Source organism: Cupressus sempervirens, chromosome 9 (assembly GCF_028749045.1).
Source record: "Cupressus sempervirens isolate cs-2001-9-10 chromosome 9, ASM2874904v1, whole genome shotgun sequence".
Lineage (NCBI taxonomy): Eukaryota > Viridiplantae > Streptophyta > Pinopsida > Cupressales > Cupressaceae > Cupressus > Cupressus sempervirens.
Window position 1 is genome coordinate 216,781,580 of NC_143126.1, and position 72,089 is coordinate 216,853,668.

A 72,089-nucleotide genomic window follows, 5' to 3' on the forward strand; every position below is an offset into this window, starting at 1 on the left:
TTGGTTAATCCTGACTAGCCAACTTTCAAAACAACTTTCAGAAAACAAAGTCCCTTTGATAACAGAAACAACAAGCTTAGATTCACTTCCAATATTGGCCGTATGAAAAGAGTAACAAAATGAGAAGGAGGAATGATGAAGGAAAGCAATATCAATGATAGTTACAAGAAACATTATCGAGCTTAAATGTAAAACAATAGAGAAGGCTTCAATTGAAACCACAACTCTTGATGGTCGTTGCAAGAAAAGATTATCGGCTTCTTGGTTCACTGATTCAAAAGAAGGAATATTGCCAAGTGTACTCATCATCCCTCATAGAGACTTATAATTTTAAAAGAAATAATTCGAAGGACTCCTTATTAAAAGAATAATATATAATTATATATCCATCTATCTATCTATTTATATAAAATTTTCGAATGGTGTCATCATACTATTATTGTATCCAAGGTTATACCTATTAGGATACACATATCTATATACGTGCATAATTGGGAGAATTTATTTTATCTTCATATCCTCTCAATGTATATATATTTGTGTGTGTACGTATGCTAATAGCGACCAGCTTGAATAATTTAATACCATAGTGACACCATACCTTTATACATATGTACACACACACACACACATAATGAAATGATGAGAATACCAACATAAACCATTTAAAGGTACAAATTTTGATTATGTTTACATATTTAATGTTTTATTTGTTATCCAAGTGGCTCATGGTATTGTCCAATGTACACTCTTGCTTGCCTAGCCATTCACCCTTAGCCATGGTGATTCAAGATTTATACCTATTCGCCCAGTGATGGTAGTCCCCCTATGCCCAATTCTTTTATGACAATGCTTCCACCCCTTTGACGTGCTTGCTACAAGGAAATTCTCCACAATTAAATCATATTACCATAACAAGTTATTAATCATAAACGATGATAACGGCTAATCGCCTTTTCAATTCCCATGAATTCATAATAAATAATCAACTTCTCAAAATAGCTTTAAAATATCATGATAATTGTTAACTTGCATTTCATCTTCATATGAAATTATTATGATTAACAATCTTACCATTTCACATGATTGTAACACATTTTAACTATCAATTGACTTCACGTGAAACCTCAATGGCTATATGAACATTTTAAATTGGGTCAAAAATTGGGATGTAACACTAAACCTTTGTGGATTTATCTTATATTGTCAACTTCTCTTTGTAATGAAACCATCCTTTTCCCTCCTCTTTCCTTACAATATTTTTACAAGCCACTCCAACCTCTTTTTGAATGGACAACATCAACCATACTCTTGGTTTCTTTCCTCTAACCATTATTGTAACACAAGCTTATACTTCCTAAAATCTCTTCTTAACTCTTCCATTTGTCTATCCCCTTCTAAATCTTACTTATTCATATTCACTTTCATCTTTTCTATTTCTGGGGCTTTATTCTTTCACTTATTTCTATATCTTTTATTTCCTCCTATTATCATCACGATACCTTATCCACTATTTCTCTCATTTTCTTCATCATAGCCTCTTGTTACCAATGTTCTTGTTAACTTGTCAAAAAAACCATATACATATTTATCTATGAAAAATTGAACATTACTAACCTCCTATACCCAACTATTTTAGGGCTATAGAACAAAACGATGACTAACTACCTCAAAACCAATGGGAAATGTAAAACGAATGTTATGATACAAGAACGTCCTTGGGTAGTTGCTCAAGGAGGAGATTTGGTGGTGATCATTTGTTTGGGTGCTCTGTGAGTTGCAATTACGAATTCTTATTAGAGACCTAGGTGAGGTTAATTTCCTTTTATCACACTTTGTTTGGATCAAAGGTGTGTGGGTTCATATCTTTGAGGTGTTCTTGGGTAACATGTTCTTCTTTTTCTGGCCAATTGAGAAGACGTAGCATGTGATAGAGGATCATTGGATATGATTGGATGTGATCATGAATCTTGGTTGGTGGGTCACTCGTGGAACTAAATCCAATATATCATGGTTTTATATGAGCTATGTTTTGAGTTGTGCTCTTTATTTTGGGCCATATTCTAAATAAAATTGTATATCTCATTTAATTCATTGTTTGAGATAACCCATTGGTATAATTTGTATAAGTGTTGTATCTATTGATGTTATTGGGGACGAAGGGGATAGATCTCAAGTTAGGGGTATCCTAAGGGTTGATTACTTAGATTTGATAGATCAAATTGAGATACGATTGATTTTCTTTTGTATTTAGCTACAACCAAGAGGGCCTTACAACCTGACCTATTGGATGCAAATCTCATGATTGTGATGAATAAAATTGTTTATATTTGAATCATATCTTTTGTGTTTCATTGTGCTTTTATTGTGTGATTCTTGTTAAAGTGTGAACTCTCCACTTTTTAGACCCTCCATCACTGATACTACATAAGATGGTATCAATGCAAGAGGTTTGATTCCTATGGTTACATGTCTATGATTTAATAGTTAAGAATCTTTGGCTAGTTTTTCATGAGGTGATAGATTTTAGATTTGGCATGCAACAATTGGAGGTGTGCATAAAGTGACTAGAAGTGAACTTATTGCAGAGGGTTTAGAGCTTGAGGTTCCCCTCTTAGTGAATAGATTGCCAATTTGAGGTAGTTGCACCTGAGTCTTATAAGATTACTCCTATAAGAATATGCCTTGGGATTATTGATAAGATGAAGGCAGATCTTCAAGAAGAGATTAGATCTAAGATGACTAGAATGAGGAATGAAATTAGGAATGTTATTGCTAGTTTACAAAGAAACTCTAGAACAAAGAATGGTCATGAAGAGGTTGCTAAGGGTTTTGGAGTTGAAGTTGAAAGATTTGATGCTAATGGTAGATCTAATAAGTTGGAAAGATTTATGACTAGGTTAAGCACTAGTCAAAGGATGGAATTATCTGATTCCTTGGGAACATTGAATCCAAAGGACCTAATTGATTGGATAGGTGAACAGACCCTCTTAGGGTGAGATTAGCACAAACTAAGTTGAAGGCACATGTTGCATTATAGTGGAAAGAATTGCAAAGAGGTAGCGAAGAAGAAGGTGAAATGAGGATCACTAGATGGAAGTTAATGGTTACCAAACTTAAGGCAAAGTTCATATCTATTGAATATGAACTTGAGTTATTCAAGAAATTGCAAAACTTGAAGTAGAATGACATGAATGTGAAGGATTACATTGAGGAATTTTACAATCTTACCATTAGATCTAGTCATAGAGAGATTTTCAAGGAAACTATGACAATACATTAATGTTTTGAAGTATAACATTTAAGATGAGGCTAGCATATAAAAGATAGATTCAAGTGAATATGCTTATCAGTATAACTTCAAGGCAGAAGATAAATTGAAAAGGAAATATCAAAGTAACTCTAGAGGAAAGGACAAACTAGAGAGAAATGTGAAGGACAAATATGTAGTTGAAGAAGGATCTAAATCAAATGCACCTAAGAGAGGGATAGGTGGTGGTAAATTTAGAGGTATCTATTTCAAATGTGATCAAAATGGACATAGGGCTTTTGAGTGCAATAAATTTCTTGTGTTGCAAGAGGAGCTAGTTGTCAATGTTGCTACACCAGATGGTGGTGAGACTCTCATGGTCTGCAAGGCATTATTGACCAAAGGCAAAGTCAAACCTTGTCAAAGGAGGAACATATTCAAGACCTTATGCATATTAGGAGGTAAATATTGCAAGGTAATTGTGGATGGTGAAAGTGACATAGATAACCTAGTTTTTGAAGATATGGTGTAGAATCTTGGGTTTAAAAAGTTTAGCAATCCTTTTCCTTATGGGATAAGTTGGTTGTAAGATGAGCATGCTTTAGAGGTAAGAGATAAGTGCCTAGTGAATTTTAACATTGGCCTTATGAGATCAAGTGTTGTGTGATATTATGGAAATGAGTACTTGTCATGTATTGCTTGGAAGACATTGGTAGTATGCTTGTAAGGTTATACATGATTATGTAAGGAGTGCATTCATCATTGAGAGAGATGGCATGAAGTTTTCCTTGACCCCTCTGCAAGAACAAAGACAACTATGAAGAGCTTGAGCATTGGCAGGAAGATTGAGTTGCAGACTAATCAGATGGTTAGAGGTTAGAGGGAACAATAGACCAGTGATAATAGATAATTTGAAATGCATGATGGGTGACATGGTAACATGAATCATATGTTTTTTGTAGATGTGAGCTTTGAAAATGACAATAAATTTAAAAAGTTGCAAAAAAGCAAAGGCAACCAAGGAAAATTTAATGTTCAAGAGAATACATGGATCAAGAATTAGTATGGGATAAATGTGATGAATTTCACTAGATGTTCTTGATTTCCTGAAAATATCTTTGTCTTACCTTGGGTGTTTGATGTAGGATCATCCTTGGGTAGTTATCCGAGAAGGAAATTTAGTGACGATCATTTGTTTGGGTTCTTTATGGGTTTCCATCGAGAATTCTTATTGGAGACCTTTGTGGGGTTAATTTCCTTTAATTGTGCCTTGTATGGATCGAAGGTGTGTGGGTTTGGATCTTTGAAGTGTTCTTGTGAAACATGTTTTTCTTTTCTTGGCCAATTGAGAAGATCTAGTGTGCGATAGAGGATTGTTGGATTTGATTGAATGTGATCATGGATCTTGGTTGATGGAATGGACCTAAATTCAAGATAGCATGGTTTTATATGAGTTATGTTCTTTATTTTGGGGATTGTCCTAAATAAAGTTGCACATTTCATTTTATTCATTGTTTGAGTTGATCTTGGTCTAATTTGTATAAATATTGTATCTATTGATGTAATCAGGGACAAAGTGGATAGATCTTGAGTTAGGGGGATCTTGAGGGGTGACATCTTGAAGGTGAAGGATCAAATTGAGATACGAGTGGTTTTCTTTTGTATTTGGTTGCAACTGAGAAGGCCTTACTGCTTGATGTGTTGGATGTAAATCTCAAAATTTTGATGAATAAAATAATTTTTGCTTGAATCACATCTTATGCGATTCATTGTCCTTTAATTATGTGATTCTTATTGCAAGACATGAAGTATCTATTCTTTAGACCCTCCACCCCTGGTATTATCATTTTGAACTAAAAGGCAATAGGAGGTTGATTATAGATGTAGAGCCAAATTCAAGGATAACAAATACAAAAATCAAACAATAATTTCAATTATTGATATAATTGAGCAAGCGAAAAGATGAATATCCACAATAAAAAAAATCATTATCTAACCTTCTTTTACAATCTCAAAAGCATTCACATACCAAGATAATGGACACATTGGTGATTGTCAAACAACTCAAACTCTTTTAAACACCTAATTGATTCCCTTGATATCTTTAGTACTTTTGGCCCAACATAGACTTGATCGACACATTCCACTCATCAATCCTTCCCATTTGATGCCTTTTGTTTCTATTGTAGATTACCAATGAACTCATAGTTTATTAAGGTCTTTTGTCTTTGGTAGAAGCCAACACCCGTTTCTTTATCTTTGCCTCGATCCCCACTTTGTTGTTTTTTATTTTATTCATTTCTTTTTCTCAACCTACTTCAAACTATTTCTTGAGCTCCTTGAATTGTTGCCAATGGGGATTAAAAATAGGAATGCCAAATTTCAAAACCAAAATAATGAAATTTGAAAAAGAAGAAAAAGAAAAAAGATAATGATGATACCCCTATGGCATAATTAAATACGAGTTTAGATTGATTCTCATTGTTTCTTGACAATGTAATCACCAAAAAATGGTATAGTAAACTATAAACCCCCTTTTCAACATTTTTAATCTCTATGCTAGACTACATTGTATGCTTAATCAAATTTGCATATTTGTCTATCACTCATCTTTGATTAAATCGTTATTTTATTTATAACCTATGGTTTGACCACCTTATCCTAAGTCTTTATTTTATTAGAAGAACATGCTCCCTTTTAATTAAATAAACCTCTTTATCCTATGCGTGCACATGAAAAATGAATTTCCTAATTAAAAATAAAAGAAAAGGATTTTTGTCTACATATTGAATGCATACTTTTCTAGGTGAGAAGAATCTCTTTTGCCTCTTAATCACATCTATTGATTTTGCCTCTTGAGAATCTTGTGAACCAAAGTCAACATGAGAATATTTCTCCACCGTAATTTTTTTTCTCTTAATCTCTCATTGTCCATTGTTCTTTAAAACAAAGGCTCTCTTCTCACTCTCTCATATCTCATGTTCATGCTATTACTATGCTGCCATTTTGTTTACTTGCATTCTCAAGCAATTGAGCACTCGCTGCACTTTGTTTACTTGCATACCAATTTACTTCGCTTGCATCTCATATTAACATTTCTTTTATTGTAATTAATATAGATCACCTAATTTAATTAGGAGATATTGTAATCTTGGTCTTCTTAGATTAACTTTACCTTCCTTATTCTTGCAACTCTTTTTAGCTTAGTTTTGCACTCTCATTCTAGTTTCATTTGCACTCGCATACTCATTTGAAGTTCTTAGATAGTAGCATTCTTGCTCATCTTTGAACCTTCCATTCTATGGTGTAATTTGCTAGGGTCTCATTTTGAGAGCCACACACATACTCTATTTGCTTATTTTTCCTTGCACCTCATAGATAGGAAGCTATAATCCACCTCTTGAAACTCCCTCTTCATGGGTTCTCTCAAGTATAATAGTTTATAGAAGTGTGTCACATTTTTGGCAAACATATGATACTTCCTCATTGCTACTCATATGAAAAGTTAACCATCATCAATATCATCAAAAAATAAAGTTTTACATTTAAAAATCCATTTTCAATAAGATATCTAAAGTAAATAAAGTCTTAACATAAGACCACCTAAAAGCATAAGCAACATTAACATTATCTAAACTGTAATATAAAAATCTAAATAGTTCAATATATTAATTTTTTTAACTTTTATATTAAACATTGAAAATATAATTATTGTATACAACTCTAATCAGATATAAAATATATGATATTTTGATATAATTTTTAGACAATCTTCCTTTAAGATGAAGATTATATTAAACAATTACAAAAATTAATCGTCTCGTTTAACATTGGTTTCTCCCTAATTGTATTTTTTCTTCTTGCATGGATTTGTAAAAATTAATCCTCTCGTTTAACATTGGTTTCTCCCTAATTGTATTTTTTCTTCTTGCATGAATTAAATGCTACAACACGAAACTCTAAAAAAAGAAAGTAAAATGATCTGCACCTATACAGCTATTATCATTTAAATATAAACTTAGACATCTAATATTTCTGGAGCAATTTCTGAATCGATCTTCGTCTACCCAGATTATACAAACAAATAAGGGTTTAAAAACACCTATCTTTCGTAGTCATGAATCGATCTATCTGAAAATCCAGCAGAAAATTTTGGGGTCGAAGATGGCATCAGGAAAAGGCGAGCTTGTATGGATTCTCGACAGAAGAGCTGCAGTTTTATCAGTTCTTGCATTTGCATTTCTTGTACGCGTCTTGGTATCGCTACATCCATACTCTGGTAACCTCTGTTCTCTTTTACTTAATATTTTCTGCTGCCGATCTGTGGGTTTACGAGTTTAATAAAAAATCTGTTATTAATTTATGTATTTTGTTTTTATAGGCGAAGGGACTCCACCAAGGTATGGAGACTATGAAGCTCAGAGACATTGGATGGAGATCACATTGAATACTCCAGTAAAGGAATGGTATAAAAATACCACTAATAATGATCTCAAGTACTGGGGTCTTGATTATCCCCCACTCACCGCTTACCAGAGCTATGTTCATGGATTGGCTTTACAAGCATTTGAACCGCAATCTGTTGCCCTCCACACATCAAGAGGCTATGAAACACCTAGCAGGTATTGCACTTTTAACATATACCCACATCATGAAAGCAATATTGGAATTTTGAAAATGTCATGGAGATTACATAGATTGGCAATGATAAATTGGGTAGTTGTGTTTTTCCATGATTTTGACAGTTTTTATTTGTTACTGCACTTCTAGCATATACTCGAACAATAAAAGACTTGATTAGATATTTATATTTGTCGTGGAGATTATTTATACAGGCAATATTACAATAGGTAGCTGCCAATTTTACTTGAATCGTGTAATTTTTGTTTCTAGATTCTTTTCTTTTTTTTGTGTTTTTGTTGATCTGATTGTTCAAGCTTTGGAAAATGCGTATTGTTAAATATACGATGAACCTTATTGTGTTATAACAAGGTAAAGCTTTGGGAGATGACTTAAAATACAACCTTTTTATCTTTGGTTATAAGACGACAAGGTTTTATCCTGATGGCACATGTTAGAGGAACAGAATCAATTCTTCATGGGATTTTAAACTGGGATTCCAACATGAGTACTATTGATTACCCTGTAGAATTCCAGGCCTGACTGCACAATGCCTCTGATAAAAAAGTTTCATTTTGTTTGAGCTAAACCGAAGACTTGCTCAAACTCCCTCAAAGCTCAGAGCAGAAGCCCTAGTGGCTAGTTCTGTTTAAAGAAAGTCTGACATGGCCGTAATTTTGATCTTTTGCATGTCCAGAAGATATCTTTTTCTGTTTTTATTGAGGACCGCAAAAGCTAGAATTTTTCAGTGAATTATCTATCTGCTTGAAAATGTAACAATAAAATAGCTTTGACAATGCTGAAATTTCAGTTTAAAACAAAACATAGAAAAGATATCTGGAGAAGGTATGGATACCAAGAACAATCACATAACTATAGCACTACGAAAATAATAGTTTCAAACATTACACAAAAGAGAGCAACTGTTCGAGAATTTATGGAATCAGCAAAGTAAATCTCCAAGTGCCGGATTATTATTACACTTAAACCCATGCACGTGTACACCTTTTCCACCCAAATATTGCTTCTTTTAAATCCAGTAGGCTGCTCATAGCTGTATCTAGGCAACTGTATGCTGTACAAACCTGATGAAAAATACCTATATTATACTTGGACGTGTCCTCTATTGGCCCTCTAGGAAACATCCTGGAAATGCATACCCTGCTATCCTCCATTCCCCCATCCCCAAAATGCCATGGAATATTCTAAAAACCAACATGAGTCATTGTTTCTCTCAAAGACAACAAAGTTACAAATCCAAGTGGACTTTGACATTAACTAATGGTTCTAAGCTGGCACTAAGTTGAATCTATGTTTCATGCATGCGTCGAAGTGTTGGAGTTACGGGCTTATTTTGTGTTTCAGACAAGACATTTTTTGATTTTCCATAAATGTTGTCATTAAAAGTTAATATAAAACATAAAAAACATATAATATATTTCTATATTTTGAAAAATTCATATATATATAAAGTTGTATACTGCCATCCCCTATTTTTGTCCCTCTAAGAAATGTGCCGGAAACACATGCCCTACTGTTCCCATCCCTGAAACAGCATGGAACATAGAAAAATACTGGCCTTCTAGGAAAGGCCCCGAAACGCATCCTCTGCCATCCCTGTCCCCGAAACATCGTGGAATATATAAAAATACAGGTTTTCATTGAATCAACAGTCCTTATCCCAACCGGCCCTCAAATTTGATCTCAATGAACCCATGAATTTGGTGTTATTGAGTCGAAGATATTATCGAGTATCATAACACACTGTGATGGTTAAGAGATTTTTTTATAATAAGTTGCTATGGGTTTAAACCTTGTGTGATTTGGAAGTTTTGCTGCTTGTATGTTGGTCAGAGGTATCAATCTCTCTCTCTCTCGCTCTCTTTGTTTTATATAATGGATTATCATTACAATGATTTGAGTAAGAATCCATCTAAAATACAAGTCCCCTTCTGCTAAGAAGCCACATGCATGGGGATCTAGTCTGTCAAATTCACCCTAGGGTTGAGTCTAGCTCGAACACACCTCTTAGGATTTGAAGCTTGGTGGATGGCTTCTATATCTCATACCATCATCCCCACCAATTGTGCTTAACCAATTTGTAATGCCCCATTCTTAATTTACTCTAGAAATTGCCCTAATTCGCAATTGCAACAGATTAGGGTTAGTTACAGTTTACCATCTATGTGATTTCTTTAATTATTTGATATGTAACTTTAAATCCTCCATTCACCACATCAACACAGAGATACCATACACACACACACACAGATATATATATATATATATATATATATATATATATATATATATATATATATATATATATTCACTGTTGAACAATGCAAACATTATTCATAAATAAATCAAGGAATAGAGTAAAGAGAAGATATTTTCATTTCTATGCAGTACTTCAATTACATGTGAATTCAGTTATAGAAGATGTAGAGTCAGGAAGCATAGTAGGGTTCTTAATATGACAATTCTCCTGCCATACAGTCCTTTCTTCTACGGTTGGAGTTAACTATGATTCACCAATAGTCTCCTGATATAGGAGTTGGGAAGGTACTTGCAATAGGACGCCCTTAGCGGTTCTCCTTAAATCATAGTGTAGTAGGGTGCCCTCATAGCTGTTCTCACTTAACTATCTTTGCAATAGGATCCCCTCAGTGGTTTTCCCTTAATTATAGTGTAGTAGGGTGCCATCAACGGCTCTCGTTTAATTGCAGACTCTCCCATTCCCCTGTGATTGACTATTGTTAGATTAATTTAATTTCTTAATGTTTACTAACAACAAACCAAGGTGCATTATAGAATCACAGAGATAAATTAATAATTTTATTTATGCATTACCCAAACTGGAACAATATTAACTCCCTAAGTTCAGATCTGATTACTGATTATTGTTACCCTGTTTCTGAAAACTCAGTCTGCTGAAGGATATTGTGTTCTCTTGTAATTTCTGTTCTTGTTCTTCTATTCAATACTGCTGTATGACAGCTTGGAAGACCACACTTTTCTGTATTTTCTTTTCTTCTTGCTGTTCTCTCCTTATTTGAATGTGTTTGAACTTGCCTTTATATCTCCCAACTGAAAGGATGGCATCCCTTGAGTTTGGTGAGTCACATCTCTTCTTGAACGAACTCCTACATTACAATGGTTAGTCTTTTATTATAATCACTGCCTTCGTGTCAAAGAAACTGATACCAATTAATTTAGCTTCCAACATTATTAGTGGGTATTAGTAAGGTGGCTAGTTGTTGCAAGGACTCTTGCTAACCCTAATTTCTTTGCTGTCACTTAGCCCTATACAAACCGTTGTTTACATATAACAATTGCTGTTAACATAATTATCATTCCAAATTTGTTATCATCACTGTTCTGAGTCTCTTTCTTCTTTCGTCTTATTATTCTCTTCTTCACTTTATTGTATGTCTGCCATCACTCAACAGTCTTATGTATTAACTATTAGTTCTTTCCACACGGGACTATACTTTTGACTTTATTATTCACGACAGTATCTTTGCACTTGGAGATGAACAAATCTTAGTTATCTTGTCATTATACAATATCATATTTTAATAATTTTTTATATATTTATTTATTTTTGTATTTTAATTTTATTATTATATCCTATTTCAGGAAGGGGGCATTACAGTCTGCCCTTCCTCAATTTTCTTGACCTCAAGAGGTTTTTTGAGTTGTATTATCACTAAGGAATAGCTTGGTCCCAACATTATAATCTTCTCAGTATGGCCTTTACGAAGGTCTGCTATCCTAAAATTATTACCATCTGTAGATTTGGATCAAGATATATATTTCTTCAATTCAAATGTGAGTTATCCCAACAACATAATTATTAGGCTGATAACTTAAGGTAATTTTTCTTTTATCATATTTTTATTTTAGATTGTCCCACATCAGCACAATAACATGACTCACATCTATGAATAAATTTATAAATTTTGATTCCATCTAGCTACTAACTAAAACACTAGAGTGAAATTGGAGCATACACTTGAAAACACAGACTATTAGTCCCTTCTTATTTTCCAGATTACAGATATTGACTCATCTTTACATCCATGCAATGTTCTACAAAGATGTTCCCCAAAAGAACCTATTTTACTTTAACATGTTTATAATTCTCTATGGAGAGAGGCTGGATAATTTATTCCTAGATTTGGTGTTGTAGTTGCTAGAACTGCTTTTCCACAAATCTCAATTGGTTTATTACCCCTTTATCCTTTGATCAGATGTTTTTGAATCTCCTTCATCGTGCTCTGATTTCTCGTTCAGGGTTCCTTTTGTTTCCTTGTTGAGTATTGCTTTTATTTTGTGGCTTGACCCCTTTTTTGATAGATATGTCCTAGTTCCCATGGTTCATTACATTTGAATCATAAATTTTTCTTTCTGCTGGTCATCTTGCATTTTTGGGTGTTTCCATTTTGACATACATGAACAGGTTTTCATTTTTCACTACAATGGAAGCATGTACTTCCTTGGTGTCCCTCCTATGCCTTTCATCTTTACGAGGATTCTCAAAGTGTGTATTGGAGGTAAAGCTCCTATATTTATCTTTAAATGAGGTAAAGCTTAAATTTCATTGCCTTTTGAATTGCTTCTTCCAAATTGGTTGGATCCGTGGCACCTACTATGCTTTGGATCGATTCTTTTAATCTCTCCATAGAAAAGTAAGCAAGCCTTTCTTGAGAAATTTCTTGTACCACAAAAATCACCTTTTGGAGTACAGTAGTGAATTTTTCCACAGTTCCTTGTTGCTTTCATTTTGTTAATTTTTTGAAACACTATTTTGGATGCTTTTGATTGAATATTTTGATAAGCTTTTGTTTAAACTCATCATAGGTGGTTACCTGTTGATGACATTAAGTAACAATGTTATGGTGCGGCCACTTATGGGTTGTTCCTTTCAGAAGGAGTCCACGAATTTGATGTCATTTTACTTTGTCATGTGAGTCAATGGAAGATAAGTGTCCAACTTTTGTACCCATGAGTGGAGTATGAATTTTTTCAATCCACTCAAACTAGGAAGAGTTATCTTGCTCCCTCCATTAGGTTCTTGTCGTATTGTCTTTTCCTTTTTCTATTAGGGACAACCCTCATCTTTGCCTCTTAATAATCTTTGAAAGAGACATTGCTCTTAAGTTTAGGGTCAAATCTTGAGTATGTCTCTATAATTTTATCAACATTACAACTTGGTGGGGCATTTTTTATTACTAAGTAATTGGAAAATATTTGCTTGTTATTAATAGTGATCAAGAGATCAATTTATACAAGAGACTGAACGATGTTTCCTTAGGAAACAATCGTAAAGAATATAAACATTCTATTCTAGAAACATGAAACTAAATATTTGAAACTTTCTAATATTTACAAGAGATTACAATAGATAACCATTAGATACTAAACATAGATAATAGGAACTATCTATTATCATAATAGTTTTCTCCTTCGTCTTACATGCCTTCCTCCCTAGGTAGGAAGGGGGGTTTTGTGGGCCCAAGGTTGGATATCCTTGGGCAGTTATTATTATTATTCTTGGAGTAGTTGGAGATATTATCCCTTCCACGAGAATTATTATTTATATTTTGAATGGCTTGAAGCAGGAGTTGGTTGGTTCTATCATTCCTCTCAAGTTTTTCCAAGAGGGCTTGAGTGGTTTGAGCAGTTTGTTCCATGAATGCCCTGAACTTGGTGCTTATTTTTTCTCTCATTTGTGGTTTGATGTAGGTTGGTTGATAGATATATACAAGCTTGTTCTTTTAGTTTCCAAAGCCCTTTGAGCACTTTTGCTAGTTTGTGTCAATTGCATTTTGCACAATGGCGGGAAAGATGCTTTGGTACCAATTGTAATATTCCCTTCCTAATTTTCCTAGGAATTACCCTAAATCACAATTGCAGTAGATTTTGGTTAGGGTTCACCACATATAGGGTTTCTTCAATTATGTGATTTGTAACTTGAAATCATGCATTCACCACATGAACACAACACCAACACGAACACACATTAATGCAAACATTATTCATAAATAAATCACAGATCAGAGTAAAGAGTATATCTTCATTACCATTCAGTACTCAAATTATCTGTGAATTCAATTACAGAAGATGTGGTGTAATGAAGCATAGTAGGGTGCTCTAAGATCACAGTTCTCCTTCTGTACAACCCTCCTCCATTCTTCTATGGTTGGATTTAACCATGATTCACCAATACTCTCCTGGTGTAGGAGTTGGGAAGTATTTGCAATTGCCCCATGTAGTAGGCTTGAGTGCTTTCACAACTATTCTTCCTTAATTGCCATTGTAATAGGGTGCCCTTGGTGGTTCTCCCTTAATCACAGTGCAGAAGGGTGCCCCCGTAGCATCTCTCACTTAACTTCCATTGCTGGAGGGTTCCCTTAGGGGTTCTCCCTTAATTGCAGGCTCTCTTCCATTCCCATGTGACTGACTATTGTCAGATTAATTTCATATCTTAATGTTCATTAACAACCAACCAAGGTGCATTATAAAATCACATAGATAAATGAATAATTTTATTTCTGCATTACCCAGAATAGTATAATATTTAAATCCCCTAGCTTAGATCTGATTACTGAGAATTCTCACCCTGGTACTGAGCATTCAATTTGCAGAAGAATATTTTTTTTGATTGGTAAATGGCCGGAGCCTTATATTATATTAGATAAGCAAAAAATTACAAAAATTACAAGAATTCTCCATTCTGATGGGCACTGGTAGGAAAGAATAGAGAAAGAAAATCTCTAGTCTAGCTCGGGACCAAAGTCCTATATTATACATATAGTAAAAGGGGCATTCCCCAGTGAGAGAAGTACATCTTAATATCGTAATGTTTAGAGTAGCGGGAAACCTTATGAAGAGAGGGTGCAAGTGCGCTAGAGAAAGCATCATCCATGGAGAGAAAACCAAAAACCTGTCGATAAGGTAAACAAACAACAGTAACAACTAACAGCCAAGAGGGTTAAGCATAAATAAAATTAGAATGATAAAAGCTAAAGCCTGATTAGGACTAATTGGAAAAGAGAAAAAGTTGCTATCAAAACCTAAGGATAGAAATGAGAAGTCCCAACTGCCGATGGATTAGCTAAATGCTCTAAAATGTTATAGCATTGACTCCGAGCTGAATTTTAAGTATTTGTCCTACTTATGATTTAATATGGTGAAGTAATGCCAATTTTTATTTTCTTTTTTGATGTTTAATTTATTACTTGATTTGCAATTCATAGCTGTTTTGGGTGATAGATATGGAGAGATCCAAACATACCTCAAAAACCCTTCGTAGTTTTAGTTTTAAATATTGAAGATTACGGGGTGAGGGGTGAGCAGGCTAGAACTGAATTGCATGCTTGATTGCAGTGATAAGGTCTAAATTAATGAAACCCAGCTGAGAGTAAGCAAAGAGTGACAAAAAAGATTAAAAAATTGGGTATATTTTGATCTATTCAGATATCAAGATTTCGAGTCCATATATAGACAAGAAAAACCGTTACTAAATGGCCGAGGCCAGCCCCAATTGATTGAGAAACGAGCCTTCGTCAAGTTAATTAAGAATCTGTGAGAACAACATATGACACCAGAGCTTGCATAAAAACAAAACCTTATGGAAGCCAATACCAAAACAGATGCAAAACGAGTAGAGAATAACTAAGGATATTGAATTAATATTAACAGAGTATACATCGGAGAACTTCCAAACTGAAAAAATTATGAATTAGTTATGATTGAAAATTGATAAGTGTTCTCCATCTGTGCCCCTATTTGCTAAATTATCAGCTTTAACATTACCTTCTCTAAATATATGAGAGAATCTAATTTCTTCAAATTCTTCCAGAAGTGTTAATGTTGCTTCCAATCGGGAGTTTAATATCTAGTTTGGAGTTGCCCCTTTTCTGAGCATGTTTAGGACAATTTGGGAGTCACCTTGGATTATAATTTTCTTGATTTTTAGATTGATACAAAATATTAGACCTTCTTCTACTGCTTCAAGTTCTGCCATGTTATTTGAAACAATTCCCAGAGGTTTTGCTATTTTTGCTAGCCAGTTCCCTAATTCTTCCCTAATTATACACCCTATTCCTGCCTTGCCAGGGTTGACTCTAGAAGCCCCATCGAAATTCAGTTTCTTCTAGTCTTTCGATGGTGGTTCCCATTTGCATTATTTTCTAGCTGCACTATTGTTCTTCTTATATATGAGTGATGGATTGATTAGAGGTTTCTAGTTTTTTTAAATTTCTGCATCCCATTCTGAAAATGATCCTTCTTCTATCATCTTTTTCCTTATGTTGCTATTTATTATCTCCACTATAGTAGCCTCAATTTTGTTGCAGAGCGATAGAAAGTTTAGTTCTTTGTCTTGGAAGATTCGTTTGTTTCTCTCTTTCCATATCTCCCAGACTAGTATTGCTGGGGTGATGTTCCAGAGTTTTCCATATACTTTCTTGTCTGAGGTCTTTGGCCATCCTATTAAGTGATCATGCCATTTTTCTGGAAGAGGGGCTGTCCAATTGAGTTTTGATTTGAGCCATATCCAACATTCCTTCGCAAATTTGCATTGATATAGCAGATGCTCTGCTGTTTCGGAATCTTCCTTGCAGAGAATACATCTTGATGGGCCTTCAATTCCCATTTTTCTAATTCTGTCTGCTATAAGGATTCTATTTTGGGTAGCTGCCCATAGGAAGATGCCAGCTTTGGGAAGCCCTGCTGGATTCCAACAAAATTCATCGGGATATTTAATGATTCTTGTCTTTACGAGTTTGTAATTTGTTTCTATCCTTATTTTACTTTGTAATTTCTGTCTTTAGATGCTGCCCAAATGAGTCAATCTTCCCTATTTTTAACTATGATTGGCCGATCTTTTAGAATGTTTTCAAGGATTTCTTGATCTATTCGGTTTAGGCCACAATTGACTAGGGTTTTCCACTCCTAGGAGGTTCCTGCAGTGCTTTAGGTTTCTTTGATATAATCTTTAACTTTGTTGCCCCATAAAGTTTTTAAGCGAATTTTTGTGTTAAGGTTTACAGCAGCGGACTCAAGAGGGGGTACCTATTGCAAGAATCTTCCCAAAATAATGCTTTATCACCTTTCCCAATATCCCATATCGTATATTTAGTTATGATGGGACAACACTTCATTATGAAATTCCATGCTACTGAACCTCTGGGAGGATTCCTAGTTCTAAATAATGAAGTGTTGTCTGTTGCATTGAGATATTTATTATATAGAATTCTGGCCCATTTGCTATCTCTATCTTGATACATTCTCCATACCTATTTTGCTCCTAACACTTCATTTTGCCATTCTAAGTTTTTAATGCCTAATCCTCCTGATTCTTTAGGCCTACATATTTTTTCCTAGCTGATCAACGCTACCTTCTTTTTATCTTCTAGGCCATTCCAAAATAAGTCTCTTTAATTTCTTTTCGATTTTTAGATTTATGTTCTTAGGTAGTTGTAAGCATGAGAGTTGATAAATAGGTAGAGCTGATAATACAACCTTGATTTTTGTAGTTTTCCTAGCCTTAGTCAGCCATTTCCCTTTCCATGCACCTGTCTAGTTATCTATTTTTTCCAAGGTTTGTTCCCATCCTTGGTTGTTTTTGTTACCTTTATCTAAATAAATTCCTAAGTATTTGAAAGGGAAGATACCCTTTTTAAATCCTAGTTTATTGCATATATAGTCTTCTCTGTCTACTGGAGTATTTAAGAAAAATATTTCTGTTTTTTCTGCATTGATTATTGTCCAGAGGTTTTTGTATAATTATTTAGGATTTTTTCGAAATGATCTGCCTCTTTCTTAGTGCTTGCTCCCGCTAAAATCGTATCATTAGCGAATTGGTGGTGCGTGGTATTTTCCACATTTTTGGTGACCTTTACTCCTTTAATTTTATCTTATAGTTGCGCAGATTTGATTGCTCTTCCAAAAGATTCTGCCAGGATGATAAAGAGGAAAGGTGAAATAGGATCACCTTGTTTGAGCCCCCGAGATATGCTAAAGAAACCTTCTGGGGTACCATTGATGAGAAGTAAGATTCTTGGGCTTGGAGATGCATTGAAAGATGATGTTAATCCATTGTTTCGAAAAACCAAAAGCTTCGAGAGTTTTGCAAAGGAATCTCAAGTCTACTTTGTCATAAGCTTTTTGAATATGTAATTTTAGTAGCATACATGTTTCATTGTTTTTGATTGCTGAATGAATCGTTTCTTGGATGATTGAAATGCCATCTAGGATAGATCTCCCAGGAACAAATCCTGTTTGTTCTTCAGATATTAATTTAGGTAGGAGTTTTTTTAGACGATTTGCTAGAGTTTTTAAGAAGATTTTATAGATTGTATTGCATAGAGCAATAGGTCTGAAATCTTTTGGTTCATCACACTTGTTTTTCTTGTTTATGAGAGTCAAGAAGGTGTGGTTGATTTTTGCTAATAGAGTTCCTCCGTTCCTTGATGCTTCCAATGCTTTCCATAAATCTTCTCCTATTATCTCTCAACATTTTTGGAAGAAGAAAGCTCAAAATCCATTTGGTCCAGGTGATTTATCAGGATTAATATTAAAAAGAGCTGTTTTAATTTCTTGCAAGGTAAATGGTTTATTGAGGATTATGTTGTCATTAGGTGAAATTACCTTAGGTATAGTTTTCAACATTTCTTTTTGTTCTAATCTATTAGAAGAATCATAATTATTAAGGATATTTTTAAAGTATTCTATGAAGATTTTTGCTATATCGTCTGGATTTTCTGTTGATTCACCTTGCATATTTTTAATTTTTGAAATGTTATGATTTCTATGAAGGAGGGTGCTGTTGTGAAAAAATTTCGTGTTGCGATCTCCTTCTACCAGCCATTTTTCTCTAGATTTTTGTTTCCAGTATACCTCTTCTTTAGCTAGTATTTCTTCTTGTTTTAGTAGATATTCTTTTTCGAGTTGATAGGTTTCATTATTCATTCCTTTTTTGATAACTTTTTTGTTTAGTTTTTCCAAATTCTCTTCTATGTCTAACTTTTCTTTAAATATATTTTTTAATTTTGTATTATTCCATTTTAGTATTTTTTCTTTTATGCTTTTTAGTTCGAATACAAAGCAAAACATCTTGGATCCATGAAACTGTTCTTCTTGCCACCATTTTTGAATATTGTTCTGTTAGTACCCAATACAACCACAGTTTTAAAACTTGTAATTCATAGCTTCGAACCACTTTGAACCTTAGTTCAAAGTAGTTCGAAGTGGTTCAATGGTTTAGTTGATCTGTCCTGCAGGTTCAATAGAAACAAAATTCAGTTCAAATGGGTTCAAAATGCAGATTGGTTAGAAAGTTCAGAATTCTATCCCAGTGCATTCACCAAGTTTAGTTTGTTAGTGCCATGACTTCAAGAAAGTGTAGAGGTGCAGATTAAGATGAAGTTCAAGTGCAGTGGTTCGAAGTGTTTCAGAAGTTCAAGGTGGCTCATTGGTTCAATTTGCAGATTCAGATCCTGGCTTAAATTGTCAAGTTCAACCTTTCTGTATAGAAGTTCAGAGTGTAATAATTCAAATGCCCAACACCATAAAAGTGGCTCTCAATTGGAAGACATGCAATTGAAGTCATTAGCCAGTTTTTATTTTCAGTGCCGTTTGTGTGGTTTTCCACTATCATATATGAACCATTTCTTGATCTGGTTGGAGAAGAATGTTTGTGAAGAAAAGAACGAACTCTCAGAATCTGGTTTTAGGCATAAAGAAGAAAGCGGAATACACATAGAAATTATTGGAAAGGTGTGTTACTCACTTTCAACCACTCAATGTGTACCAAATACTATCGAGCTTGAAAAGGGCAATCTAGATTGTATTCTTCTTAAATAGACATCGTGGCAAAAATGATATGAATGTGGTGCCATAAACAGATAAGAGATGATCAGATTTCTAATGTAAGTGAATAGCATAAAAACCATATGGATCTAAAGGCAGTGAACTTTTCAAATGGATTATCCATTGACATTCCAGCTCCATTTAATCAATGAGCTTACATTAGAATTCATCCATCTTAAAGTGAAATAAACATATACAAACAGAAGGAATCCCAGATTCTCTGATGGCAGAAAAACAGTCATATATCGGGGGGTCAGATCGCACAATTCAACCGTTGGATCGAGCTCAATTTTGGATATATGTTTGAAATCCTAGTTCTCTACCTTTTGGCCGGAGTGATTTCAAAAATGTGTTCGGAATCATGAGATATACATCACTGTTTGCACCTCTATCAGCTCAGCAATAACAATTACAAAATGCAGACAACCAAATTGGGTCTAGGTTCGGGGGCCATAACTCTCAACTCCACCGTTGGATTTTTGTGAAATTGAGATATGTTGGAATAATCCTAATTTTCTAACTTCTCACGGAAGCGATCATTAAAATATTTTTGGGTTCATGAGATCCACGTGTCTATCTGCATCTCTGTCGAATCAGCACTTTGTCACTGACAAATGCCACCTGTCAGCATGCTTTAAATGGTCGTGAGATTAAAAAAAAGGAGATCCGTTATGTTAGTTGTGGAAGAGTATATGGGTGCATATTTTAATATGAAATGTGATTATTAATCTATTCATATTCCGAATGTTTGTAGAAGATTAAAGTTGATAAGGTGACAGTTCCAAGAATCAGTTATGGAACGGAAAAGTCATGGCAAAGAAAAGTTAAATAAGCCAGCAACAGAGGTGCAGGGGGTTCCACTTCTTTTCTGGACTGAAGACTTTGAGCTGCAGAACGGAAGGGTTGATGGGAAGTTTTATTTTCTGTATTTGCTGAGAGAGAAAGAGCAGTGTTTGGTTTTAATTTGTGAACTTTGTGTTGGAAAATAAGGAATATTTTGATTTTTGAATGTGTCTGGGGGAAGGGAATTCAAGTTTCCTTTTTAATTGATGATTTAGATGCATAATGTAATGAAAACTTTGTTGTTTCTGCATTTTTAGAGGAGGGAGACTCGGGAGATAGTTGCATATTGGAGCTTTGAATCTGGGCAATTTTCTCTCCACTGATCGTCATCTTTGTATGACATTCAGTTTTCTCTAAATGCATTATGTCATGAATTCCTGAATATATTTGATTTCAAAGTGTTCTAAAAGCTCTGTTTCTTTACTTTCTCAGATTTCATTCTATTTGTAATGCCGCATGCAAATGAACTTTGTGTCATTTGTTAATACTTTCTTGTAGTCTTTTAGGTTCCCGCATCTACATTGTATTTACAGGTAGATGTTTGATATCCTTTCGTGCTTTTTGGTAAAAGCACCCACATTTAATTCATTGAATATCTTGTACGGGGAGCTGTACCCGATAAAATTCAGAGGAAGGTTATCAACCCAGTGATAACCTATCGAAATGTTGGTGCTGATTTGTCCTCTTGCTCGGGCATTCAGGGTCAAATTTGTACACATTTTCTCGAAGGACAATTTGTTCACTAACATGTTCATAAATTTTTTGTCCATAAACCACATCTTTTCGCATTTGAAAGGATTCTTGCTTGGCTTAGTCTATTCCATGATCTCCATTTTATCTGGGAAGTGACCAGATCTTGCCATAGGTAGAATTTCTACCTCGATTTCTCTGTTCAGTTTGCTTAAATCTCCCTTAAAGAAAAATCTATCCAATTTTTCTGCTATGTAACTGAAATCTTTTCTTCTATTATTCCATTTATACACTCTGTTTTTTGTTGGAATGTCAATGAGAGAATTCTTTTCCGTCCATTCTTTGAACTCTTTTGTAGCTCTGGATATTGTTCTTATCCCTCCATATTTTTCTTCTCTACTTATTATTGCATTAAAGTCTCCCCCAATAATGATGTTCTCATTTTGTAGTGTATTAAGGAAAGTGCTGATCTCTCTCCAAATTGATAATTTGTTTGCTGTCTGTGTTGGCCCATAAACATTAATAATTATCATTTGTAGATTGGTTTTAGTACTGGAAACTCTGCTTCCCATCCAGATTGTGTAGGAGGTTATGTCTTTTATATTGACTTTTTGTGAGTTCCAAATAATACCTAGTCCTCCTGAGGCTCCTTGTGATGGTTTGAATCTTGATTTCCAGTTTCCTAATCGTTGGCCTAACTTTAGACCTTCTTCTTTGCTTAATTTAGTTTCTTGAAATAATAGAATCTTTGTATCAAATAGTGTTAGATTACGCTTTAATAAACGTTTTTTGCTAGGGTTGTTTAGGCCCCTAGCATTCCTTGTAGTGATTTTCATTGTTCCTTGGGAAGGTTCTTCCCCTTCCCACCTTGTAGAATATCTATGAACTTAGTTTGTTCCTTTGCTTGTCCCGCTGCCTCCCTTAACTCTTTTAATGATTTTCGTCCTCGTTTCTGTTTTAGTTTACCACAATTTGGAGTCTTTAATCCTTCCTAGTTCATAGCTCTTTCTGCAATTTCAGATACTACTGTTACCTGATTGTCCTCTGCTAAGTTTTCCTTGATTAAATGGTTATCCATTTGGTAGTTTTCTGCTTTTGTAGGACTATACTCATTAGGATCATCTCCCTGTGCTATTAGTAATATATGTTCTTGCCTTTTGAGGTTTAGATTGTTCTTTTCTTCTTCCTCGATTAACCTCAAGTCCTTTTTTAGATCTTGATAAGTATAGTTGTCTCCACCTAGGTTTAACACTCGCTGCATAAGATCCTCTTTCTGTGATTTGCTACTCTTGTCTAGATTCTCATAATCAAATACCTGGATCAATTCTTTAGATAAAAGTTCCAAATATTCCTTCTCTGCCTCATTTAACACTACCTTTTCTTGATCTTCTCTCTTTTCCATATCCTTATTTAAAAAATTCTGACGATCTTGAATTAATAATCCTTTTGCCTCACTCTGTCCATTATCCTTTGCCTTATATTCACATAGGTTATGATCTGGAGAATCTATTCTTGCAGAAGGAGTTTGCCAAAATTTAGCAAACATGTTTATTGCCTTGATATCGGAGATTCTGTGGTCCTTCATAGATTCTTCTAGTTGCTTCTACGGGGTCTTCATGTTTCCTTCCATAAATTTGGTCTTTTCATTATTCTAGGTTCCAGCAGAGAATAATAGACTATTTTCAATCTCTTTTATGCTATTAGTTTTGTTGGCGGAGGATTTTGTATTCTGGCTCCTAAGCTCAGCATTTGAAAATGTCTTTTCTTTTTTGAGGCCTTTTGGAATTTTACCCTTTTTTGCATACTTTGATTTAGTTTTACACTTTTTACTACTGATTGCTGAATTTTGTCTTCTTATGTTGGCCATAGCTTGGTTGGTTTCAGTGAATCCTCCACTAGGTTCTTTGCAGTTTATCTCATCTTGCTTAGGCTAGAATTTCTTATTAGGCCTGGTGTCCTTTGATTGGCTCAAGACTGTCATATCACTGGAACCTATATCCTTAACTGATAAAGGGGGGTTCTCTAGCTTTGTATTTTGAGTTTTTCCCTTTATGGCCTCTTGATAATGCTTAAGATCTAATCCCTGAACTTTCTTGGCGGTGTGTAGAGGGCAATTTGTATCCTTTGAAACTGGGATTGGTTTAGTTGGCTTGCCTCCTCTTACTTCTCCCAACTTTTTTTCTAAAATTACTTTCACTGCTGTGTTGTGATGAAACTCCATCTTATTACTCTCTATAATGGATTTCTATTGTTGTAATCTTTGATTTCTAATATTCATCATGGAGAAGGTAGAAGTGAGATCTATAGTAGATTGAAGCTTTTTGAATGTTATTTTCCTCTCATCATCCAGTCTGATAATTTTTGAGATTTTGCCTTCCCATCTCTGAAAATTTAGTTTATAGAGAGATTTGTTGGTAATTACTTTAATGGGATTAATCTCTGAGGTGTTTGCTTTGCATTTAATTAAAAGTTTAATGTTATTACAGAAATTAAAAGAGTCATCTAAACCAATCAAGTCTCCAATTGAAAAACCTATTTTCGTAATAATTTCTATATGCATTAATTCCGGTGGAGTGGATTGAAGGGTGATCCAGGTGGGAATCATGAAATCTAAATTATCTTCCTTACAATCTGGAAACCACTCAAAGAATCTAACCGCATATCCTTTGAAGAAGCAATCAGATACATAGAGGAAATCTTTTTTAATAAACCCATCCCTATAGTGAATGTATAGCAATTTGTCAGAATGGTGAGATATACTTACCTGATCTTTGCAGAAAACTTCAAGCCAAGTAATAAGATTGAGCATTTTTGATCTAGACCCGTTCCATAATGCAAATACACCGACATTTGAGCATTCTTGCCATCGTTTTCGCTATCTTGATTGCTGATAATGATGATCTTTTCTTTAGGTTTGGCTGGGATAGGGGTTAAAGGAGAAAGGGGCGGAAAAGCAGAATGGGGCTGGGGATTGGAGTCCGCAATCCTTCTATGTGGTGGAATATATGTTTTAGGGGTGGAGGATTGATGCTAGAGTTCTCAATCTTCCGGGGGTAACTCTTGAGAAGGGAATCAGGATCCGCAAGGGGATCCGCTAGAAAGCTTGTCTGTTGAGCAAACGGGGTATTTTTATTAAAAATTGCACATTTGGTGAGGTTGAAAAAACAGATTTGTCTATCTAGACTAAGTGTTGTGAAGATAATCGGGCGGGGATCTCTATTTGCAATCTGAATTGTAGGCAAATGTTTAATAGGATAAATCTTGGCATGGGAAGAAGGAGCCAAAGACACCTGATTAGGGCACCATTTGGATCGGCTACTAACATTGCCGTTTGGTGTCTTCAATGTTTGACACCCTTCTCTTTCTTCATTGTTTATCGAATTTACTCCTGAGATTGACTTCGCTTTGTGATTGTTTTGTTGCTTGTCTAGATGTTCCAATCCGCATGTTTCGTCTAGGATAGCAAATGGATTTGATGTTTTAATAGTGAAGTTGATTTTTGCTGGATTTTTAGTAGAGGATGGGTGGAGATCAGAGTCCTTCCTTGCCCGACCCTGTCTGTCGCTAGGTTTTCTGGCTATCCGAATAGGAGGTTCATTGGAATTCGTTGTAAACCCTAATTTCTTTGGCTGCCATCTGTGGTTTCTTTGATATGCTTCTTTATTCTTGATGGTCGAATTTTTCTTTTTTCGTAGTCTGCTCTTAAATCATCACTGGAAGAAGATTCGCGACCTGAATCGACCTCTTTAACTTTGAGCTGCTCCATCTCTATTTTCGCCCCAAATTTGTTTTTATCGTCCAAGTTGCTTGAAAGCCACGCATTTCTTAATCTGTAAAAGAATATTGCTTTCTCTTGTAAATTCCTGTTGTTCTTCTATTCAATACTACCAATGATTCCTGGGAAGACCACACTTATCTGTATTTTCTTTTCTTCCTGCTGTCCCCTCTTTGTTTTAATGTGTTTGAACTTTCTTTTATATCTACCAACTGAAAGGATGGCATCCTTGAGTTTGATGAGTCACACTGTCACATCTCTTCTTGAACAACTCCTCCATGACAATGGTTAGCCTTCTACTACAAGCACTATCATCAACAGATCTTATAATCACTGACCTCATGTCCCTTCAGAACTGATATCAACGAGTTTAGCATTCCAACATTATTAATGGGTATTAGTAATGTGGCTAGTAGTCACGAGGACTTTTGCTAATCCTAACTTCTTTGCTATTGCTTTGCCTTATACATGTTGTTGTTACATATATGATATATTGATTGCTGTTAACATAATTATCATTCCAAGTTCTTTATTGTTGCTGTTCTGAGCATATTTCCCAAACTCACACTCGGCAAGACTGACTTGACTCATGACTTGGCAACGACTTGGAAAAAAGAAAAAAAACCCTTGAAATTTAGGGATTTTGAATGATTTAATACTTGCGTCATGCACCCTTTATTGATTAAAACTTAAAGACACTATAACTTCATCAAATAGAAGCTAATTTGTCACGAGGAAAATAAATGATAAATCCTTCATACATGTAAAATGTAAATTGTAGCCAAGTTTGTCAGGAATATGGAATTGAAACCAAAGGGATTTTGGATGAAGTGAGTTAAAAACTTAAAACCTTTGGACAATCCTTGTTCTAGCTTCAAGTTGACTTAGAAAGCTAGGATAGGTTACGGGGGGTTAGAGTGCTGAAGGGTGCTGAATCTTCGAATTTGGCTATCTGGAATTTTTTGGAAAACTCCAAAATCTAGATTTTGCATCTTAATTCCTGTGAAGCTGAAACCTATCTCAAGCATCCTGACAATATTTATACAAACATAACTTAAAGTAAAAGAATACTTAAATATTATATTTGAATAAGTCCTCTTGCCCCGTGAGCCAAGTGTTGAATTGCAGAGTAAACTTGCAAGTGTATGATGGACCCAACCGAGTTATGCATTCTCGAACTTGGCGAGTTGGACAAGTCATGCCACAAAACTTAGCAAGCCAAGTTGACATAACTCGGATGGGCTGACCCAACTTGCTAGACTTGCGGCAAGTTTGGGGACTTTAGTTCTGAGTCTCTTATTTCATGTTATTGTTCTCCTCTTCATTTCCTTGAATGTTTCCCATCACCCAACAGTCTATGTATTAAGTATTGATTCTTCCCCCACGGCACCCTAGTTGCGACTTACTTTTTTAATCACGGCAATTCTTTGCACTTTGAGATATCAAGCTTTCATTAATCTTAGTTATCTTGTAGTTATATAACAATATTATATCATAGTTTTTTTTAAAAATTTGAAAGAAGGGGTAAAAATTTATTCAAGAAGGGATAATTTATTATTATTGTTATTATTTTTAAGGTGGGGTAAATGCTTTGACCTGGAGCTATGAACCAGTGAGGCCACAAACGGGGGATCTCATCCCCATTAGATTTGAACCTTGATGGCAAGGATAACAACTCAACAACTTAACCATCACAACATGCCACTATTGGCATATAATTTATTATTATTATTTATATATTTATATTTAATAATTTTATTATTAAACTCTATTTCAGAAAGGAGACATTACACAACTGAGCTACAACTGTATGACTCTTCAATTTTTAATTGATACTTCTAAGCCAGAGCTATGAAACAATGAGATCACAAATAGGGGAACTCATGCCCCATATAAGTATTTGACTATCGTGATCCAATGGGGTCTGAATCTTGATGGCAAGAATAACAACACTACAACTTAACAATCACACCATGCCAATATTGGCAAAACTATTTGTTTGTAAGTTCTACAAAAATTATGTTGTTCCAGCTGGACCAGGATAGATGAATTATGAGTGTGTTTTCAGTTCTGTCATTGTTGAATATATGATATCATGGGAGGATAGCTGTATCCATTTTATTTATGATAGGTACCTGAATTGCTTTTATTGTTCTAACATTCGTCCGAAATGAACAAAATGTTTTGGTTTCTGTAAGAGCGATACTAAATTCTATCTTGTCTTCTATTATGAAGTATGAAATTTATTAAGTTTGAGCACTATCTTCCAGTAAGAACCATCTGATCTGAGTTGTAAGATAGACCATTTTGATGTCTCATTTCCAGTTCCCATTCCAAGCTTCTCTGGTTATCTTTGTCTCCCCTACTAGCTTATCATTATTTTCTTGGTTCATATGCTGTCTTGGTAGTTAAATGAATGATCATATTTGGTAGCTAGGGTATTAATCACACCTGATAGGATTTTTGTCATTATACAAATAAACAATAGACTCATGCAGCTCATGTAGCTGGCCTATTTAGTATTAATCACATTTGCAATCATTCTATACACACCATAAACTAACATTCTCATTATCTTTAGATGATGTTGGGTGCAATAATATTTGTACATTTGATGAGTTCCTCCCAGAACTGCATGCCATTATAGTAGAAGCTGGGTTAAGCAGCTTCTATTAGGGTAGCTAGGCTACATGTGATGTTAGGGGTTTACCCTACTTTAGTACAATGATGTCCCAATATAGGTAGATAAGAAACTTCCTGGTCACAGATGCTACTCGTTAACGTGTCAGTCTTAAATTCTTTTTTTTTGTCAACAGTTGCATGTAGAAGGACCAATCAACAAATGAATTTTTTTTCTGACTGCCCAAAGAGATATCTTTATTTACAAAAAACTGCTCTTCAAAAATTACAATGAGATTTCTAATGCCCTTTAACTGTTTTTCTTCATCACATATTTTAATATGCTCACTGCATATGACGGTTCCTTCTTAGTACATTGTTTTTCTGTTTTGAAGTCTCCTAAAATGTCCTGAAATTAGGGTTGTCTGCTCAAAGATTGACTTTCTTCTATGCGGAATCTTGACAGACTTTCTTCAATAAAACTGAGCTCATAGAGTCTTAGCCTATAATTTCCTGTATATGTGTTCTGTATGATTCAATAGAAAGATAGACTAGGAGACAAGGATGACTGGTTGATTGATGTTGCTTTATGACCTTTGCAGTAAACTTCTAATGCGTTGGACAGTGTTATCATCAGATGTGTTCATATTTTTCCCTGCTGTCCTTTGGTTTATTTTTGCCTATTACCAAGGAATGAAAGATGAAGAGCTTGCATGGGCGCTGGCAATGGTTTTTCTCCAGCCATGTCTAATTTTGATTGACCATGGCCACTTTCAGGTGACTGATTTGCCAATGGTTTCATTTGCTGCTGCTCATTTCAATCTGATAAAGTACTCTATTGTTAAGCTCTTAACATTTGTCCATTGGATTGCATCCATGATTCAGCAATTTCAAAGAAAACTGGAAAATTTTCAGCAGAAAATAATTTAAAAATTAGCTTAACAAGGAAGTACTGTTTGTTAAGAAGGTGTAAAATGATTTATAGTGAAGAAAATACTGTATAGAATCTATAGATGAATGTAGTGAAAAGTTTCAGATTAAATCCATATGCAGAAGTATACAAATTCTACTTGTAAATGTTGTTATGCTTGTTTGCCTCAGCCAATGCTGTTTGATATTGGCCAAGGCTTGAACTGCTTTTTGGGTCCTGACTGCTGGTCAACAAAGGGACATCTGAACAAATAATTTCCTACACCACCATGTTTTAATATTTATACTAGGATTTATCTTTTTAGCTTTTAGGAGAGATGATGTAGCCAACATGCTATACATAGCTGTTGTGCATTAGTTTCCATCTAACATGCAATCCTTAACAGTATAACTGCATCAGCCTTGGTTTTACTATTGGAGCAGTAGCTGCAGTTATTTCAAGGAGAGAGCTTCTTGCCTGTGTTCTTTTTTGTCTGGCACTTAATCATAAACAGGTATGCATTGGATGCAATCTTTTCCTGTAGCTACTGCTTGTGGTCTTTGTTTCACATTTATTTCAATCAATAGAAGAATGGAGTGCAATACTGCAACAGAGCAAGCTTGATCAACAAGGAACATATATAGTTTCTCAATTTTAGATTTGCAGATGAGTGCATATTATGCTCCAGCTTTTTTTGCACATCTTTTGGGGAAGTGTATACATCGTCGAAAACCCATTTATGAGGTCATAAAGCTTGGCCTTGCAGTTCTTATAACATTTACAGTTGTTTGGTGGCCGTTTATTTACTCCAAGCAAGCTATTCTAGAGGTATATCTACGGAAGGTCTTCTATAAGAAAGTATAGTTTAGATTCTGATTCTTCATAACTCTTGCTGATGCTTAATCATTGTATTGATTCAGGTTCTTGCACGCTTAGCACCATTTGAACGGGGCATATATGAGGACTATGTTTCTTCTTTCTGGTGTGGCACTTCTTTGCTCGTAAAGTGGAAGCAGAGGTTTTCAATGCTAACACTGTCACGCTTAGCTTTGGGTGCTACTTTGACTGCAACTCTCCCATCTATGGTTCAGCAAATATGTGCTCCAAGTAATAGAGGATTCCTATATGCATTGCTCAATAGTTCATTTGCCTTCTATTTGTTTTCATATCAAGGTATTCCTTTAACAACCCTTCTTTAAGTAAACAGCACAATGATTTGATTCTGGTTATCACCTGTGCTAATATTTTTCTCATAATAACAGTCCATGAAAAATCAGTATTGCTACCTCTACTACCAGCAAGCCTCCTGGTCTTGGAAGAACCTCGTCTTTTTAAGTGGCTGATTGTTTACTCCATGCTTTCAATGTATCCCCTTCTTCGTCGTGATGAATTGACAATATGTTATATGGCTCTTTTATGTTTGTTCATCCTTCTATATTATGCACCTGTGGAAGGAAAGATGGAAATCAGCAGGAGTGATAAGATACAACAGAGGGCTCCAAAGTTTTTGAGGATATTAATGCAACTTTCCTTTTGGATCATAGTTATCCTGCATCTGTCATATATGCTTTTGCAACCTCCGAAAAGATACCCCTTTATCTTTGAGGCTCTCATCACAGCATTTGTGTTTTCTCAATTCCTTATGCTTGCTATACATACCAACTTAAAACAATGGAGGTTACCTAGGGACATGTCATATAATTCAATTGGCAAAGCAAAGATAAACTGACTTCAAAAATTAGTGAACTAATTTTTATTTATTCTGTTTATGTAATACTCTTTTGTCTCTCATCGAGTGAATATGCTTGAGGAACTTTTGCTTGTTTTTAAACAAATAAAAGCAATCCTCAATTCTTTCTGAGACATCTAATTTCGGATGGCTTCATATACCTAACCTCTGGCTTGACTTTATATTTATGTGTCATGTTAAATAGGGTGGGGTTTCACCTGCATTCCATGTGTACCTAGGTTCAAAATTGATTGCTTAAGCTTTCCTCATTGAGTTAAAGATAATTTGTTAAGGAAATTTGCTGTTTTCATTACTACAAATCTTTGGTTCTGAAACATCTCAAAGAAGACTTCAATCCTTTCATTCCATGGTCCTGGAATGTCGATTCTCAACTCAACCTGCTTGATTTAATTCTGTTTCCTCAACTTGTAATGTGTAACAACTTACATATCTATTAAGAAATGACTCATCTGCCCAAATTGTACTTTGGCTAGAAGCAAGACATATCATGCCCGTGATCTTGTAAATTAAATTCATGTATATCCTTAGAAATATGAATAGTCTATCTAATATTTAACAAGAAAGCTTCTTAACAGTCCGATGGAAGAGCTGTCTGTGTAAGAATCAAGAAAGGGGTTCAGCTTCAAAAATTATCTACTTCTTAAATAGGTGAGCAGATTTGTATTAATTGTACACCATAATCATAAGCAGCTTAAGGTGACTGATTTGATCATAATGGGTACACATTTGTCTAATTGGAAATAAGCTTAAAACATTAAGTTCGTTACTTGGTTCTCCTTGCTAATATGGAGATTTTAAGACTTCGTCCATATACATGCACAACTAAATAACCATAGTGGTTAGTATTTGTAGACATGTCAGTTCACATCTTAATCATCTTCTCGATTATCAAAGTTGAATCTTTAGTGGTTTCAGAAATCTCAGAGCAATGTTGCAAGGACATCATGTACACCCAAATTAAGATTTAGCATAAAAAGTTCTCTGTTCGAATTAGCTTTTTGGCGAAATTGTACATTAACTATTAGCCAACTAAACTAGTGGTTGCAGTGCTGGACACTACATTATAGATGTACCATTGTGCCTTTGATCCAATTTGAACTGGGTAGGGCAGACAGGTACATATAGGGGAGGGAATTGTGCTCTTACCACTTAAAGGCAGGAGAAGGATTTTCCTTCTCTTGTTTTTGCATTAGTAGGACTGTGTCCATCTGTAATTGCAGCTCCAATAATTACCCTAGCAACTGGGATTTGATCCAAAATGATTGACCAATGCTTGATTAAGCTCTAAACATCACTGGCTTAAAATCAAACCAAGCCTTCAAATGAATTAAAAAATAAAAATCAACAGTCACATGCACATACACTGCTATGGAATTTAAGTTTCTCGCCTTGACTTTTGAACCAAAAGTGCCATATTTGCAACATATATCAATGAGATGTCAACTAAAACAGAAAAATAGTACGTGTGCATTTTGTGTGATACTTAATCATTTGGAGTTTTTAATTGCAATGTGGTCCTGTTCTTGGGTGATCCCAACCGTGCAACAACTAAAATACCAGCCAATCCAGCAACACCAATTATATAGACCGAATTTTATAGGATAATACGATAATATCTATGAGCATGACAAATCATGCTTAATTAACATATAATGAATTGCTAAATTAAATGCCATGCACTTCTTGAAACTACCATGCTGCACCAAAAATTCCAAAACATAATAGGGGAGAAGTTACAAAATCAATCACACAGGAAGAAACCATTATTGCCAAACCATGACCATATAAAATTGCATATGGCCATGAGGTCTACTACCATCAGGATGCATTGTTTTCTACTTTTCAAATACATGGCTGCGACCCTATTTAAGGGGGTTCTCTTAAATATCTCAGTGAGTGCTATACATTTTTAGGAGCTCTCAGAACACTGGAGGGCTCGTGATCAGTATTCAGCAACGAAGTATGGTAATCTGTAGTTCAATCTGCATCAATGTAGCTAAACCTACAAAAACATTAACCAGAGTTTAAAAAGATTATAGATGAATGACACATGGCAGCAAAGTTTTATGACACTGGCGGGGAGAACTTTTACTGCCATCCAATGGACATCTCCTTAAAATCTAAAACTATAAACTAGGGTCTCTTATTTTCTTTGACAAGATTTGAAGTCGTCGTATAGCATAATTTTTCCTCTTGTCAAGAGACCCCCTCCACTAAAATAGCTCTTGTAGCTGCTTCTTCGGAATCCTGCCTTACAGTCCTTTTTTTAAAAAAGTGGGGTGGTTTCCTCCATAGTGCAAATAAACCTGGTGAAAAAACCTGCCGTACAGTCCTTATTTTTTAAAAGTGGGGTGGTTTCCTCCATGGTGCAAATAAACCTGTTGTTTTCACCAACTTATCCTAAATCCTTATATCATCTCTGTCCTTGACACTCCCCTCAACAATCCATTTTCTTGAGGTGATATTTTGTTGCTACTTTCCAAGTCCAATGTACCATTTTTGAAGTAGAGCACCATATGGCACATGACCATTTGCAAATCTTGCCAAAAGTCTTGTATTCTATAATCCACCTAAAGCTTGAATATCTTCATGCATTTGTATAATAAATTCTTATATAACTAATTATATGACTTGATGCTTCCGATTACAAGATACATGTTGGGTTATTTTAAGGCCCTGTTTGATTGCAAGAATTGGGCAGTGATAGGAAAATCTAAATATCCGCATTCGCCAATTTGACGTTTGTTTGCAAAATACAAAATTAGAATTAGAATTCACCTATTCCAATTTGACTTTGAAATGAGCATAGTGGAATTTCTAAAAAATGATGGAATAAGATAGCTTATTCTTATTTCAGTTTTTAATAAACCCAATTTGATAGGTTGTCGGGTCTGTAGCTTTGCCATTTGATTGTATTTTGCCACTCAAATGCACTTTTGGACTGTTTTCTCCGTTCATAAGATATAAACCAGGTCAACATTATTTAATGTTTAATTTTTTTTAATGACAAAAAAGACTAATATCAAATTTGATATCTTTTCAAAACTTTCATAAAATTATCTTTACAAATAAATCTTGTGTTTAGTCTTATAATTAAAACTATGTTGAAAGATCATTTAAATATCATATTAATGATCTTGACTTATTTGTATTTTTTATTTTCTTTCATATATTAAAAAATAAAATGGTTTTATTTTTGATCTTATAGTCAATAAAATAATTTGATTTTATTTAGAATTAAATTTATAATATATGATATAATATGTCCTTTGAATTTCGATGAATTTCAAAGGTTGTGGTATATCTTTAATTTATAAAGTCAATTTAAAAAATAAAATAGTCTAATTAAAATAATTTGGCTTTTTAAAAAATTAATAAAAAATAAGTTTTTATAAATAAAAAATCTTGTTTATTTAAAATATTACCAAATTAAAAATAATAATTTAACTATTAAAATTTTAAAACAAAGTTTATTCCAATTCTTATTTCAATTATTGCAACCAAATATAGAATATGCATATTTCAACTCCTCTTCTAGGTCAATCAAACAAGTCCAAATGATATTCTAGAACTTATTTTAAGAATGCACGAATAACAAAAGAGAGCTTATTCTAGCATAGATGAATGCCCCATTCGACAATTTTTACAGCAAAACGATGTCTTCCTCCTTCCATATCATTCACTAGTTAGGGCCAACAATGCTATAATACTATCCTTATCACCTCATTCTAAGTAGTCTATTTTAGCCTATACTCAAAATCCTCCATAAACATTATTCTCAAATAGAAATAGAAATGATCAATTCATTTAACCTTTTGACTCTAATATTGTGTTCACTAGCCTCAATGTGACCTCTTGAGATAATAATCATCTTTTATGTATGATCTATTAGATGGCCTTGACATGACGCAATAGCTCCCTAGATTGTTTGCTTTGTGCCATCATGCATAGACTAGCAACACAAGATCGCCACTTGCCTCCATAGCCAACCTAATATAGCCTTCCACACGTGGTACGAGTGGCTTACATAACATAACCTCCTTTGAAGTTGCTAATTGTTATCTCTCATAATGATTTCCAATCACATTAGAAAATCCTTACAGTGATTATGCATTTTGATTATTGAGGCCAAATTATTCCAATCAAACCCTTGATTCGCCATGTAATTGACAATTGTAATTGTAACAAATAATAGCAAGAAATCCAAAATGATGTAATTTTATTTTTTAAACTAGATTTTTTTCAAGATAACATTCAATTTCCAATTAAGACAATGATCTTTATAAAATATATTTGCAATTTTTTAAAGATTTCCCTTCTTTTTTGGCTTGTTATATTGTGGTTTTCAAAGCCACTAGTAGGTTTTCATTCCACAAATTTATTAGTAGTCTCTCCCCCTAGCACAAATTAACACCTCTTATATAGATAGGGGCGTTCATTTTGTCCATTCTTAAAAGATAACTTGCTCATATCAAACATAGGTGGTATTTAGAGGCTCCATTAGAAATTCAATTTTACCCACCCTCTTTGTACCTACTATTGATTGGCCACCGGCCAATGGCACTTATTTCATAAGAAGACAATTGCCTTGAGATTGAATGGTAGTATTTACTAGCACTTGCACCTTTGAAGGGTGCAAGATTTACATTGATAGTTTTATATATTCTTGAGAATGTGCTTGAGTATATTTGTTTTGATTAAGTAAAAACAGGTTTTGAAAGGACCCAAAACCTTGTACAAAGGGAGAAGAAAGATATAACAATGAGGACTATAACACAATTGTGAAAAAACATCCAACAGACTAGAGGGACACAACCAAGTTCCCTACAAGAGGGCAAACATATCAAGAAACCAAAGACCATCAAGATTTACATTTTGGTCCCGACATTTGAGAACATAAAGCCGTATCAAATGAAGGTTTGGCGGACTTTTTTCCCCTTTAACTGATGTTCAACCATCCTCCACCTTCCCAGCAGCCTTTTGCTAATCCCGACTAATCCCCAAAACCTTGGCTATAGGAAACGCACCAACAGCAACGTTCTGGCCAGAGTTAGTGGCAGAAAAAGGGCCAACATCAACCTTCTGACTCAAATCTGCCAAAGGGACCGCAATTGAATCACCAGAGTTGGTCGTAGGAGAAGAGCCATTAGCAAGAGAAGTGTCAGCAGTTGAAGGGACAACATTCAAATCGTTAGAGACAACAACCGACTCATCTGAACTAGCAAGAGAAGAGCAATCCGAAACTCATCTACCACCGTGGACACTTTCTTAATCGTATAGTGATCATTTGAAACCCTCAACCACCAAGAAGGTGATTTCTTCGAACGAATTTGTCAAAGGAACAATGCGTCGCAAGATGGCCAGTCATATGACATTTCTTGCATCTAAAGGGGATACCCTCATAATCAAGAAGTTGAATCCAAGACCCATAAGGAGAAGCCAACTTTATCTTTTCCGAAAGCCCCTTGGCGACATCAATCTCCACAAGGATGTGGGCATACATTGTCCTATAAATGCTAGAGGAAGCCGTATCAACCATCAAGAAATCCCCAAGGGCCTTCCCCACAGCCTCCAAGATTGAATCCAGCCAAAAGTGAAGGGGGAGGTTCGACAGTTGAACCCAAAGAGGATTCTTATTGAAGGTTTCAGTATTTGGATTAAAAGTTGGATGCCAAGGCTTAGCCATTAGGGGGAACCTTTCCTCCCAAGAGAAGCCACATCCCAGGATGGAATTTCTATCATCAGCATTAGCAAGTTTCACAATAAAAAAACCCCTTGCCACAGGGTAAATCTGAGCTGAATTTGAAATGATTGGCTCCCAAAATTTGAAGATCCAAGCACACAAAGTTGAAAGAGAAGGCCAAAAACCCTTAAGCCTAAAAATAGTAGTAGTGGAAGAGTAATCTTCCACATATGTAGAAACCTTATCAACAATATCAGAATCAAGTTGAATCTCAATCGGTTTAATTAGAGGAACAGACACTACTGACTGACTAATAGAGGGCACAAACGAACGAGACCCCAACTTCAAAATAGGAGCACCAATATCCGCTTCAAACACAACCACATCCGCATAGGAAATAGATGATCTCCCCACAACAACCTTTGACGCAATAGGGGAAGAATCCTCGACAACACTTAGAGGACAAAGGGTAGGAGAGGCAGCCAAAAGAGCCCTAGCATGAGCAACTAGTTCAAAACTAGGTGCAAGAGTTCAGATAAAGCTAGGCACAGGAACCCGATCAAAAGCAAGCACTTGAGCGGGAGCAACAACATGATTCACTAGGGCGGGTGCCACATGAGCAAATGTAGCGAGGAACCGGGCCGCAACAGGACAAGCATCCTTCACACCAGCACCGACCGAAGAATAATGGGTGGGAGCATGAGTTTGAATCGTCGCGCGAGCAAGAGCAGGAACCATCGTAGAAACAATCTTCGACACTATCCAATTGTTGATTGTGGATTATTATCTTAATTTCTACTTGAGTATATTTGTTTTGTTAGTAACTCTAATTCAATTTTGTAGTTTGAGCAAGTTGATTTATTTAACATTGTCTTTTTTATTTCTTTTCACACTCAAAATACAAACATTTTGTTTGGAGAGTCGTAATTGAGATGACCCTCTTCCTTCTTCCATATAATTGTATACGGATTACTTTTCATTTTGGAGTATCTTTCAAAAGTGAAAGCAAGTCGAATGTGAAGCTCATCTATTTATTTTACTATGGATATAGTTGTACAAATGAGGCCTTGTCTCTCAATCACACTGATATCCACCATTTTTGTAGCGTGTGTCCCTGAGATTTGTTTATTGTGATAGCCCACGACATGGTTATTGGTAGTTATCTTCGACTACCTAATGTGATAGGCAGGATAGGCACACATTTGGGATCGTCTTGGTGCCATGGTGGTCTGCTATAGTTTTTGAAATGTATGACAACATACATGGGCATGTTTAGTGGCTTAGTAAGGGACTTGTAGATGATATCAATAAACTCACCAATAGCTCCATTAACAAGTCTTGCTCTATCCAAATGTTTGAGTAAGCATTGCACGTTGTCCTACATAAAACAACACATGTTTCTCCAATTGTTCATCATACACCTAGCTGCTATCTTTGTTTCCATATTTTATTATTGTGTTTATTGCGAATGAGCGATTTAACGATTTTAGCATTTTTTTATTGTGTAGTTTCTCCTTGTCATTTGTAGCAAATAAAAGTATAGACCAATCAAATTCTCTATTGTCATATATGCTTAAGTGAATGCACAACTCATTAGAAGCTCCCAATCATGTTGTGTAGGGTTTACATCTCGTATATTAAATAGAAGTTGGTAGAATTTTGTTTACGTGTCAGTCTTGCCTTGTTGTCGAAAAATGATTTGTAATGTAATAACCATAGTAAATTGCTCCCAAAGTAACTTAACATTCAAATGCGATGTATAAATTCACTTATCCATAATAGGGGGTAGTTGTGTGAGGTCACCAAACACGATAATAGATACTCCACCAAAGTATACGTGTTATCGATTAGGAAAGGCCTCTCATAGCCGGCTATCAATTTTTGGACCTATAAAGCTCATCTCAACAATAATAATGTACTTGATATATTTTAATTCTTCTTGGAATACTATTAATGATTGGTCTTGTAGTGGTTCCATGTCTTTGATAGGAATTTTGAGCTTTGAATGTATTATTGTCGCGCATATGTTGAATGCAACAATGCCTATTGGAGCTAGTAGTAATTGTCCCTTTTGTTGATGTCCTTTATTATTGAACACGTCTTTTTATGGATGCCATATAATAAGATTTTCTTGTTCCGACTATCCCTCATACAATCATGTGTAGTGGTTTATTTGATTGATATTGGTCATGCTCCATAATTATTTGAAGTTCTAACTTTTGCTTAGAAGATAATGTGTCATGGAGAGGATTGAAAGACAGGTATGGTGTTAATACACCTACTAGTTTTGTTTTCATATATAAATTGCGTAGCATTTGCATGCAAATGTGGTGGAACAACAATATAGTCCTAGTTGTTTATGTTAAATTCACGCCTTCCAAGAATATCCAACTCATCTAGTACCTACTGTACATAATAGCCCCATTAGCAAGAAGAGTTCCCATTCACATGCACCTAGCATGTCATCATTATCTTGATTAGTTGTATTTTCTTCATCGTTTTCCTCTTCTTCCTCATAATTGTTTTCCTGATAGGTATGGTGTTAATACACTTGTTAGTTTTGTTTTCATATATAAGTTGTGTAGCATTTGCATGCAAATGTGGTGGAACAACAATATAGTCCCAGTTGTTTATGTTAAATTCACACCTTCCAAGAATATCCAACTCATCTAGTACTTACTGTACATACTGGCCCCATTTGCAAGAAGAGTTCCCATTCACATGCACCTAACATGTCATCATTATCTTGATTGGTTGTATTTTCTTCATCATTTTCCTCTTCTTCCTCATAGTTGTTTTTATGATCAACGGTATGATTGACATGCCACCCATCATAGCTCGTAGTATTCATTTGATGCCAATTATTGATTATTTCTTCTTTTGTGAGCCCTATCTCGACTTCTATATCACAAATATGTTTATATAAGAGTAGCCCACTCCAACAAAATGTCTCAAAATGTTCTGATTCAATATTTGGGATTTTGTAAATTTTTGGATAATAATTGGGAATAACTGCCTTTTCTTGTTCTTTCCATTTGCATCCTTTCCGATTTGCAATATGAGTAAGCTCTTGTAGATTCAATTAAACTCATTGTCTCAAGTTCAGGAGGGCGATGCATGTAAGAATGTAGATAGATGGGTTGGATCTAAGTGTCTCCTGACCTTCTTATTATTCGATGTAGCACTTTTCGTCCAACATTTAAAGATATGAAATCTTGACTGCCAACAACAAGTAGCCGTTTTTGTAACATATGACATGTTTTTTGTGCTCTTATATCACGTTCAATAATAACTTTGGATAGGTTGTCACATGATAACATAGATACATCCTGCTTTTTCCAAGGGGCTTTATATCCGCATGTTGACTTGTTTCCTTTCTTTCGTAGACATGTATGCTCAGTACATGTGTGTCTTTAAACTCAGTTAACCAACACTTCGTAATCACTTGAAAGATTTGTAGTGGATATCTCCTATGTATTCAAAAGGTAAGGATTATCCGACGGAGAACAATATACTATATTATTGTAGTGATATGTTGTTAGAAATAAGAAACACTAAGAGGAGGGTGGGGGCGTGGGTGGGGAGGCGGGTGAATCAATATTTTACAATTTTTGGCCCAAAACTAGATATTATTAACAACCTTATAACTTGCATATGAAAGTAAACTAATTATGTTGAACAATAAACACAACCATGCAATAAGAGAACTCATAACACCATGTTTTGTTAACTAGGGAAACCCTGGCCAAGAGAAAATCCTAGTGGGGATGGTACCCACAAAATGATCTACTAATCAAAAGTATCTTGTTAAAAATATTGACCTTATTAGGAGTCTATTACATCCATATAGTGTCTTGGTCCTTGTTAGAAGCCTCAACCTTGTTAAGAGTTGTTATATGCAAATACAAAATGTATGCAAGATGAGCCCACTACTTAAACATGCAATATACAATGTAGTTCCTTAATAGAAAGAGATAGATACAAGAACCTTTTTTACATTGCTGTTGATATCTTAATATTTGATATTGCTTTTGTTGCTTAACACAAAATTTTATCTCTATTCGCATTCCTTTGATCATACATCACATATATTGCTTCATAAAACTTCACATTCCCAAACTTTCATTTATACCTTTACAATTACAATATTACTGCCTAGTCAACTTTCATGCATTATTACACTTTACAAAATACATTATTATCTTTTTCCCTCTTAGGGTTGACATATAGGATGTCATCCCTAATTGGTTAAGTAATTATTTTGGTAAACAAAACAATTCATTAACCCAAAATATCCAATTCTCTGTTATGCTCTGTTATGCTTGTATACTATTGTAACTGGTAAACTATCCATAACTTTTTCTATACTATTGTACTGACCTGCGAACTCGCATCCATCATCATCATACTTTATACTATCTCTCCTCAAGTGTGCACGTGCCACTATTACTTCTGTGAATTGTGTTCATCAAAACTCTATCTGTTCTATTAGATCAATTGTGTAATACTTAGACAAATTTCTAAGTATAAATGTCATAACTTAATCCCCAAGGTCCACCTTCTTCATATTGAAGATATGTTGCCATAAATGACAACATCCAATGTCTACCTTAGCCAAATTGCTAACAATCTCCCCCTTTGGCATTGATGGCAACATATGAGAAACTTCAAAATTTCAAAAATTGACCTTAACAAAATTTCAAAATTGTGAATCATCACATTTTAGCCATATTTCCTTATATCTCCTAATTACATTATAGAACCCCCTCTTTGATTATTTTCCTTTCCATTCATATTCCTTATCCTTCTACATATATACATATGTACATTTATCCTTCTCTCCTATTTAGCCTTCTCTACAATTTTCCTTATCATTCTCTCCCCCTTTGACATCAATGACAAAGGTTTCAAGATTTTATGTACATGTCAAAAATTGTGCTACCTTTATAGTTGTTGTTGGCTGGAGATAAGTGTGATGCAATCATCAAAGCTCTATTTCAACAAGGTGAATTCCATGTCCCACTTGTCTTTCATTGCATTAGCTACACTGAAAGCTACACATAAAGCATATAGTTCTATCTCCACTACATCTAAGTTTGTGTAGGCAAACTTCTCATAAGATGTCATTGTTGCCAGATATTCTTCTAGCTATCTCTATACTAAATCAGTTTTCAATGCAAGGTGTTCCCCTAGCAATGAAAATCTTTTCAGCTTCATTTCCTTCTGCAACTCTAACAATCTGATATCATCATTTATTTTGTTGATTCTGCTCTCAAGATCAATGCTCTTAGCTGATAGATTTTGTGCTTCATTTCCAATTGCTTCTAGCTCACTGAATTTGATGCTCAGTTCATTTGATATGACACACTTCCCATACACGAATTTTCCATCTTTTAGACACTGTTTTTGTTCCTTGATATTTTCATCAAGACTCTTCAGATCTCCTCTTACATTCTCACAAACTTTTCTGTATATTTGCATCATGCAAAGTTTGTGCCTTTACTGCTACAACATTTGATAGGGTAGTAAGTTCAGCATCAAAAGCTTGAACAATAACTTTGCTCTATCCTTTGGATTTGATTTAGTCATCTTTACAGATATAAAATTCAACAATATGTCAGTTAACTCTATTAGTGTGCTCTGTAGACTCTTCACTTTTCTATTTTTCTCAATTATTTTACTGAGAGATGAGATTAATTCAGTTTGATGATCATCATCAGATCCTATAAGTGTTGTCAATGTAAGGGGTGTCCAGAAGAACTAGGTGCACTCGCCTTCATCTTTTCCTCCTTTTTCTTATTCTCTTCTTCCACCTTTTTCTTCTTTTCTTCTTCGTCATTTTTCTTCTTCTTCTTCTTCTTTCTTCTTCTTATCTTACTCTTCTTTTTTCTTATTATCTTCTACTTCTTTCTTCTTATTGTCTTCTGCTTCTTTCTTTTTCTTCTCCTCTTCTTCTCATTTTCAAAGCTGGTGTAGCTCACCAAATTGCCAACATTTGTTCCAAAGTCCTTAAATGGATCCTCTACTATATCAACTATAACATTAGTTTTGCCAATTTGCATTGTGTCAGTACCAATGGTGATTTGCGGTGTCGCCTCTATAATTGTTGTGTCCTTCCTGACCTCTGCCACTGATGTAATTGCGGGTAAAGTCTTTGTAGACTTCTCTGGTACTATTGCAGTCTCACCTGGTAATGTTTCCTTTTCTGTTATAAGGATTGCTCCCCCTAAATCTTTACTTGTTTGTACAAAACTGGGCGTAGAGGTCATAAATGCAACAATTGCTTGTTCAGTCTCCTTGTTTACTTCATAATTTCCACCCATAAAAAAAAATTGCTCTTTTCTTGTTTCTTAGCAAGGGCCTAATGCCTTTCATTATCTGCTCCATGTCCTCATTACTGTTAACTTCACAAAATTTCCTGATTAGGTTTTCTCTAATTCTTTTATCTTCATCTGCTACTCTTCTATTAATCAATCTATTGTACAAATCTTTTGGTATGTCTTTGTAAATATCTTCAAATATTTTATTTATTAGTATCATTTGCCTAACTACAACATTCTCCAATTGCAATCTGTCCATGTTATTATAATGATCATAAAACTTATTTAATTGTGCAAAATTGTTGTTATTGATAATTTGATCATTCAAATTCTCAACCTTTGGCTTCCATGATTTCTTACCTAAGACTTTCTTTACCTCTATCTTGACTTTCTCAACTGGTTTATCATTGTTTCCTATGATTCCTCCTCATCTGACTTATTTGATTCAATTGTCTGTAGTGTCTTTCTTCTTTTACTCGGTCAACTAGCCATTTGCTTTGTTATTTTCTTGGGTTGTGACTTAGTTGTTTTTAGTTTCACCTTTGTTAGTCTTGTAGATCTCCTAGTGCTGGGAGGGGTTACTTTTTGGACTCTTGTTATATTTACTTCCTCTTCACTTTTCTCCTTTTACACTGGCTATACAATAGTAGGTTGTACCTAAGAAATTGCGGCATAGGGTATTGCCCATGTTGTTTCTTGAGGTTTTGCAACAATTATACCTTCTGATGGTCCTACTTTTGCAAATGGTGAGACATACATGATTCCTTCCTGACCACTTTGCTTCATTCTAGCAATCGTCTATCTTACAACTGCTACTTCATATGGGGTCATTTTTGCTTTCTCCATTGTCTTTCTCATGGTGGTCTCTACCTTCTTCTTTGAAGATTTCTCAAGCTGAGCTTGAGTGGTTGCTTGAATAATTTCCTCATAGGTTCCAAACCTATTGAACTCGTCATCTCTTGTTCTTCCACATATCCTTCAACTTGTTCCTCAGTAACCTCATAACCAAGTGGTTCAACTGGCTTTATGTAAGTGAAATCAATATCAACCATAAAGCATATATCATCCTTGAATTTCTTCACAACTGAAGGTAGGATCTTGTACCTTTGTTTCATTTATGCTTGGAAGGTGTTCACAATAAGATCCACAGTACTCTAAATCTTATCTACTTGATGTCTTATATACACATTAGTTATCTTTTCAATAGTGCACTTATCATTGTTAAGAAATTCAGTCACAGATAGGAATGGAAATATCTTATTTAAATGAAAAGCATGTAAGTAATCAATGATTTGAATCTAAATTGATTGTTCTTAACTTTCTTGATCCTTTCCAATTTTTGTATCAACTAGGCTCTCAAGATTTCACACATGTTTACCTTTACTCTTTCTACACACATCTTATAGGCCGCATGTATAAAACCTATTCCTATGTCATCCTCTCTAGAAATAACACATAATTTAGATGCCATGATCTTGCATATGAATATCACATAATGTTGTTTTATCTTGCTTATCACAATTCCTCTCCCATTGTACTCAAACTTGGTGTTTTCTAATACAAGTTTCTTCACATTCTTTTAATTGACTAGAATCGATCCTTCATTACATAGTCCAGTTACTTCATGAATCAGGTTACCTAATATGTCTACTATATTGTCTCCTAACCAGAGTTGCCCATCATGAATCCTGCTCAATATAATTTTTTTTGAATTCTCGTTGTCAAAGTCATGTGAAAATAAAAACTTCATTATATTGTTCTGTTCTAGGTATTTATATCCAGTTTTAAAGCTCATGTCCTGGTTCTACACACGATCAAATTCCTCTGATATACTTTCCTCTCCTACTGTTTCAATCTTACTTTTAGGATAACTTCCTATGTTTTCCAAATACACAACTCTGTCTGGAATAACAAAAAATGTTGTTGTAGGTTCTTCCTCCAAGGGTTGAATAGGGTTAACATTGACCTTATGTTTTTCCTCATCCTCAACATTGTGAATCAATTTCCTATCCATGCCTACCACAAATTTTGAACTCAAATTCACAGATAAAACTTTACAAATTTGATAAATACCTCAATTTCATGGAACTAGGGTTTCTTTTGCTCGCACTTCAAAACTCTTTCAACTTTTCCTTAAATATTCTCCAAAGCACTTCTTTAACTCTTTCTCAATAAAATGGTGCTTCATCAATCAATTTCGACCTTTAAATTGCTTTCAATTCATCGCTACATTGATTACGCAAGTATGTAATCACAAAAAAATGTTTTTGGTCACAAGGCAACTCAAATTGTTTTGCGCACTCACATATGATCTCCAAATCATATGTGCTCTTAACCCAACTTCCATACATCATATTATACCACATACTAACTTCGCAAACCTTAACTTTGATGCTCAATCTGTTATCTAAAGTTGATGCAGGGTGCTCCCCTTAATACCATAAACTCATAACAAAAACATAGAAACAACATAAAACGTGAGAACAAAATATGAACTTCTTATTTGCACTGCAAATGTGGACTTACAAAATTCATAAATACAATATGCTAACCCACATGGACGCCTTAAGTACAATAATTTTCAAGACAAGCTACAAACTATCACCCAGAGCTATCCTAGACAATGTTTGGGCTTTTCTTAAATCGGTAGTTTTATGTCGCTTGGGAAGGTTCTAGATGCTCAAACGTAATACCTAGGGCCAACAGACCCTAACAATACACAAAGAGTTGGCCAAATACATCTTTGACAAATTATTTTAGAAATTTCGGTAGCCCAACTTCTGAAGGCCATAACTCACGAACCGTTGCTCCAATTGGCTATTATAACCACTTTTTGAAAATGCCAACTCTTGATCTACATGCTTGAAATGGTGCTAGTACCCTTCTATCAAGTTCTTAGACTTCATCCAGGCACTCTAAGGCCTCCAATGGTGAGCCTAAAGATTTTTCTGCAAATTGTTCCATCGAAAATCTGCAATAACTTCTCCAATACTTAAGCTGGAGCAATGAGATTTTAATGATAGGCTTATATCTCTAAAATGAACCTTCCTATAGAAAATGAGAACATTCTGAGCTCATATGAAAAACTTGCTAAAAATAGCAAGTTCCCATAAATAGTAACCACCCTATCTACAAGTCCTTATTAAAATAGAAAAGACTGAAAATAAAATATTTTTGGGTGATGCAAGATTGCCCTTACACCTAGGATGCTCTTGCATCAGACACCTCAGGTAATTTGAGAAGTGACCCCATCACATCTCGAGTGTTCAGAGGAAAACCAAGATGGTTAACCTGCTCCTTTGCTAGCCATGATGAATCCTCAACTGGTATCCCTTTCCATTTGATGAGATATTCCTCATAAGTTCTATTTCTGGTATTTTTTCCAACATGACTGTCTAGAATCTCTTCAATCTCCTTTGTAGCCGAACTAGCTGTTAGAATGCTCCACTATGCTTTTGCAACTCCATCTCCATCACCTCCTTCATAATACTCTATCAAATCTGAAATATTAAATACTGGTAAAATATTCAATTCAACAGACAACTCCACTTTAGACGCATTGCTAGAATCATGCCTCTTCACTATCTTGCACGGTCCAAACTTCTTCATCTTCAACTTATTATATGTACCCATTGGAAAACACTCATTTCTCAAATGAACCATGACGTCATCTCCAATCTAAAATTCCTTATATCTTCTTTTCATGTATGCCTTAGCCTTATACTATGTATTCATCTTTATGATGTGCTTCCTCACCTCCTCATGGATGTTCTTCAAATGTTCAGCAAAATCTTCTATTTCAGCACTACTTATTTCTCCTTTATTCAACTGCCTCAGTTCAGAAGCATTTATGGGACTACTCCCATATACAATTTGGAATGGTGATTTACCGGTACTCCTATTGACAAAATTATTATATACAAATTCCACCTGTGGTAAAATCATATTCCATCCTTTTGGTTTATCTCCAACCAAGCATCTTAGTAAATTTCCCAAACTGCGATTCATAGCTTCTATTTGTCCATCAGTCTGTGGATGATGTGATGAACTGAACTTCAAATCCGTATTCAACTTCTTTCACAATGTACACCAAAAATACCCAACAAATTTGGTATATCGATTTGAAACTAGACTCTTTGGAAGACCATGTAATCTCACCACTTCTCTGAAAAACAACTCTGCTACATGAACAACATCACTAGTCTTCTTCCAAGGAATAAAATATGCCATCTTTGAAAACCTGTCAACCACCACAAAAATAGAATCATGCCCACATTGTGTCCTCAGTAATCCAAGAACAAAATCCATGCTGATATCCTCCCACGACTTCTCTAGTACAAGCAATGGCTAATATAACCTTGTATTCTGCTTCACTCCTTTCACCATTTGACATACTCTGCAACTTTGTACAAACTTCATCACATCCTGCTGCAACTGTGGCCAGTAGTAATTTTTAGCAACCAAAGCTATGGATTTATCTCTGCTAACATGTCCAGTCAATCCTCCACTATGCTTCTCCTTGACGAGATTCTCTCTCATTGAACTTTTGGGAATGCACAATTGACTTCCTTTGAACAACATATTATCTTGGATCATGGAATCCAACCACTTTGTCTTGTCAAGTGTAACATGTTTTTTACAAGCCTTCCACACTTCACCAAAATCAGGATCATTTGGATACAATGTACTAAGTTCCTTGAACCCAACCACCTCTAGTTGCATTTCTGTCAGCAAAAGTTTTCTTCTACTAAGAGCATCTACAACTTTGTTAGACTTCCCACTCCCATGTTTCAAAACAAATGTATAACTCTGCAAAAATTCAACCCACTTTAAATGCCTTTGGTTCAATTTTTCTTGACTATTCAAATATTGCAAAGCTTGATGATCAGTATACAAAACAAAATCCTTAGGAAGAAGATAGTGTCTCCACTTCTTCAATGCTCGAACTATAGTATAAAATTCTTGATCATAAACATAATATTTTCTTTTTGTATCATTTAACTTCTCACTAAAATAAGCAACAAGTCTACCTTCTTGGCTCAAAACAACTCCTATTGCAGTATCGTTAGCATCACAGTCTACTTGAAACACCTTGTTAAAATCAAGAAGTGCTAAAACATGTTGCTCAGTAACTTTCTATTTCAACAGATTAAAACCCTTATTTGCTCCTACAGTCCACTTAAACTCTTTCCTATCCCCTCCCATTGTTTCAGTCAAGAGTCCACAAATATTGCTAAAACTTCTTATGAACTTTATGTAAAATGTAGCCAGTCCATGAAGAGATCTTACCTCTGTCGCACTCCTTGGAGTAGGACAGTCAAAGATGCCTTTCACTTTCTCTGGGTCCATTTTCAGACCTTCTCCTGAGACTACAAATCCTAGGTACACCAACTCTTTCTTTACAAACTGCACTTCTTCAGGTTTATCAACAACTTTTCTTCCCTCAACTTATCAAACACCTTGCGAATATGAATCAAATGCTCCTCTAATGTCTTAGTAAATATCAATATATCATCTAGGTAAACAATGACAAACTTACCTAAAAACTCCTTTAGTACCTCATTCATGAGCCTCATGAAAGTGCTTGGTGCATTGGTTAGCCCAAAAGCCGTGACTAACCACTCATATAATCCTTCTCTTGTCTTGAAAGCAGTCTTCCACTCATCACTCTCTCTGATACAAATCTGATGGTACCCACTCTTCAGATCTATCTTTGTGAAATACTTAGCTCCACTCAAGCAGTCCATAATAACATCCATCCTTGGTAATGAAAATCTATACTTTATTGTGATCTTGTTGATAGCATGAGAATCCGTGCACATCCTCCATTCTCCATTCTTCTTTGGTGCTAATACTACTGGTACAACACATGGACTCAAACTCTTTCAAATCAACCCCTTCTACAACAACTCATGAACTTGCCTGTTCAACTGTTCACTTTCTGCTGGTGTCATTTTGTGCATTGTCTTGTTTGGCAAACTGGCTCCTAGAACCAAATCCATCTGGTAATTGATCTTCCTCATTGGGGGCAATCCATCAGGTACATTATCTGATACAATATCAGAAAACTCTTCTAACATATCTGCAACTTCTACAGGTACCTCCCCTACTTCATCTTTACTATCTTAGGAATTATAGAAAAATAGATATGCTCATTTTTCATACCTTTAAGAAACTCTTTTCCATCAACAAAACATACTTTGGCAACACCACACACCTTTTCTTCTTTATCCTTCAACGGCTTCAACTTATGTTTCACTCCATCCTTAATTAATTTAGGTATTTGCTTGCCCATTATGTACAACATGTTTGTCAAACTGCCATGGCCTACCCAACAACATATGACGTATGTCCATAGGTATGATATCACATAGTACCTCATCCTGGTAGCTTCCAATCTTGAACTTCACTGAGCACTGCTCATTGACGATGACCTTGTGATCATCTTGCACCCGAGCAATATGGTATGAACGTGGGTGTTTCTGTCTCTTCAGCTTCAACTTGGTGACTATTATTTCTGACACTAGATTGTTAGTACTTCCACCATCAATGATCACATCACAACACTTATCTTCACATCTACACCTTGTGTGAAACAAGCTCCTTCTTTGCTCAGGTTCATTCTCACCACTCAACAGGACTCTTCGGTTAACTAGGACTTCTCCTCTTTCAAAATCTTTTGAATGTGAGGATCTAGCATCTTCATCAACATGTGCAACTCTTGCCTGACCTTCTATTCTTTGATATGTCCTTCCTTGGCACTGGGTAGATTCAAATGCTCTATGCCCTTCTTCTCCGCAGTGAAATTTTTTTCCACAAAAGCCTCCTCTTCTAGATCCTTGTCCTCTGCCTCTTCCTCTATGATCTCTATTGTTTTGATCAGGGAAATGATTGAAATTGTTTCCCCTCTAGTTCTAACTACTACTTCCAGCCTCATCCTTGTTCTTTTGATCATCATTATGACCACCATAAGATCGTCCACTAGATCTTCCACCACGACCTCTTCAACTGTTCTTATTGTCAAACTTCTTGCTCAATTTTTCCTCAACTCTTAGGGAAAACTGATATGCCTCCTCAATACTGCTCATTCTAACCAAACCTAGCTTATCTTGAATGCTGTGCCTTAGCCCATTAAGATAACAGGTGACTTTCTCCTTATCAGCTTCTGCATGGCCGGTTCTAATGAGAACTCTTTAGTATACTCTTGAATAGATTTTCCTTCTTGGTTCAACCCTTGCATCTTCTTCAATAGATCAAACTCATAATCCATGGGAATGAATTATCACTTCAATTTATCTTTCATCTGATCCCATCTGGTGATTTTTCCCTTTCCTTTTCTATTTCGCTCCAACTGAACCTCCTGCCACCAGATCTTTGCATGTCCCTTTAAATTTGCCTTCGCAAACTTGACCCTATCAGGATCATCAATATCTTCATACTCAAAGTACTCCTCTAGTTCATTGATCCAATCGATCAACTCCTCTGAGTTAAGATTTCCTAAAAATGTGGGAACCTCAAGCTTAGGTCTTTTTCCAATCTTGGAGATGGCCCTAAGAAGCCTCTCTTCCTCTAGATTTAGAACTGCCTCTGCTTCGACACTTTCTTCTACTTCATCCTCATCCTCACTTTCATCTCTTATGGGAAGATTCATTCTTCTACGCATTTGTTCTTCCAATGCTTGAATTTGTCTTTGGAGAGCTCAGAAACCCTCAGGTGTAACACCTACAACTCTTCTGCAATGCTCTCTTCATGGAGGCATTTTTGCACTTCTGCGAAAACCCTAGTGCAAACTGTCTCATAATCGACGATCTGTCTACATGCTCAGCCCAAACCACGGTCTTGGTGCAAACTGCCTCATAGTCGGTGATTTGTCCACACACTCAAGAACTCTAGTTTTGATACCACTCAATGCAGGGTGCTCCCTTTAATACTATAAACTCATAATAGAAACATAGAAACAATAGAAAATGCGAGAACAAAATATAGACTTCTTATTTGCACTGCAAATGCAAAATTATAGAATTCACAAATACAATATGCTAACCCACATGGGTGCCTTCAGTATAATAATTTGCAAGACAAGCTATGAATTGTCACTCAGAGTTGTCCTAGACAATGTTTAGACCTTTCTTAAATAGGCAATTTTATGCCACCTAGGAAGGTTCTAGATGCTCAAACTTAATACCTAGGGCTGACAGACCCTAACAATACACAAAGAGTCGGCCAAATACATCTTTGACAAATTATTTTAAAAATTTTGGTAGCCTAACTTTCGAAGGCCATAACTCATGAATTGTTGCTCCGATTGGCTATTATAACAGTTTTCAAAAATGCCAGCTCTTGATCTACAGACTCAAAATTGTTGTAGTGTCCTTCTGTCGAGTTTTCAGACCTCATCTGGGCACTCTAAAGCCTCCAACAATGAGCCTAAAGATTTTTTTGCAAATTGTTCCACTGAAAATCTGCAATAATTTCTTTGATACTTAAGCTGGAGCAATGAGATTTTTATGGTAGGCTTATATCTCAGAAATGAACCTTCCTGTAGAAAATGAGAACATTCCAAACTCATATGACAAACTTACTAAAAATAGCAAGTTACCATAAATAGTAACCACCTTATCTACCAGTCCTTATTAAAATAGAAAAGACTGAATTTTTTTTTTTTTTGGGTGATGCAAGATTGCCCTTCCACCCAATATGCTCCTGCATCAAAAGTACTTAATTCAAGTAAGATGAATCAAATACAATTGTTGAGTTCAATCTTCCTGTAGGTGCTTCAAATGACTATTCTTCTAATACTACATGTAAACTGGATGAGCCTTTAGCTTTGACAAATACCTCTTTGAATTCTTCTACATGTTCCTTTAAGCTTTCTTTTTGACTGTCATTGCTACTATCTATTCTTCTGACATTCCTATTCATATTTCTTCTAAAGTTTGGATTCCTGTTGTTGTTCCTCATATCCATTCTACAAAATCTTGCTATATGACCATAGTTGTTAGACAACTGTCATATTGGTGCATTGTTTCTAAATCTAGGTCTGGGCTAGATTATAGGTGCTCTACAATTTTTTGCTATATGTCCAAAGTTGTTACATTTGTAACACACAATGTTGTTCCTTGCTCCATTGTTTCCTTCTTCAGATCTTCTTCATGTAGGGTTAGTACCTGGGTAAAAGCACAAACCTGTGTCACCCTTTTATAAAGGAAAAGGCTAATAAAAGTATAATCGTTCACATTCAATGACATAAAACTGGTATTATTATTTAGAATTTGAAAATGAAGGAAACTAATGAAATGCGTGTTAATGTATGAAGTTTAGGATTATAATTTTTAATAATTATTTGGAATAAGAAATTATATATTTTTTCCTATTTTCTAAAGATAACTTTTAATTGTTGAAAAACACTAGAAATTAGTGGTCTAGTTCCCACCACAAAACTACATGGAAATAAACTCATTTCCCTTTGATCTCAAATTATGTTATAGATAACATATGCAGCTAGAACAATAAAAAATAAAAAATTTGCTTTAGACTCATATTTTCTGTTTTATAATGATTCAAATTTCAACTTATTCAAATCGATAGTTTTCATCTCTTACCATATTTTTCAAAACAAATCTATTCCAACCAAAAGAAAAATTATATATTCTGGAAAAGGACTCTCTCCTCTAGAATGTCATATAATTTTTAATTTTTTAAAATATGATTTAGTATTTTTTTCTTTCTCAAAATTGATATCTTCTCGAGTGTTAAGATACGTACTTGTAGAATTTTTTAATTATAATATACTATATCTAATTAAAACACTATGAACTCTATATGAGAATATTCTTTAGTTTGAGCTCTATAAAGTGGTGTTTATATGTTATTTAAAAAATAGCATAACAAGTAGTAAGAGTTATTGAAATGTCAGTTTTTTGAAATAATTGTATTTCTTTAGTAATTGGATACCAATTAGTGTAAAACATGCATTTAATACACTTTTCCAATTGGAAAAGTGTGAGATCATATATAACTTAGCTAGAATAAATTTATCAATATGTTTGAACAAAATCATGCTTTAGATAGAAATGCTCAAATTTAGTTAATCTGATAAGTCAACTTGAAAGGTGACACAACTTTGTACTTTTACCCACCTCTAAACATTCTACTATTGCTATTACTATTATCAAACTTAGGTTTCTTACAATTAACTTCTTTGTGACCAAAACCATGACAATTACAACAATAAAAATCAGTAGCATATTTAAATGGTCCATTTGTGCAATTTTTTTTTCATATGACCAACTTCATTACATGCATAACATCTACCTTTGAATTCATATCTCACTTCTTTAGGTGACCTAGTTTTGTTAGATTGCTTTGGTTCATCAATTTTTTTAATCTCCTTGGGTGCATTAATAGATTGATTTGACTCAATCTTGTTAGATCTTTTTCTTGCATAGGCTGATGAATTTCAAGACTAGATTCATTTCTAGCTTCAAATTTCTTAACTAATTTTTCTCCAATGAAATATCCAAGATCAGTCTTATCATAAGGTCTCTGAAAATACATTTGTTCATCAATCTTCTCACTATTGGAATACAACTTCTCTAGTTGGTGCTTAGTTTGGGTTCACTTTTCTTTCACAATGGTATTATATTTCTCAAGTTCTACATACTACAACTTGGTAGATTCAAGCTCATATGTGACTTTCATAAGGTTGGATCTTAGATTTGCATTTTGAGATTTTAGATCTAACTCAACTTTGCTATCATCTTTCTTCAAGCTGAATTTCAGTTCAGTAATCTTTAGTCCATGCTTCAAGATCTCATTTTATTTCTTCAATCTTAAAACTTCATCAGTACCATTGATTTGATCTTTAGGCTCTTTCTTGGACCTAAGATGATCAATCTTGTCTTTTAGCTTTCAAATGTAGTCTTTAACATCTTCATATCTTTCTTTCAAAGTATCTCTTTCTTTAGTGAGAATTTCAATCTACTCAAGAGCTTCTAGGTTCTTCTGTAACCATTCAATATCCATAGGGATCTTACTCAAGCTATTAAGCCTTTTTGAGTAACTGTGCTCTGATACCAATTGTTTGAAATAAGAATTATTGAAAGTGAGGGTGAATCAATATTTTACAAACTTTGGCCCAAAACTAAATATTGTTAACAACCTTATAACTTGTATATGAAAGTAAACTAATTATGCTAAACAGTAAACATAACCATGCAATAAGATAACTCATAACACCTTATTTTGTTAACTAAGCAAACCTTGGCCAAGGGAAAACCCTAGTGGGGATGGTACCCACAAAATGATCCACTAATCAAAAATATCTTGTGAAAGATATTGACCATGCTAGGAACCTATTACATCTGTATAGTGTCTCAGTCCTTGTGAGAAGCCTCAACCCTATTAGGAGTTGTTATATGCAAATACAAAATGTATGCAAGATGAGCTCACTACCCAAATATGAAATATACAATGTAGTTCCTTAATACAAAGAGATAGATATAAAAACCTCTTTTGTACTGCTCCTAATATTTTCAATATATGATATTGCCTTTGCTTCTCAACACAAAACTTTATCTCAATTCGCATTCCTCGATTTGATTATACATCCGAATTTGCATATCAAACATCACAGATATCGCTTCACAAAACTTCACATTCCCAAACTTTCATTTATACCTTTACAATTACAATATTACTACCCAATCACCCTTCATGCATTATTACAGTTTACAAAATACATTATTATCTTTTTCCCTCTTAGGGTTAACATCCAGGATGTCATCCCTAATTAGTTAAGTAATTATTTTGGTAGACTAAATAATTCCTCAACCTAAAATATCAAATTCTCTGGTATGCTCTGTTATGCTTGTATACTATTGTAACTGGTAAACTATCCATAACTTTTTCTGTACTATTTGTATTAATTAGCAGACTTGCATACATCATCATCATACTATGTACTATCTCTCCTCAAGTGCGCATGTGCCAATATTACTTATGTGACATTTTGTACATTTTCTAAAAGGAAATGTGAGCCTTATTGTTATGCTCTTTAATCTTTTGTTATGCTTTTAAATAAAATTGTGCTTGGTTTTTTAGTATCAACAATTATGAACCTATTCAATTAGCTATGTATTTATTAATTAATTGCATGTGATAAACCACTCAGAAGAGAGTAATTAGGGTTTCTTCAAAATTTCCAAATTTGACAAATGTTCAAAGACTTTAAAGGATCCATTTTTTTATTGATTGATTTAAAATATCCTAATTTAGCATTTGAAGAATCACTCTCAAATTTAAATAAACAATTTGAATATCAAAAATTAATTCTCAAAATATCACCCATCACTTCTATAACTTTTGTACTTTCAAATATCACATTTGAAAACACCCATCTCAAAATTCTTCACACCAATACTTAAAAGAGATCAATATACCCATTTTCTTATGTATCTTCCAGTCATGACAATGAAATTCTAAAGTCTTCCCATGAAATAATTGCTATCAAATGTAAATTAGTTGATTCCATTTTACTTTAATCTAAGATTTCAAACCACTAAAGTCATCAATTAATTCTTATTTTTAAGAAAGACTACATAAAATTGAAAAATAGATTTCAATAATGAAAATGGATAAAAATGATATGTATGGATACATGTAACAAAAGTCAAATTTAATTTCCCATACTTTACATCCATCTCTTATTGAGAGGCTCTTGAACCAAAATTTTAGCAACTTCACAATCCATTAAATGTCGATTGTAGAATTTCTTCATAATTATAAATTATTTGACATAGTTGTATTTGATCAAATCTTCATTAATGCAACATTCTTTTGCAATGGTCTCCAACCTTTGATGTATAAACACAAGTGGAGAAAATTAAACCGTAAATCCCTTGCTAAAGTGTCGACAATGAGATTCAAGATGGTCGGATTTTACTACACGATGTTTGACAACACTGGAATGTCATAACATTCCGGTGGCAAGCCCAATAGAAATAAGCCTATCACTGCAAAATCTATTGTTATTGAGTCCCTATTATAAGAAGCACCATCTAAAAGTTTTCTTGTGGCACTTAAAACTCTAAAATTCAGAGCACACACTTGCATGACCCATTTGTCATAATACTGCAGAGTAGAAGAGTCTTGCAATCAACAAAGAAGATGTTGGTCAAGTGTTTGTTGCCTATTTTTTATTATGAATTCAAGAATTATGTAGATGATTATCTACAAACATATTGACCAATGAACATAAGAGAATTACATAATTTCCTCCATAATATTTCTAGTTGTGACAAGATCTAAGGGGATACCACTTTACCAATACCAATTAACTCTACTAAATATCAAATAAGGTGTTGTGTAACAAAAAAATTACACTATTGCTGGCTCTTTAGCTGGGGGGTTTTGGGGTTAGTCGGGATTGGCATAAAATTGCAGGGAAGGTGGAGGATGGTTGGACTGCAGCTAAAGGGAAAAAAGGAAAGTCCTCCAAATCCTCATTTGATATGACTTTACGCTCTCAAAAGAAAGGACCAAAATGTAAATCTTGATGTTCTATGTGTGATTTGGATTATTTTTCGTCTTGTTGGGAACATTAGTGTGTCCCTCTAGTTGGTCAGGTGGTTCTCCCACAGTTGTTTTAAGATTCTCATTAATATATCTTTCTTGTCCCTTTGTGCAAGGTTTTGGGTCCTTTCAAAACCTGTTTTTACTTGATCAAAACAAAAATTTTACAAATAAGCTAATTAGCTTTTGGCTTAATTTCTTGAAGACAAATAGTTGTTGGCTTTGAGAACATATAACTTACAAACAATTTAAAGAAAATAGGTGTACAAAGCTATTCTAATGCACATTTATAAAAAACCATCAACTTAGAAAAAAATAATGTGTGAGAGAGAAGAGAGAACAAATTATCTAATTTTTATATTGAAAAAATGCAATTTATATAAAAAAGAATAGTAATTCATAGAGAATTCTAAGAGGATATGAAGAAAATATACAATACTCAAAGAGAAGAAGAACCAATAGTTTAGAAAAACCACAGAGTATACAAACAACAAATATATATAAGCATGATTGTATCTAATCAAGAATATTTTTATCCAAAGCCTAGATAAGAGTTTGAAGTCTATAAAGTACATCAATTCTCTTAGCTGATCCACTTGATGTTGGATGCATTCGATCTGATTTTTTGTTTTAACTCTCTCCCTATAATCTGCATGCAATTGAGTGAAAATAGATGTAAGACAACAAAATATGTCAGAGTAAAGTTTTAGGATTGCGAATTCTAGATGATCACAGGAGTTATCAAAGACTAATTTACAATAGATTCTTCATATGTGTAATAAAATCATTTGTCAAACACTTTCAACAATGACATTATTTTGAAGCCCAATATAAGGTAAAGCCTCCTTCTAGTTAAGATTACGATTAAAAATAGAAGGTAGAAAATGGAAAACAAAGCTTCATAATTTCTCCGCAAAAGAGAAACACCAAAATATGTGTTGTATGTATTTAAATTTAGGACAAAAAGGGTAATTAATGAGTTGAATTATAGTACATTTCAACCTGCAACCAACCGAAAAGTACAATGTAGTATCATCCAATTTAATAATTAAGCTTCTGCATTAATCCTTGACTTCTAAATATTAGCTGCAATTTTTGCTCAAAATTTTTTACTAAATTTACAATTCCATTTGCTATTCAGTCAAAGACCACATGGGAAGAAAAGGAAGCAACTATAAATATATTTTTTTCAAAAGAAAAGACAAGAAAGGAAATGTTGATAACCATAGGCAATCTTTGAAGAAGTTGCATTGAATAAAACTACACAATTTCATAGATAATTTTAAAGGCACTAAAGATTCCACAAAGCTAAGAAAAGATCTATATTTAATGTACATGAATAATATTTTGGCTATAGTTTGTTGAGCCCATTCACATGTTTCCCAAGCTAAAATTAGATTATCAAGAATATATCTACCAACAACAAAACTAGTTTGTTCAGATCATACAATTTCTTGCACAATTAATTTAATCTTATTAGCAAGAGCTTTGGAAATGATTTTACAATAACTATTCAAAAGTGTGATAGGATGCCAACCCGAGATAATCTTCATTTTTCCATTTGGGAAAAAGTTTAATTATGCCACCATTAATAACTAGACCCAAGGGGGTTGCTTTCAAAGGCTTCGAAGTATGAATAGTAAAAATATTCTTTGATGTGTTTCCACATTGCTCTATAAAATTCCATAGGAAGCCCATTGCTGCCAAAATATTTATAAGGAGCCATATTAAAGAGAGCAGTTTCTAGTTCTTCCAAGCTAGGGTTCTACCAAACGTGTCAATTGTAATTAATGTCTATACGATTAGGAATGTGCTTTAACAATGTCTTCTAGAGCGTCTTGGATGTTTGGCTACTAATCATCTTTAAAGAGGTCTTTTTTATGTTTAAATGTTCTACATATCTCAGCCAGATCATTATGGAGAGAATCATATTTATCTTTAATGACACCTATCCTTTCATTTTTGTGTTTATAAATGAGGTAATTAAAGAAATATTGTGTGCTCTTTTTACCTTCTTTTATTGAGTGTAATCTGGATCTAATTTTACATTTTTCCATCTTACGTAATTGATTTTCAGTAACATCAATAGCATACTGAAGACTATCATTATTAGGATTAGTACTTAGAAGTTTTTTAGCATGCACAAGTTTTCCTTGAAGAGATGTTTCTTTACGCTTCTGCTACTGGGCCATTTTTTGCTAAAAGATCGAAGAAAATTAGTTTATTGAGAAATAGAAAGACATTACCAATCAATCCAAGAATTTCCTTCTTTAGGTTTAGGAAGAGCATTCCAAATCCCCTCAAGGGAAGAAAGGAAAGTATGAATAATTTAAATGAGAAACATTTAGTTTGAAAGGGATTAAACTCTCTATGATTAATTTTTTAAAACTCTCTATGATTAAGTTTTGAGAAAAAAAATGTTACACAAAATGAGGAAATGTTCAAAAAAGGTGGAAGAATGATCCATTTGAGCAAATATCACCAAATAATCATAGCCAATAAAAGACTAGAGGAATCATAAAACCTACCTAGCCTATTTCATTTTTTATTGTCTCAATGTTCTGCATTTGGACCAAGTATACCAATTTTTGGAATGGTTAGAAAACTTGCCTTGAATGGGGTCAATCAAACCAAAGGAATTATGACAAAACAACCAAATATCAAATTCATCCCTATTAGCTTTAAAATATTATCCCAAATGTGATCATGAGGATACTCAACCATGTTAAAGTCTTGTAGATTCCTACCAACATTGGGTAAATTATTACCCAACCAATCTCAAAGAAATATTCTCTCTTTTGAAAAGTTAGAAGCATAAATAGAACAAAATCCTATAAGCTATCCATTATTGAGAGTAAGAACCCATAAACAACTATGAGAGGGGTATTCAAACCTGTTTTGTGTTGGGTTTTAGATCCCCTTCAAAACTCATTTTCACTTAATAAAAAATAAAGTAAAAAATAATAATATCTCTTGTATGCACTATTGTGTGCATTGTTGCATCTCCCACTCATCCAAGTTTGAATGGTTATAGGGCTCCCATGCACACACACAAATCTCTAATGATTCTTGTGGGCGATAAATGTTTTGCGGGCTCTCTTGGTGTGCCTTGTCAGCAGACTGTAGTAGGTCCTTCAACAACGGGGTATTTTTCTTGGATTAGTGTGAACCATAAGGTGGCTATTCCCTTGGCTTCAATTACTATGGCTTGGGATGTGGCGATGCTTGCATATGGCCCGTCTAATGGGCTTGTGAGTGGGGGATTCACAAGGGTCTGGTCTCTTGTTCTCTCCTCTAGTGCTTGTTGGATATGGTTGTTTCGGTGTCAAGAAAGGGCCTTCTTATGCTCAATCTTTGTATAATGGTGGGGGTTTGGAAGCTGCCACAAAATTGGTAGTTTCTTAATCATTTCCCATTTATCATTCAATACTACTGAATTTGGATGAAGATATTGAGCAATAGTTTGAGACACTTTGAGGTTGTTGTTGTCTACAATTTAGAGGCTTTTGCCCCACTCTTCTAGGCCTCCATGCTTGAATTTCTACCACTGAGAACCTAAGATATTGATACTTCCTCTCAGACAGTGGAGGTCAAAGTGGATGCAAACGGGTACGTGGAGGCGAACGACTGCCTTGTGGGTGCCACCTAGATGCTACCCACATACCCACCTGGATGCACATAACATTGTTTGACTTTCACACAACAATTACTACCAAGCCTTTACCATACCAAGTATCTAGCATAGTTTTTAGAAGCTACTATAGAGTATGTCAAGTTTCCATGAATTCAGATGCTCAAACTATTTTTTGTTTTTTTTACCACATAACATCACATACACAACCATATCATTCACCCCATACTGGGATTAAATCACAACACCTCAAATATAGCTAATTGTATAATACTAAGTGTCGTTTAACTATAGTCTAGATAATATTAATAACCCTTAAAAATTAATGAAGATGAAGGGAAGATGCTAATAAACTCTTTATTATCCGATTCAAAACTCTAATACCAACCTCACAAAATAAATTCTACACCCGACCAAGCCATTAAAAAATATATGTTAAAATAGTGAATTTTTAATATTCTATACAAAATAATCATTTAACTTAGACGGTCTAATTTATTTGATCACCCAACCTAGAAAGAAACATGTATTTATAAGTTTCTTAAATTCTTTGCATACATATATACATACACACACACACACACACACACACACACACACACACACACACACACACACACACACACACACAGAGAGAAAGGTCGGTTAATACTACAACCGAGCTTTCCATTAGGGACCTAACAATATTTTGCTAAATCTCTTAATAGAGTATATACTTCATTATATTGTAAAATCCTTTCACAAGGTGGACCTAACAATCCTTCATACTCCTAGCAGAGTAGATCACCAGAAGTGATCAATTGTAAGCCCTAACAAGCAATTTTATTATTGCAGTAGTGAAGCATTGTGGGTGTCATCCCCACCCTAGTTTTACCTTCTGTTTGGAGGGTTTATGGGTTACCGTATCTTGTGTCAAAATTTTTATTTCTTTATTAATTTATGTTCATGCATGGAAGTAGATTAGATAATCTAAAGAAGTAAAGTTGAAGTAATCTTAGTGAGAAGAGTTTAAGTGGTTCCTGATTCATCCACCCCCCCCCCCCCCGCCCCCCTCCCAGTCACTTTCTTGTCACTACATTTCCAACAATTGGTATCAGAGAAAGGTTCTCCTATCAGAGAAACTTAATAACTTGAGAGTGAAGATTAGATAAAATGAAGTGTACAAGTTAGATAAAGCTATTGACAATGAAAAATTGGATCTACACATGGCTAAGGAGCAAGTCAAGAAACTCAAGGATCAACTCACCCACTCTTTGAAAAGAAGAAAATAATTGCCTATACACATGAATGACAATCTCTCCATAGAAGAAACAATAGAAGATCTATACAAAGAAAGAAGTTCAAAAGAAGCAGATGAATCCATAAAAGATCTACTCATGAGGAATGCTACTCTACAAGAAGAAGTAAGAAACTCGAAAAGAGAACAAGAAAGTCACTCGGTCAGGCTATGTGAAGTCATGGAACAAAAGAACAAATCATTAAATGACAAAGAAATGGAAGATGAAGACAAAAGACTACTTGCTACAAGGCTAGAAGAAAAGACCAATGAAGTTCAATAGTTATCTCAACACCAGGCATACATGATAAATCAACTAGATGATGAAAATCAAGGAATCACAAATCTAAGGGTAGAAAATGAGAGACTTCAGAATGAACTTAGAGCTAAAAGGGAACTAAATGAAATAATATTGAGATCACAAGAAAGTTTAAATCAATTATATGAGAAAACTTTGAATAAACCTAAAGGCCTACATGCAACATTTGTGGAAAAATAGGTCATAAATCAAATTTTTTTGGAGCAATACCATGCAAACCAAGTTCAAAAGTCAGTGTTACAATTGCAACAAGTATGGTCACAAGGCAAATGAATGTAGGACCAAATAAAAATTTGAAGGGAATTGTTTCACATGTCACAAACAAGGTCAGAAATCTTCAAAATGCAGGTCAAACATCTAGCACAATGGAATCAGAAAAAGAGCATTTATTGGTTGGGACTACAATACATGGGGAAGATGTCATCATTGTGGAGAATATTGACACATTGGAGTAAATTGTGTAGAGACCGACATCAAAAAAAGAAATACCAATATAAGATGTTATGTATGCAAAAAGATAGGTCACTTGTTGTATGAATAGATATATAAGAAATAATGGTGAGGAAACAAATGAAAGTCAAAGATTGAAGAAATCATAACTCAAAGGAATCAGAAATGGGTAAGGAAGTAAGAGGAAAGTCCAAGGCAAGAAGCTATCATCATCCAATCTAATGAGTTGGGTGAAGCATCACCATCCAACTAGGCATTCAAGGAGATGATTAGAACTAAGAAGTCAAGAACATCTTACACCAGTTCTAGATGTGCAAAAAGAACATTCAAATCAAATCGAAGGTGAAGAAGGGTTCTTAAATGTTGGTGAAGAATGCAGTTTGCAAGGCACCCAAATTCAAGCTTTATCCAACAATTCCTAAGAAAAAAGATCCAATGGGAGCGCATTTAGCTTTGAAACCAAAGGTACTATTGGTTAATGATATCAGATCATTCTATTATTGCACTATTCATGATTAGGTACATTTGAGATGAATGGAGCATACAATTCCTTATGTGATAATGGAGTACCGAAGCCTAAACATAGACATTTGGAGATCAAGCATTTAACACATGCCTTGTACATGCTGAAGGATTTCAAAACAAAATGGATCAGATACATTCTGAGCAGATTTCATGACATGTTCTTCTAGCTCACGCAAACTATAAAGATCACGAAGAAGATGGTTCATCAAGTTATGGGCTACCCTATGCTAGATAGACCCAAAATGACTAAAACCTTATCTCGTGGTGAACATGCAAAGAAGACCCAAGAGAATGGGATGGTAGAGGAATGAAGTTGAACAATGTCACTAACATGGAAATAAAACTCATTATTCATGTCATTTCTCACAAGATCTACAACTAAAGTAGACCAAATAGTGTCCCCTATGAATTAGTTGACTTGGCTTACAAGTTGTTGAAGAACAAGCTGACATTTGACCTTGTTGAGTTGTAGCTCAACCAACTAGGCAAAAGTATGGAGAACATCCAAGCATCAAAGAAGAACATATGTAAGTTTTGATCTCTCCTCGTTTGTTTATTTTTCTATGTTCAAAATTTATTTCCATCAAAAGGTAGTGTGGTGTGGAGTAAGGATAGACCAATAGTCTACCAAATCAATGATTACATAGAAGAGTTGGGAGAAACTTTTGAAGGTATAATAGATGCATACTTTGATAATTTTAAGGAGAAAATGTTGAATAGGTATAGAATACCTCAACAATTGGTTGATCAATATGCTCAAGATATTTTTTTCTTGGTTGATTGCGATAAATACTCACATTCAAGTAGTCATACCTAGGACTGCATGGGTAAAACCCTTGGGATATGAACTTAATATAGATGATACAAGGGATATCATAGAGGCTCTTCTTAATGAGCCTCCTAACCCCAAGGCATCATATTTTGGCACCTATGATGAAGCCAAGACCAAGATATCTCTAGAGATAGAGATTCCTCAAGTCTTGAAAAGAGGGAAGAAGAGGATAGAAACCCTAAAGAAGAAATTGAAAGGTGACCCTCTCATGCTCACTAAGCATAAAGGTGAAGATAAAGAGAAAGAATAAGAGAAAGAACCTCCAAAGAAGCAAGGGAAAGTGATCACAAGGGCATCTAAGAAGGCTACACCCAAGAAGGAAACCACCCTTGTAATCAAAACTGCAAGAAAATCCAAAAGGAAGTTGAAACTTCATGATGATGATGATGATGAAGATAACACTCCTATCATCCAACTAAAGAAGCCCCCACTATCCTTTGAGCAAAAAATAAAGAGATTAAGAGAAGTAAGTGGCATGACAGGTTTTAAATATACCAAGTATGAATCCAGAGGTAGAGAAGAACAACACCAAATAGAGAATGTTCTGGTAGATAAGATGGAAAAATGTAAATATGACCCAAATGAGCTAAAAGGCCAAGCCCATAATGTTCTATTAAAGGAAATCACACAGAGATGGACATATGCTGTGAAAATAGAGAGGGACATTAGAGATAAAATGTTGAAGAGTGTCATGCCTAGCTTATCAAATGAAAAAATAAAGGAGGCCATGAAAAGGCATGAGAATAGATAGACTCCAAGATTCAAGGTATTCCAAATTTTGATAAATAATATTGAAGATGTTGTGTAGTCCACAACAAAGTTGTGGAAAACCATATTTGAGGAAGAAGGTAAAATGATGAAGGATGAAGAGAAAGAGTCACATGCTACAAAAGAGTCTGATACAGAGATGATGACAGTTACTATTATTTCATCTCTACCATCCACTCCAAGCCAAGCCCCTACTACATCCAATGTAGAAATATTAGATAAGAATGACCAAAGTCTTTCATCCACCCAAGTAGGAACCAAGTTGCAGACTCAATCTACCTTTGGGATAACTTTAACTAAGCAAAAACCAAAGGATGAAGACAAGGTTGACAAAGAAGGAAAAGAAGAATCTAAGAGTCAACTGAGTGGAGAGGAGAAGAAGGATAAGGGAAAAAATAAAGCAATCACAGTGTCTCCTAGTGCAAAAGGCAATGAAAGGGAAAACATCTATGATGAGAGTGACCTTGACACTAAGATTGTGATTCCACATGGGGATCAATCCAATCTCACTGCTGATCAGATGGAGATCCTGGGTGATCTATGGAGGAAAAGAGCATAGTAGAGAAAGTTGAAGGCAGAAAGAGATAGAGGAAAAGTTCTTGAAGACATCAAGGACATATTTTTGGATGTTATGCAAATAGAGGTAAATAACAAAGCCCCCATTATTGAGAAATTAGTTAATATTGTACATAAATTCAATAAGGATATAGATGGGTTGGAAAAACTTCTGCAAAGGATAGAAAGAACATCTGAAAATAAAGTTTTGGAGAATGTAGCAAAGAAAATTGTAATTGATCAAGTGGAACTGTCCACTCTAATTGGAACTCTTGAAGGAGTTGTAAATAATGTTGTTTTATTGTTTACAAAATTATGTGATACAACAATTTTCACCAAGGAAATAAAAGATAAACTGACCAAGATTGATGGAGATTTGAAGATCGGTGCTAGTCAGTTAGCACTTGACCCGATTTCCAACTCAAACCATTTTGTGAAGGTTAGATTTTTCATAGATTTGCAAGCAATTTGTTGAGGGAGGAAGCCAAAATAAGGGAAACCATATCAAACATCCAGAGTATGATACTTCCTCACATTAATGTAATGCAGAAGCATCTAGCACATGCAAAGACATTAATTCATGACACCAACTTCTTAGTTTCAGATCTCATGATCGAGCTATGATCTGAAATATAGATTGAACTGCACATATTGAAGGTACTATAGGAAAATTGGGATTAAATTATGTCTTTAATTTTGAAAGTGCATAATGATTTCCTCACACATTTTGGTATTACCTTGTAAATATATGTTTTGGAATTTGTAACAAAAATAAGGGGGAAAAAATAGTATGTATGTAATCAAGGAGGAAATATGTAAATACAATATGTATAGAGGGAATGTATAGAGAAATATCAAATGATCAGTCAAATAATTTTTTTTTTTTTGAAAAACCCAAACTTCAGATAAGTTGTAACCAAGCTATAGTTAATGTTTCAAACTGAATTACAGAACCAAGCACATGCAAAGGGGGAGTTTGACATATATTTTTGATTGCAGTTATGAGATTTTCACAATCCATGAATTATGCAACTATTCTTCTGGGTCAAGATTTTGTAAAAAAATTTATCAACATTTCAGATCATACTCCATGATCCATCATTGAGGATGAGAGAGTGAAAGAATTCTAGAAAGAATGAATCATGGAATATGATCCGAAACATTGATGATACAAATTTTTACACAATCTTGACCCAGAAAAATAGCCGCATATATTTTTTATTACTGATAAAAAAAAGAAGATAAGTGTTTTTGTCACTAATGTTGAACGAGGAGATTATTGACCCTATGGCAAGACATATTGTCAATTAGTGACAAGCCACCTAAGCTATTGAGGAAGGTTGGTTAATACTACAACCAGGGTTTCCATCAGGGAGCCGATTGCAATGTAGCCCAAGTAGATTAAGGTTTATTGTGTTAATAGAGGTCACAATATAAATCGAGTCATTCAGTTTTGTCAGTGGAAACCAAGTTCCTAGTGTCAACCGAGTTCATAGTATTAGTTGAGTTCTCTATTTGAACAAAACTATCTAGATCAAGTCAATATGCTTCAAGTGCCCCACGTGTTTGTTTCCCGACATCCACTACTCCTCAAGTGCCATAGTATCATTTGAGCTCACAATATTTCTCAAGCATCGGCAAAAGATCAAATGCACTATACTACCTGAGCATCAGTATTTGGGCCAATCTAAAGATATAAATTGATATCTATTATGGGATCTGACTTGGTATAGAGTTATTGTTTGAAGTGTATATAAGGAAGACAAATTTCAATTTTTTAAAGTGTGACAAGTGTGTGAAATGTGTAAGAAGTATAAAATGAGACATATATGAAGACACAAAGAAAATATGGAGCAGATTAAGTAATCAAGCTACAAGGTAGTATAAAGGGAAGAGTATAGACTCATCCATCTTAGTCAAGTGATCATATTATTCAAAGGATCTATATTAGAAAATAGAGTTGCAAAGCATAGATCAACTTATCAATTCATCCTAATAGGTGCATTAGCCAAATCCTCTAACTAGGTGGACCTAATAGTCTTTTGCTAAATCTCTTAAGAAAGTAGATTCTTCATTGTATTGTAAAACCCTTTCACAAGGTGAACCTAATAGTCCTTCATACTCCTAACAAAGTAGATCACCAAAGTGATCAATTGTAATCTCTAACAGGTCAACTTTATTGTTGTAGTAGTGAAGCATTGTGGGTGTCATCCCCACCCTAGTTCTACCTTCTATTAAGAGGGTTTCTAGGTTACCATATCTTGTGTCAAAGTGTTGATTTATTTATTGCTTTATGTTCATGCATGGATGTAGAATAGATAATCTAAAGAAGTAAAGTTGAAGTAATCTTAGTGAGAAGATTTTAAGTAGTTCCTGTTCACCCCCCCTCTCAGTCACTTTCTTTTCACTACATTTCCAAATGCATTCATTCCCCCACCCCCAAAAAGATCCTGCATCCACTTTTGAATAAAAAACTTAGCTAAGAACCACATATTACAATTTTGTTCATATCTTTCCTTTGGAAAAAGATTTTTTCATTTCTAGATTCGAAAACCTAGAGATAGGAAGACCATTCTTTCTGATCATTTCTTTACTTGGGAAATTTGCTTCTCTTTGATGGTTAAACCCTAGCATTGGGATTTTAACCCATCATCTGAATCTTTTTACAAGATGTCAATCTAGGTATGACTTCCCAACCTTCTGTTGTGATGTGGAGCCTAATTAGACTCAGAGGTTTATTTAGCATGGTTTTCTCCCCATATTATTTGTATGGGGGTTTGGGGGTAGTGCTCCCAAGATGGAGTCGAGGGGTGGCACTCCCAAGATAGGGTCAAGGAGTAGTACCCTAGGTGCACTCCATGTTGTTAATGCAGGGTGGGGTTGAGGGGCAACGCCCCTGCGGAGGTTTTCTGGGGTAGCACCCCCGAAGCCAAAAAATGCCCTTATATTGTAATGTCTAATAGGCCAAATTTATTGCTGCAGTAGTGAAGCATTGTGGGTGTTATTCCCACCCTAGTTCTACCTTCTATTAAGAGGGTTTCTAGGTTACCATATCTTGTGTCAAAGTGTTGATTTCTTTATTGCTTTATGTTCATGCATGGATGTAGATTAGATAATCTAAAGAAGTAAAGATGAAGTAATCTTAGTGAGAAGAGTTTAAGTGGTTGTTGACTCACCCCTATTGAGATAATGGGTGTTGCACACATTGCATAATATTGTTATATTTTATTATCTTATTTTATTATGTAATGTTGTACCTAGATGGACGTGCAACATGTAAAGATTCCAATGGAATATTCTTGATGAGTTGTATTGTAACATTGTGAAAATATTTCATGTAATTATTTAATATTGGGGGAAAAGAATTAAATGCCCAATATTAAATGTGGGGTCAGTGGGTTAGGTAGCACATGGTTTTAGCACATGGTTTATGTAATACCACTTGGTGGTTTTGTGGGACTTGCTACTATATAAGCAGCCACAAGGGTAGTTGTTGTATAGAGTAAGAGTGACAAGGAGAAGACAAAAGGCAAGAGTCGAGCAGGACAAGGCTTGACAGGTTAGCCAAGGGAGCATTTGTGAAGGTTGAAAGCATGGCATGGGATGTGTGGATTCATGCTTGTTCACATAGTTTGCTCGGTTGTGGCTATGGCCATGAAGGCTTCCATAGTTGTATGGCAATGGTATTTTTGCTGAATAATACATGGTGATGGATGCTTTTGGAGGCTAGGTTTTTCCCTCAATGAGGGTTTCCCAAGGTATATCTTGTGTCACAATTTTGTGGGTATGTTTTCTATTCTCTTGCATGTCGATTTTAATTTCGTGTTTATTTTAGATCTATTATGGGTTATGTGGAAACGGTTATATTCTTTGTTGCCAAGTTTCCTTACAAGTGGTATCAGAGCTATGGTTTTATTATTGTAACACTAGATTGAATCCATGGGAATGCATGCGAGGATAAAAGAAAGGGGCAAGATATATGAATGATTTATTGCAGGTCTGAGGGTTTTGGATTTGCTGTTATGATGGGATGTTAAAAGATTTGGGCATGTGAAATTGTTGGAGAAAAGGATTTTTTTTGGATGTTTCATTTAAATGAGGGTTTTGGGGGGTAGTTTGCAGAAATGACCTCCTGGGTAAAAATAGACCTCACCATTGGATCCGGGTCGACATTTCCATAAATTTTGATATATAATATGCCCTAGTTTGGCCATGTTCAGAGGAAATGAAAGAGTTTTTTGGTTTCAACCCATGATGGCCGTAAAAATTTAATCCCGTCGGAATTTTCGTCACTGAAAAAATTAAAAAATTAAAAATCGTACTGAAAATGGTAAAAAGACTGTCTTAGTAAAACGGCCATAACTTTCTCTCAGAATATCGGATTTCAGAGTTCTTGCAGGTGTTGGAAAGCTAATTCAGAGCACTACAACATGGTGTAGGTTTGGTTCTGTGATTTTAAAAGTTTGTCAAGTTTTCAGAGCCCTAAAATCAGATGTTGTTTATTTTGAGCACGGATTAGGGCATAACTTGGGCATACGGAGTCGGACTTTGGACTTCGAGTAGTCAACAGAAAGCTCTTGGAGAGCTCTATAAATTGGTTTAGATTTGGTGCAGGTTTGGCATGATTTATTTAGTGATATATTTATCTGAACAGCTTATAGATATATTTTGACTATGGTAACATTGTGAGTTTATGGCATTGGAGATTTAAGTTTTGATGTCATTGTATACTCAGTTCATATTTCAGATTGGTCTCACGATGATATGGTTATCAGTGTTTGGTTTGGATATGCATGATGACTTGTTGGGTCTACAAGTTGTGCAGTGTTGTAAGCGGTCTATACTTACAGGTTGCATTTATAGCTTGGTTATGGGTTGTCTTTGCTCATTGATCTTTCATTATTGATGCATATTCAGATTGGTGGCTTGGATTTGGGTTGTCTATGCCTTGAGTCACATGATTTGCTAATTTTATTCTTCATGTAGAAGGGATGAGATGTTGTTACCAGGGACAGTCATGGTGGAGGATTGTGATTGACTATGTTGACAGGTTGGACACTTTGAGAGATAGATGCTCGGTTCATGGATGTGATCATGGTGTCATGGATTTTGGCATGACATGATTGGATATACAGGTACATCCTTGATGTTCATTAGCTTGGATTTCTGATTTGGTTATGGTGGTATATCTTCTTGGTTGAGGATCATGGTTATTTGGTTTCTTTTAAGGAGCTCATGATGTGCACTTTGAGTTCTTTGATAGTTTGATGCCTTGGTTGATTCTCATGGTTAGAGGATGGGTTTTCATCATGATGTCATGGATAGCTTGGATACACGGTTTAGTGGGAGCTTGTGACAATGATGGGGTGACAGTGTAGGATTAGTTCCTGGTTTGGTTTATATCTTCTTGGTTTGGAGAGGATGGATTTTATGATGTCATAGGTGACTTGGTACCACGATTGAGTGGGAGTTGTTGGCATTGATATATTTATTGAGTGTTTACAGATGTTGGAGGTTTGTCTTAGATCCTGTTGTTGTAGAAGCGTCTTTGACATTTGCATGGTGCACTCGTTATCTTCATAGTGTATGAAGATGGTTAGATCTTGAGGACTCATGGAGTTCTTAGTTATCTTCATGGTGTGTGGAGATGGCTTCATGGTATGTGGAGATGGTTTTCTTCATGGTGTATGGAGATGGTTGCATCTTGAGGACTCATAGGGTTCTTGGAAAAGGTGTGGTTTATGCTTTTATTTGGCATGTTATCTTTGGTGTGAGGATGGTTTCATTATTATGTCATGGTATACTCTTGATACGTGTTTAGAGTTGTGACATGTTATGGTGTGTTCATATGGAGCATGTTATCTCTTTAGTTGAGATGGTAAGATCATGTTGTCATGTTTATGTTCCTGAGGCCATGGTTGGAACTTTGACATTGATCTTGGTTTAGTTTCTTGGTATTGAGTACACTGATCATAAGCTAGATACTTCATGATATTGCTATGTTGCATTTGGAGTTGGCATGGATTGATTGGTTACAGGTGCTCATGGATACTTAGAGATGGTGGTGACGCTGATTTCTCTTCGATTAGAGAAGTATTTGTTGGGATGGTTGATGGTTTCAGCAGGAAGTCCGAGGGGCAGTCACCTGATATGGACTTGAGAGGAGATTGTTCTTAGATGAGTCTTGGTTGGAGACTTGGGTATTTGGATGAGCATTCTCATTCCCCACTCTTGGTCTACTCGACGGTTTGCTACTTGAGAGGTATAGCCCATTGTTTCTCTTAGTTGCATTAAATTTATGCTTGTCTTTCATGGATATGGATCTTGAGCTATGGTACATGAGTTACTTCTGGAGGGTTCATTTGAGAGATGGTTTAGCATTGGTTATCTCCATGTGCATATATTGTAATGCTGGTTGAGTTTGGGAGATGGTTTTATATTGGGCATATTCCTTGGATTAGGAATGGTTATTCCTTGAATTAGGAATGGTTTATTGAGTTTGATCTTCTTGTGAGAGGCATACATCCATGATTAGCTATATGGTATGGTTTGGGTGTTGTTTAGGCTTCTTGTTGGGGTTTTATGGAGGAGATCATACTTGCACAGTTTACATCTAGAGGTGTGTGTAGAAGGACATGATACAAGTTATGATTTGCATGGTTTCTCTGGTCTTGGTTATCTTCCTGGATGTTCAGCTTTTCTTACATTGGATTTGAGATTGGTTAGAGATTGTGATCACTGGTTTGTGTTCATGTGAGAGATGACATGGTTATTTCTTTATCTCTTTCCTCTGTTGGTTGTGGAGAACTTGGAGACTATTGGAGACTTGTTATGAGAGTTATTCTTGTAGGATATTGGATTATGTATTGTGGATGTCCTTGATACTACATGGATTCACTTCTTTGAGATGTTGTGAGTGGATTGGTTATAGATTTGACATTATCTTTTGTAGTGGGAGCTTCTTGGTATATATATGTGGCAGGTATTGCTCTTGAGGCTTGTGATTGCAGGTTATAGATTGGATATGTCGGTGATATGAGATTCACTTGTTATACCTTTGAGGTATGGATAGTTGGATGGGTTTGGCACTTTGCTGTGGGTGCTATTTCAGCTATGGATATTTTGACAACTACGGATACATGTGATTACCTTTGGATCAGGTTTTTTGTGCTTGGAATTTTAGTTGGTACAGGATTTTATGATCTTCTAATGCAACAGGTTGGATGGCTTTCTCTTTGGATGGCTTCTATGTATGTCCAGTGGGAGTGGCATAATAGGAGGTGAGATCATTCATGTTCGAGATGTTGGATACTTTGATTTTGTTGCAGGTACCAGGATGGAGCACTCGATGTATTTTGATCCATGATGGTGGATGTGCTGGGAGGGATTGTTCCCTTGTTCATTTATGTGGCTATGGATTGACCCTATGCAATGTATACAACAAGTGGGAGATTGTTGAGATAATGGGTGTTGCACACATTGCATAATATTGTTATATTTTATTATCTTATTTTATTATGTAATGTTGTACCTAGATGGACGTGCACCATGTAAAGATTCCCATGGAATATTCTTGATGAGTTGTATTGTAACATTGTGAAAATATTTCATGTAATTATTTAATATTGGGAGAAAATAATTAAATGCCCAATATTAAATGTGGGGTCAATGGGTTAGGTAGCACATGGTTTTAGCACATGGTTTATGTAATACCACTTGGTGGTTTTGTGGGACTTGCTACTATATAAGCAGCCACAAGGGTAGTTTTTGTATAGAGTAAGAGTGACAAGGAGAAGACAAAAGGCAAGAGTCGAGCGG

The 72,089-nt window shown here is 34.9% G+C and overlaps 1 protein-coding gene across 1 annotated transcript; it reads left to right on the forward strand.

The window, feature by feature from the left end:
- Nucleotides 1–7,073: 7,073 nt before the first annotated feature.
- LOC149538282 (ALG6, ALG8 glycosyltransferase family) lies at nucleotides 7,074–30,542 on the forward strand. Its single transcript, XM_089799647.1, has 7 exons — nucleotides 7,074–7,529; nucleotides 7,632–7,872; nucleotides 28,283–28,457; nucleotides 28,997–29,104; nucleotides 29,257–29,418; nucleotides 29,511–29,763; nucleotides 29,853–30,542. Exons 1-7 carry the CDS (start codon nucleotides 7,415–7,417, stop codon nucleotides 30,317–30,319), a joined length of 1,521 nt encoding a protein of 506 aa, XP_089655773.1. The 5' UTR covers nucleotides 7,074–7,414; the 3' UTR covers nucleotides 30,320–30,542.
- The last annotated feature ends 41,547 nt before the right edge of the window (nucleotides 30,543–72,089 follow it).

Excerpts from the sequence above, each read along its gene's own strand:
- LOC149538282 (XM_089799647.1), top strand. The coding sequence starts at position 7,415 with ATGGCATCAGGAAAAGGCGAGCTTGTATGGATTCTCGACAGAAGAGCT. Across the intron at positions 7,530-7,631 it reads ATCGCTACATCCATACTCTG|GCGAAGGGACTCCACCAAGG; the intron begins GTAACCTCTGTT and ends TTGTTTTTATAG. Across the intron at positions 29,105-29,256 it reads TGGCACTTAATCATAAACAG|ATGAGTGCATATTATGCTCC; the intron begins GTATGCATTGGA and ends TTAGATTTGCAG.